The sequence below is a fragment of the Ochotona curzoniae genome, unplaced genomic scaffold (assembly GCF_017591425.1).
Source record: "Ochotona curzoniae isolate NIBS_2020 unplaced genomic scaffold, NIBS_Ocur_1.0 scaffold_4505, whole genome shotgun sequence".
Taxonomy (NCBI): domain Eukaryota; kingdom Metazoa; phylum Chordata; class Mammalia; order Lagomorpha; family Ochotonidae; genus Ochotona; species Ochotona curzoniae.
This window is the reverse complement of record NW_024467118.1, coordinates 44,225,374-44,297,462: the sequence shown is the minus strand read 5'-3', so window position 1 is coordinate 44,297,462 and position 72,089 is coordinate 44,225,374.

The following is a 72,089-nucleotide window of genomic DNA, read 5'->3' as shown; positions in this document are numbered from 1 at the left end:
GATGGGAACTGAGGATTTATGTAGGAAGTTCATATTCCTATATATACAGCCAGCTGTTTTCAGATAATTACAAATTTGTTGGAAATAGGGATAAACAGTTCCTAGAAGAATGAAAAATAAAACATCCCAATACTTTAAAAATAATCTATATTTCATATACAACTAACTTTTAAAATATTTTTAGAAGTATGTATTCAAGAAGACAAGTAACGAAGGGAAAGAGACACAATTATGCAAAGAGCTCCCTACTGATGATTCACTATTCAAATGCTCACAGTGACCAGAGCTGCATTAGTGCTAAAGCCAGAAAGCCATCATGTATGGGTGGCAGACACACAATACTTGGGCCATCATGCTGTCTCTCAGGGTATGCGTTAGCAGAAACCAAATGTGCGAACTGAACCCAAGTACTTCACAGGGGATGCAGTAATCTTTTCCATAGGCTAAATATAATTCCTTGTGTAATTTACTCTTATTCTTAAAGATTTGAATTTTTGAAGAAACACTTGTACTTAGGACTTCCAAAATTGTATATATATATAATTCACATTGGCATGGACCTTTTTTTCTATTTGAGTTTCATAGTCCATTTGGTTTCAGAACTTTTTCAAGTAAAATGTCCAATCACTTAAATTCAATATATCTCAAAGTATACTCCATACTCTGTAAAATTTCATTTCCATAATTTCTTGAAAGAGTTTCATGATACCATTATCTTCATGGTCCTGAAATGGCAAGTGAAGCCACATTTGTTAAATATTGAAACAATGTGATGTTTTGCCAAAATATCTGTTGGTTATGTGCCAGGCATCGTTCTGGGTGCTACAGTTACAAAGGGAAACAAACACATCACAGTTTCATTACACTTTCCTTGTTGAAAGGCTTATTTCATCAGACCTTTGCAGCACAAGATTTCACTTTCTTATCCCACTCCACATGCTAATAGGATCAACTTTCTAAAAGATTGCATCTATTATGCTTGTCTCAATTCCAATAAGTCACAATGTTTCTACAGAAACAACTGCTTTATGTGAAACTGCTATGCCATCCTATATTGTAAAGAATCCCCTTTAACCAGAGAGGTGTCTGACCTTCACCTCACCTGCTGGGAGGTAATTTCTGGGCAGCTAGAATGCCTGTCCTGATACAAGTTTCTTTGTTTGCTGAAGGCTTTGCACGCAGGACAGCCTATCAATAAGTTTTATAATAGAGGATTTGAGTAATAGCACATCAGTTTCAACCTCCAGAGGAACAAGGGAATAGAGGTAATAGCTGAATCCTTTAGGAAGGGCTAAAAACCAAAGCTCAGACATGAAAAACATTTGTCATACCGATACACTAAAAACTGGAAGTGGGGCCAGCAATGTCACTCAGGGAGTCATGTTACCATATGTGATGTCAGCATTCCTAATTGTAATGGACATTCAAGCCTGGCTGTTCTGCTTCCCACCTAGCTCCTAAATTATAGATCTGGGAAAGCAGCAGGAGAAGCCCCAAGTACTTGGCAACCCTGTCACCCAAATGTGAGACCTGGATGAAGCTCCTTGCCCCTGTTTTTGGCACAGATCATCCCTAACCATTGCAGTCACTTGTGGAGTGAAATAATGTGCCAAAGATCAAATTCTAGATGTCAATCAGTCATTCAAATACATAAAATCAATATCGGAAAACCAACTCCCCCCTACCAAAACAAACAAACAATAAAACAACTGTGGGGCCAATGTTGTAGCGTAGTGGATAAAAGCATCCCCTGCAATGCCAACACCACATGTGAGCAGTGGTTCCAGTTCCAGCCAATCCACTTACAATTTGGCTCTCTGCTGCTACATCTTGGATAGCAGCTGGAGACCATCAAAGTGCTTGGGACCTTCACCCATATGACAGTCTTGGAAGCAGCTCCGGGTTCCTGGCTTTGGACTGGTCCATCTAAAGCTAGTACAGTTATCTGAGGAGTGAATCAGTAGGTAGAAAATCTCTCACCCTATCTCTCCTCTCTTTTAAATAAACAGGTTATTTAAAAGCCGTGTGGACTTCACTGTCTTAGGCTGAGCTCCCTTGGTTGGTGACATCTATGTGCATTTTCAGACACTGGCCAGCAGGAGGCAACATCATCTGTGACTCTGACAGGACAACTCCTTGATGGAGTTTCTTCCGTTGCTGGTCTCTTTCCTTGAGTATACATGAGTGTTCATGTGAGAGTCTATAGTGCATTTTGTGAGATTCTAGTAAAATAGGAGGCTGTAGCAGAGACGTCCTTCATTTGTCATCAACTGACATAAAGTGAAAGTGGCCATAAGACCTTGAACTTGAACCTGAAGTTTATATGTTAGAAAAGCAATCAAAAGAGGAGGCAACATGCATTGTTTGGGTATGTAACCTTTCTCCTCATTGCCATGACAATGCCAAAGGGCATTAGTTATAATCACTTGACTCTGCTTTTGTAAGAGAAGATAAGTGAACTCCTTCTGCCCCTGAAGAGAATTGATCACTCAATCATTCACCAATTTCCAATCATGACTGTTGACTATGTATATAAAGAAAAAATTGCTGCTGATTCAACACCAGTAACCCCACAATGTAGTGATAGATTATCTTTCTTCTTTCTTTCTTTTTCTATTGCCGATTACTAAAGAGCAAAGTAAAACTGATACTGCCAATCAGGAAACTAGCCAGGCTTATTGTTGTTTTAAATGCATTGTGTATTTGCTTTGTTCTAAGCACAGTAACCAAGAACAATGTTTGCATTTACTAGTCATGAGTAAATTAGTCCACTCATCTCTCAAATTGTGCCTGGCATGTCCCAGGTACTTTTCAAGAGCCTCAAATCCAAAATTTGTGTATGAACCTGTTCCTTCTCTCCATCTCCATCTCTATCTCTCTCTCTCTCTCTCTCTCTCTTTCTCTCTCTCCCTCTCTCACTCACTCACACACACACACACACACACACACACACACACACACACACACAGAATCTATGCAGGAAATGTTTCATCATCCTCATTGAACAAATTAGGTTGTCCACTCATGAAGTTATTAAACAGTGGATTGCACCTTGGGAGTTCAGACACACAACCCATGCTTTAAATACTTTCATGCCCGAGTCTTGTTGAGAGAACACATGCACTCTGCTGTTATGCAACCATGCCAGTAACACAATAAATCCCATTGCCATACAATGATACATTTTCGCTAATAGAACCATAATTTAAAGCATTTGATTTTCCCAAGGGAATGTTTCACAATACAATCTATCATTAATAGAAATGAAGTTATGGACTCCAAGACAGTAAACTTACAGGGATTTTGTCTTCTGGAGCATGTAAGTGCCTCATTCAGCATCTGAAGAGGCACAGCACGGCAAGGAACCAGTTACATGATTTCATTTCAGTGGGAGAGACAGACACGAAAAGCTGTTCTTGGAATGAGCAGCATAATCTTTCGAAACTGAACTTTAATCTTGTTATATGGTATGTCATGTTAAAGCTCCTGGTAAGACGATTCATAATGTATTATCAAGACGATGGAAGCTTTAAAATAGCATTTATAAACATTACCCTGCTTTTTGTATATATATACAAAAACATTTATGTATATATAAAGACAATTTTCGAGAAGCATTAACAGTATTAACAGCTGTTACCTCTTAGTATTCAGATTCAGTATATTCTTTCATAAAATTCCTTGCATAAACTTCCTATATCAATTTTCAATTAATATAGATCACTTTGACTAAAATGTCATTCTATATTTTATTTGAATCTGTTCTGATGAATCTGAATTTAAGAGAAAATAAAAAAAACCCTCTAATTTGCGAGTACTTTAAAAGTATTGCAGGGGCACGCCAGTGGCGTAACAAGGTAAGATTACATTTGAAGCGCCAGCATCTCGTATAGCCTCTGGTTCATATCCCAGCAGCAACACTTCTGATCCAGCTCCCTTCCAGTCACTTAGAAAGGCAGTGAAGGAGGGCCCAAGTCGTTAGTGCCCCACACCCACAATGGAGACCTGAAAGAGGCTCCTGGCTTCAGAGTGGTAATGAGCCCATCACTACAGCCACGTGAGGAGTGAACCAGCACACTGATCTATCTCATTCTCTCTGTGTGTGTCTTTCTCTTTGTGACATGCCTTTCAAATAAAAATAAAATCAACCTTTAAAAGTAAAATATGCATACACAAAGTGTTATACTTTTGAAAAGGTCTTGCTTTATTAAGTTGTGCTAATCATCGCTTACAGTGAATGATCTCTATATTCAGATTTCCAAGTTGGGGAACATTTTTTAATGCCAATATTCAAAGAGATATTAGAATCTCATCCACATTCTACAGATGTGTATTTTCTAGAACATGTTTCGTAAATAAAAAAGAGATGGAAGGAGTTTGGTAGGTGTTGTGTGGCTTCAATCAAGGTGATTAAAGTGCAAAAGTCTTATCCTTTAGATGAAATTCCTAACTATGTAGTTATATTTCAATTAAGTTTAAGATCTAACACTACTGATCAACCAGTAGTTTAGGGAAATATGTTATGTACCATGTCATGTGAGCAGGACTGTCACATAAAGCAAGGAGTAAACACAGTCCAGGCATAGTCATTTGCCTCGTGCTCAGAGGCTTAATTCTCCACTCTAAAATAAAACATAGATTTAAAGTAATTCTCTTTTTCACCCAAAACTGCTTTTACAAATATAGCCCTTTGCATTAGGAAAATACAATGCCTGAGTGTGTGTGTGTGTGTGTGTGTGTGCAGTTTTAAGATTATATTTCAATAAGTTTTTACAGAGGTCTATTGTCAAGTTCTTTATTGCTTAGCAGTAATTAGAATAATTTCACTCTTCTGTGCAATTGAAAGGATCTAGCACAGATGATCATTCTGGTGCCTCAAAGAGGCAGCTTTCAAACAAAGGAAAAAACGCTTCTGAAGGGGAAATTTTTCATCCCTTTCAAAATTGTGCCTGGATTTTGTTGTACTCAATGGTTCAATGGCACTGCAGATGTCTCAATTTGTAATGATAGAGTTGGTGTCAAAATCCCATTTGGACACGCACAAATTCGTTTTGATGATTTACTCTGAGCCCAAAGTCAGGAATTTGTTTTCTTTGGAGGGTTCTGACGTATGGGAGAAAGATGGATTATAAGGCTCCCAGAAATATGGACACTATTTAACCCAGGGAGGAAAAGACATGAAGATGCCACGTCAAGTGCAATGTCAGGAAATGGAAGCTGATACTCAGACTTTCTTTTATTACAATATACAAAGGCTTAGTGTAATCCAGAAGAGTTGCAAGAACCTTTTTGGAATATCTCTGGCAGTGGTTGGCAGCAACACAATTCTCAATGGAACATTATTCCTATATTGACTTAAAAACTGTTCACAACTTAAATATTTAAACATTCTGAAACACTTGAAAACTCAAATTTAGTCTCTCTGTATCTTTGGATAGCATTTACTATTTTCATTTCAAAGCAGAGAAGTCATTTGGTCAGAAGAAAAACACTTTTTCATGTGAAATGCTTTAATGGTCTATGCAATATTGGCTATAAAACACTGACATCAAAAAGTATGTTGCTGTGTGTGTGTAACCTATTTATTTTGCAAAATGATGAAGTTGAGGTCCAAACTAAACAAAATTATCTATACATAATGAATTGCTTTTATAAGCTGTTAATATGTTTACTTTTAATAAAATAATAGATGAAACTAACTGGAGTTTTATGATAACAAATATTTTAATAGATATTTTTAGTTGTGGACTTAAGAAATTGTGTATAGTTCCTGATTTAATTTTGAAGTATTTGTGAATTCTTATAGAGTTAATCCGAAGAAAAGAAAAGACTTCAACAATAAGAGAATAAGTTCTTTACTAAGGCCTAAAAACTGAGAAACATATTTGGGCATATGGGAAAAATGCCAACAGATTTCATTTATGAATGAAACTCCTGCAACACCACAAAATATTTTAATATTTAAATGACATTTGTCAATTTACATTAAATAACACTTAAGGTCCAAATAAAGTTAAATGATTAAAATCACTTTAATTAATCCTATCGTGACTAATTTAGCTACCAATTAAAATAGTGGTTGCATACTATAATTATTTCTACTCAAAATAATTTATTTAATTGAGTAACAAGTTTGAGTACTAGCAATATTCTGTACTTCAAAACTGGTATTAAAATGAAAGAATCGTGATTTCTGAGAGGACAAAGGAACATTTACAAATAACACATCTTTATCCCAAGGAAGTAATTTTTCCATTGCTTGACATGCTTCTCTAGAAAGCATTTGTTCTGCCATTTTTATTACAATATACAAAGGCTTGGTGTAAACTGTAAAAAGAAGCAATTCTATAAAAACACTGCCCACCTTTTCCCCATAAGATGCTAGTTTTATCTCACCGAAATGAAAACACTCTTGAGTTCACAAATAAGCACATATGAAATTATGTATCTGATCCAATGAACAGTGCCTTATCCTTTTGTCGAAATTTATAATATGTTTCAAAAGGACTCTGATTCTGGACAATAAGACGCTGGACTTTATGCTAGGTATGTGTTTGCAAGGAAGGAATCTCAACCGAACTTGAACTGTGGTTATGCAACAAGGTGGAGGAATCCACCATGGGGGGAGGGGTACGGGAAGGGTGGGGGGAATCCCCAGTGCCTATAAAACTGTATCACATAATACAATGTTAACAACAATAAAAAAAAAAGGACTCTGATTGATGAATAAACACAATTTTATTACAGAGCTTCATTTTGTAGAGAAAATAATTAAGTCATGAAACAAAACTTAGAAGACAGTATTTTTCTGAGAACTTTAGAATGGCTTGTTCAGAAGTCTTAAGCTATCAGACCCTTTGCGGTATTGATCATATGTGGCTTTTAGATAGCAGTTTCTCCTTCAATAATCATTACAACTTTACGCAAGGTTTTTCCTCTAAATGCCACAAATATATAGAATGGCTACAGTTTGCAAAAGATTATATTGTAAGGTGACAAAATTTTTATTTATTTATTTATTTATTGGAAACTCAGATATATAGAGCAGGAGAAACAGAGAGGAAGATGTTCCATCTGATGATTCACTCCCCAAGCAGCCGCAGTGGCTGGAGTTGAGCCAATCAGAAGCCAGGAGCCTCTTTCAGGTCTCCATTGTGGGTGCAGGGTCCCAAAGCTTTGGGCCGTCCTTGACTGCTTTCCCAGGTCACAAGCAGTGAGCTGGATGGAAAGAGGAGCTGCCGGGATTGGAACTGGCAACCATATGGGATCCCAGGCATGCAAGGCAAGGACTTTACCACTAAGCTATTGTGCTGGGCCCGGTGACAAAATTTTATTGAAAAAGCTAAAAATATATATTTATCTGATGAATTCTCATTTTGTATCTATAATTGAAATTTTTGAGAAAATGAACTATTACTTAATATTTTAAGATAGAATGTAAGAAAGGCAAAATCACAGTTTTAGTAACATAGAGTTCCTTTCATTTGCTTCATGGAAGTTTAAAATAAAGCTTGACCAAGCATTCCATTCACAAGATGAACTTGAACAACTTTTGTTTATGTCCTTGCACTGTTTTCCTGCTGGATTATGCCTTTTCACTTTTTATTTATTGAAACTTCTGTTAAGTACAGCCTTTAAATCTTTCATAATGACACATATTAAAATATATTAATCTAAAAATTAAGTTAAGAAAGCAATAACTGAAGGTATTACTATAACACACACTTGGCTTACGCAGGTAGTCTATGTTAAGCAAGGTGGAAATACGTTTCTTTGATTTTATAAGACTTAGCTTCAGATCGAATGAAAGGTTTTTAAGTGGAGAGACAACGATTCTTGCAATTGACATTCAAAACAATGAATGATAAATAATATGATGATAGGGAACTGCCAACAGCAGAGCCTGACTTTTTTTTTCTTTTCTAGTCATGTGCTATAGTCCTGTTTATGGTATTATTTAGAAACCAAGAAGGAAATAAGCTTTCCAAAATAATACCACATACAAAACTATAGCAGATGAGTGAAAATACTCAGGCTGGTGAAAGGCCGATGTGCTCTAATCATGTGTCTACACTTGCCAGCATGAAGTCTGAACAATATGCAGTATATCTTGACCAGAAAACAGACATGAAAAGCTTGGCTGCACACTGTGGCAGATGATGTTTTCGGAGTGGCAGTGCTGATATTTGATATATATTCTTTATTGTTCCTAAATAACTTTGATTCTGTGTCAGCCAAGATATAGTCCAGAAAAACCACTTCAAAGTACTACAAGGCATCAAGCATCACCAGTGTCAAGTAGAAGAGAAAATTGTGCCCACGTGTCATCCAAATAGTTTTTATTTTAAATCTATGAAAAACAAGCTTTGGTCTCATTAAAGCTGTAATATGTGCAGCTGCCTGCTCGTGTATCTTACCTTATATTTTGTACTAATTGGTAGCATTTGATTCATTTCCAGCACATTTTTTTTTTATGATTCAGATGGATTTTAAAGAAATCCGAATGATCAACCATCATGATTTATTTTTTTCCAAAATTTATTCACATTAAAAAGCATTTCATGAAACAAAGATATTTAATAAAGACTGTAGGCTAGAGCATGCATTTAGTGTAGTGTTTTTGATGCCGCACAGGAGCCATACATTCCACACTGGTGTTCAGACCTCAAGGCCTTACTCCAATCCTAATTTTTATTTTCTGCTAATGCTTACCTTGAGAGAGAACAGGTGACAGCTCAGGTAATTGAGTCTCACCCTCCACAAGAGAAACAGATTGAGTTCCTGCCTTGTGCCTGCCCCATCCCTGTCTACTGTGGATAGCTGGGTATGAACCAGCAGGTGAAAGAATACACTATTTCTCTCTGGGATTCTCTGCCTTTAAAAGAAATTTAAAAAGAGACATGCAAGGGAATAATTGCTTTGGTTTTCTCTCAGAGACAGGTAATTTCTTTTCATTCTAGAAGAGAAAAGACATGGTTGGGAGAATACAAATAAAAATTACTTTTGAAAAATATTTCGGGAAAAAGCATCTGGAGATTATTTTTTAAAAATGTAACTTCTGCTTTATATTTCACTTTTGATTTAAGATAAAACCTATAGGGGTGTTAAAATCTGGAGAGTCTGTATCGCAAATATATATCACTATTTGGCTTCAATTCCCTGTCCATTTTAGAATAACTGGCTATTTAATGTTAAATGGTGTTTTGGTTGGAAATATTACAATAGGATTCTGAACTATTGACTATACACATAAAAGTGCCACCATGATTATATAACCTGAACATTATTACTAACAATTTCTAAAAAAAAAAATAGCTAGCCATATTATTGAGCACACCTAAACAATATTTTCTTTATTCCTCCTTGTGCTTTTTCGGCCATAGGGTCGATGTTATAATCACAGTGATTCAGAATAGCCAGCCAAATACAATAATTCAGTGATCCTATTACCTGTAGCAATTTCAACATGCTTTATGACCTAGGATAAGATGAAAGGACAAAAAATACTGGTGCTGGGAGGAAGCTGTTTGCTTGCAATCTGAAAAGGGAGGAAAGGACATGAACTATTTGCTAGCCAGGTACCACCTACTTTGTCCTACAGTGGTTTTGACCTGACTTTCTCTCTGCTCTGTGTGGGCACAAGGGGTAACCAATGTGAAAGATGAAAACTATGTGGGTAAGTAGATGGAAGAAGGAGGGAAGCGATGGCATAAAGCAATTCCCATTTGGCATGTCAATGTTAGCTTACATCACTGCCTGCTCTACCATTTTTATGATTTTCTCCTTGGGAAATGATAAAGATCAATAAAACACAAGTGTAGTTTCAAGACGTTCCAGGCAAAAGCCATGGCATTTGTATTATTGTTACTTGTTACCGAAGGGGCAAATAGCAGTAGACAATGTGGCACACTTCAATGTTTTTACCACCTTGTCGAAGTAACATTAAAACCTTAATCTGGGGCCCAGTGCAGTGGCCTAGCAGCTAAAGTCCTCACCTTGAACATGCCGGGATCCCATATGGGCACCGGTTCTAATCCCGGCAGTCCCGCTTCCCATCCAGCTCCCTGCTTGTGGCCTGGGAAAGCAGTCGGGGATGGCCCAAAGCCTTGGGACCCTGTACCCACCCATGTGGGAGACCTGGAAGAAGCTCCTGGTTCCTGGCTTCTGACTGGCACAGCACTGGCTGTTGTGCTCACTTGGGAAGTGAATCATCAGATGGAAGATCTTCCTTTCTGTATATCTGACTTTCCAATAAAAATAAAAATAAAATAAATCTTCTTTTAAAAAAAAAGAAAGAAACTTTAATCCGAAGAAGAGAATAGAATAAATCCAGATGCTTTTTTGGTAGAGCAGCACCTGAAAACTATTCAAATCTGTATCAGACATCATCTTTGAAGTGCCATTTTATACATTATAAAACGTAGGTTGTACCTGCTCCACTTTCTTTCCCATCCTTATCTCACTCCTGTAAAAACGAGAATGAGTTAGGAAAAAAATAAATCAGAGCGTGCAGAGCACTTTTAACACTGAGGAGCTGAGACAGTGTTCAAAAACATAGGAGAACCCGTTCCCCATTCCCAGTTGATTTTTGATGACAAAGCATTATTCCATGTAGCTAGTAAATTTTTAAGTGTCATTAATTTGTGGTAGGCTCCACAACAAAAATCAACATTCAAAACCACCCACTATAAAACAAATGACAACACCTTTTTTTTTTTTTTTTTTTTTTTTAGCTAATTCTCTGGGTTTCTTTGTAAGGAAAACAACTGAGAATGAACAAAGAATATTTTAGGGTGATTTATTAATCCAGGTGCTTAGTTTTAAAAGAAGCAAACTCAGCCATAAAAAAAAGGAAAAAGAAGACAAATTTTTTTGGTGCCACTTACACAATACAAAGAAAAATGGAAAATAAGAATAAGAGCATGCAAAAATATTACTGAGGTCTATGGACACAGAGACATAAATCATTTCAATTCATGTTGCAAAACCACATTTATAATCCTCTTACTGATTTATTGAAATAATCAATGTTTATAGAATGATAATTCACTGATGATTTAGAAGTTTTAAAGTAACTTATATTACTTCATAAAGAACACCTACTTTATATACCATATATCACCTCTTCATATTACGAGTCATAAAAGCACTTCTAAAATTTTCTCTATGTTTACCACTTTACATTTCTATCTGATCAGGTTAAAATCCACAACGAAATATTATTTACCGTAAAATAAACAATAATTGAAGAGGCTTTGAAATATACTTTTTTATTTGCTCTTCTGTTTTACTGTTTCCACCTGCGATTTTTTTTTTCCAATTTCACTTTCTTCATTCCTGTATTATACCATTACTGACCACATATTCAGAATCAGAAATATTTCACCTAGTACACATCAGGGCATTTTCATCTCAAAACACAATATGCAACAACAAAAGAACCCAGCTCGACCTTTCTCTGAAGGTGAAATCTTCAGAGGCTTTAGAAGCAACCCCACGGAATCAGAGAGTGCAGATGGCTGACAAAATTCACATCAAACCTGGCTGTAATTTTGCAAACAGCCTACATAAGTGAACAGAAGTAGCTCTGTTATTTCAGCTTTTGAATCTTTCTCACCAGTGATTACTTAGCAACATTGATCATTCTTTCTGAATAGAAAATCATTATCGGGATGAAACAGAATTTGACAACTATAAATCATTCCTGTGTTTAGAAGTAATCATAATTATTCTAACTTCCAGAAATCAAATAAGTGAGCCTAAGATAGTTTTCATATGTTCTACAGAAACAATGAATTTCAAATGGAATTTGCTTACATAATTGCATGTACACCCCAAATTCGTTTTAGTAATACATTTACATTAAGAAGTTAAACATATTTTACTAGTATCTGTCTTCAAGTATTTTTCCATATGGTCCAAATAGGTATCAGACAATGATAGTAACAGGATAAGATTCTTTTTCTAGTTAAATGGCTTATACAACAGCATTTTAAATTTCAGCACTAAAGTCATGATTTTTTTTCTGAAACTTGGAGAGCTTTACTCAAATATATGGAAAATTTGTCTATACCACTCAATTAGATATGAGTATACTAATTTATACGGCTGTTTTCAATAATGTGTTCAAATGGCCACCTACATATAAGTTATGATTCCAGAATACCTATTTGTGTCTGAGCACACTTAGCACGTTTATTCTTTAATACAGAAGCTATTTATTTTATTAATATAACACACTGAATTGCTTTATCAGGAGACTGAATTATATCTTGTATCTCACAATTTTTCAGCAGCTACCTGAATCTTAAAGCAATAATTTTAATCTCAGAATATAGACAGTCACATATCAGCATTCCTTTAAAAGGTTTTAGATTATGTAAATTCTACACTAATAATAGAATTCACATTTTTATTGTTTTGTTAAGTGAGTATCAGACACCAGGAAACAAAAAGGTAATTTCAAACACCTGAAGTGTATCTGAGTATGTAACTTTTTAAAGTCACTCTTGGGTCTTGGCACAGCGGCCCTAGTGGCTAAATCCTCACCTAACATATGCCCAGATCCTCTATGGGTGCCAGTTCATGTCCTGGCTACTCTGTTTCCCACCCAGCTCCGTATTTATGGCCTGGGAAAGCAATGGAAAATGGTCTATATCTTTGGGACTTTGAAGCCCTGTGGGACACCGAGAAGAAGCCTCTGGCTCATGGTTCCTGGTTCCTAGCTACAGATCAGCTCAGCTCTGACACTGGAGGCTGTTTGGGGAGTGAACCAGCAGGTGGAGGATCTTTCTGATTCTCCATCACTCTGTAGGTCTGATCTGCCTTTCTATTAAAAAAATGCATAACTCTTTAAAAATAGTAATAGATTTACTCTTATTTCTTACAGTTATAAATGTCTGAGCAATGGCTATATTCAAAATTAAGACAAAGAAACCCAATGGAAAGGATCCAATAAAGAGGTATTATTAAAGTGCTCCCTGAAACCCTATTTTTCTTTCTGATTCCCTTGTATGTCATGCTGTTGTCTCTCCCAGGGAGCCCTGTGCAGAGGGGAGGCAGTGGTCTAGTCCACAGAATCCCACTGGGATTGCAGAAAGGCAGGCAGCAATGCAGGCAAAAGTCTTGGGAAGAGTCAAACTGAATTTGGGGATTTAGGCACCAAATGATTGCTAGTGAGAGTCTGTCTCAAGGAGCTGAATTTGACCTAACCTTGAGCTCCTTGTCTTTGTGTCCTCAGAAAAGAAAGCAGCACCTATGGAGGCTGTCCTTGTTTAATTCACTTCTGAACTTTTGCTAGGAAACACTTCAGAGTCAATTTAGGACTTGCTTGAGAGTTATAATTAATTTGAGGTCTTGATTCGTTTAAGATTGCGCATCATATATAGAAGTGCATGCTCTTGGTTCCTTCCAGTTTTGAAAAAAAATATATCCTTTCTAGCTTTGAATTTCTTTGGCTCTGTTTAGTGTGGTTAGAAATGAATGAAGACAATCACTGGTGGTTAAGTAAGACAACTTTCCCCTTCAATTTATGTAGAATTGCTTCATAACCTATATAATTTTAAATTCATTGATTCAAAAATTAATTTGTGCATAATGCAGGCCATGGTTTAAAAACAATAAGTATTGCTTCTAAGTTTCAGTAACATAGCCTTATTCGGGGAATTTCCCTTTTGCATCCTGATGTAAAAATCAGTAATAATTTTTTGTAACTCCATAGTCTCGCCAAATGGTGGCACATGTACCATGTTGTTTTGACTGTGAGTCACATTCTCAACATGAATGGTATTAGCTACTTGAGTGTTTGCTAAATGTAATCTTGTATTTTTAGCATCTAAAAAGGAAAAGATTGGTTTAATAAATAAATGGACTTTGAATTCAGATAAGTAAAATGATAAATTTTGAATCTGAAACAGAATCTGTTCAGTATTAACAAATGCGTGATGTCAATCTTTAAGAGGTTAACAAATTAGAAAAATCAATACTGTTTATCACAGTATTAAATATATCTCAATTTAATCTGTATTTATTCAGTAAGTAAATAATAAGGTGTTACTAGGTATCAGGTAGGAAGTAATATATTTGATACTAAACTGTAAATAAAGTGCAGACACAGCCACAAGTCCATGGAGCTATATCAAAGACAGGCTGGGTGAGTTAACCTCAAGTTTCATGAGTGTAAGGACGTGAAGGAGAATAAACTAGAATCTTACCCTACTCACGCTTATGTGGTGCCAGGAAAGCTGCCCCTTCAACAGTCAGCTTTTCCCTGTGATCTTAACCATTCCATTTGCTCTGCGTTTAGAGAAACTTCTAGTGTGATCCTGGCAATGTGATCTTTCTTCTTTTCTTTTAAGATGTATTTATTTAAAGGGCAGAGTGATAGAAACTAAGGGAAAGATAGATGGAGAGAAATAACTCCTGTCTTATGGTTCACTCCCCATATGGACACAATAGCCAGGGGTAGCTCCGGCTGAAGTCAGGAACCAGGCACTCCCTCACCAGGACTGGCGGAAACGGAATTATTAGGGTCCTTCTCCTCTGCTTTCCTAGACACATTATTAAGTAGTCAAATATTAAGTGGAGCAGGGACTCAAACCAGCGCTTTGAAATGGAATGCCAGTCCTGCAAGTGTCAGCTCCACCTGCAGAACCACAATACTGGCGTTAGTATGACATTCTGTATATATGATATTATTTACATTTCTCCTGGGTTACTTAATTTTCTTTCAGTTTTGGCTAAGTTTGAAATGAAATAACAGTCTGACAATTTCTAACAGCCACCCCCAATCCTTTCCTTGGTTTTGTGCTTGTTTATGCCATGATTTTTTCTATATGCGTTTTCATATGTAAAATCTCCCCTAAAGCAAGAGCTGTCAAACTTATTTAACAGATAAAGAAACCGAGAATTACAGAGTTTGTTATTTGCCTAAAGTCAAGGACCTCAATAAATACAAACATTATCACTTTGCTTTTCTTCTAACGCCATATATGTTATTAATGATGAAAGAGGTCAACAATTTTGAAAGTTAAACAAGCTACATTTTAGACAAAAATGATCTGTCAAAGCTATGTCTACACAAGTGATTAAAAATAAGATCTAACACTGTATCTTTCTTTAATTCAACAATCCATTAGAAACACCATTTACATACAATACAAGCATTAGTTGCCAAGTGGTGTGTTGTTGGATTGTTTAACTCAGAAAAGAGAAAGAGCATTAACCAAATGTTGCCTGTTAGCTATAATTCTTTACTATTAGTTTTTCTCTCTTAAGGTTCTAGTTTTTGTCTACTTCTACAACATCAAAAGCAGCAATTCATAAAAATCACATTTATATTCACAGGTCTTATTTCTATACATTCCATTTACCCAGGATCAAAAATATTAAACCCCCAAAGCAAAACTCAGATTTTCTAGACTCCAAGGATTATGTTGAAGCTGTTCGAATGAACTTAAGTGTGGGCATGACATTAAACATTACAAGGGAACTCAGGATGATTTAAAGTAACTGGAGGCTCAGCATAGGATATGTGCACATACAGTGTCTGCTCTGTGAAAAAACTGGAACATCTGAGGATTTGGGAATTCCTCGGCAGTGTTGGAATATGGTCTATTTATATACTATAGTACAGCTATATTAGTTGACAATAGCAAATCACCAAACGATTTTCAAATATTTGAATGCTGTAGGATATCAAGTAACCTTAATACTTAGTCACATCTTAGCCACAGGAAAATCACTAAGAAGCATCTGAGATTATCCGTGTATACACACGTACTTCAAAACAGTCTGAAAAACACGATCCAAAGGAATGGTTGTCTCAAATTTGTTTTAAAATGAATGCGTCATATTTTTTTGTAATGTGCATTTTCATGAAAGTTTTAAAGATTGTTTGAGTGTGCATGTATGTGTGTGGCTTTCAACGAGCAATATAATACATGAGTATATTTATGTATTTTAGATTTGCATAATATAAATCTGTATTTTGCTGTAAAACCATTATTTTGTATATTGATAAACCTGAGTTGTAAGTGGCAATATTCATCTACCACTGACAATATATAATAAGTAATATATTAGTGTTGCTATTGTCTATTATGCATGCAATGTCTAAATCACATTTCAAATCTTAATATATCTATACGCATGTCTTCATTATCTACAATAGATAGGAATTATCTGTACAGACATACCTGGCCTTTTCCTTTTTGCATCTATAATCGCTATTTAGCACTAGCAAATTCTTGGATAGCATATAAATATTTAAGGCCTCATAGCTACTCTATTGCTTATTAATCCCCTCAGATCCATCATTTTGCCTTTCCCAAGATAGAAGTTTATTTCTAGTTCATGATGTGAGCCACGGTAAATCTTGGAAGTGTTTTCTCTGTACTTCTTTTTTTTTTTTTGAGATTCTTTTTCTGTTACTAATGGAAAATCACATACACATATAGGAGAGAAAAGGAAGAAGATCTTCTATCCACGGATGCACTCCCCAATGGCTGCAACAACTGGAGCTGAGCCGATCCAAAACCAGGCACCAAGAGTTTCTTCCAGGTCTCCTACGTGGGTACAGGGTTCCAAGGCTTTGGGCCATCCTCGACTGCTTTCCAAGACTATAAGCAGGGAGCTGGATAGGAATTGGGGTTGCTAGGACAGGAACTGGAGCTCATATTGGATTCTGGGTGTGCAAGGTGAGGACTTTAACCACTAGGCTACTGCACCAGGCCCATTCTCTATACTTGACTTAAACTATTTTGAGAAAATTTATATGTCTGGTTTACATGAGCACACATAACCTTGGTTTTAGACAATACCTAAGGTATTAGCATTCCAGAGAAATTAAATCAAGGACTGCAAAAACAAAATCGCTTATAATACACTTGAAAAATGACATAGAGTTATTGCGTTTAAAGGTAGTCTTAGTTTCGTCTCTTGACAAATTTTGGTAAGCTTACTGTTAAGCCACAGAGGGCATTTTTCCTGAGTTGCTCTGCTGTCTACTTCTCTAAATCATTCTCTGTGTCAAGATAAGCTTATCTGTACATCACGGAATCTCTCTGAAATATAGCTTACTCAGGGAAAAAAGTCATCTTAATGTATTATGCCATAATTAATCATACACAGTTCAGAAAGATCAAGATTTTTTGCGAAGCAACAAAAATAAAACAAAGGGGTTAAGATCCAAAAATAAACTGGCACTCTGGAGGAGCTCAGAGTCTTCTTTTCTGATGTTTCTTATTCTAGAAGCCTAGAGGATACTGTGTAATCACTAAAGGAATTTTATTCTTCCTCCTAGACTTGTTTCTTCCAGCAAAACAATTAGGTGATTAAAAAGGTTTACACAGTGCATCACGATGGTCTAATAAGGATTTGTACTTGACATTACCAGTAAATGAATTTCACAGGGGAAAATCTGACTTGAATGGGTTTTTGTGTAAAGGCAAAACAATCAGTCAATCAGTGTGTGTGTGTGTGTGTGTGTGTGTGTGTGTGTGAGACGCTGAGGGTTGGGGAGTGGGGAAGGGATTTGGAGAAGGGAGAGAGGTAGTCGTGCCAGATGTTGAGAAGGAAAACCATCCACTTCATGAAATCTTTTTAAAATTGGTTTTCTAATGGTTGCTTGGCAAATCATTCTCCATCAACCAAAGACATAACAAACCAAAAACCAAAAAAAAACAAACAAAAAAACCAAACCAAAAACCCAGCACTTTAATCTGCTGGCCATCTTCATGATCATCTGAGGAATTGCTGGCCCCAGGAACAGATACAACCAATAGAGAAAAAACATAAATTTGTACACCCATGAATGCTGCTAAGATTTGACTAGTACTTTATAGTATTAAATTTGTGTTGACATGGACTGATTCTATCCTTTCAAAAAACTAACAGTCTCTCCCTCTTTGTAGGTATTGGTGATTTCCATTTCAGGAGTGAATAGATATTGATCGATGTGAATGTGGAATTATGTCTTCATTTAATCTTCACCAATCCACATCTAACCTCCATCTAAACTTTCACAGAAACTGTTTCAAAGCATTTTATCCCAGTCCAATGATGCTGCCTGTATATATGAGGACACAACAGTCATTTTCAACTTTTCTCTTGCACTCTGGTGTTACCTACAGCCATGAGCCCAGGACCTTTTAATAAGTAGGCATTTAAATTGGCTGACTCAAATTGAAGACAAGGCATGATGCATGATGTTAAATCCCAAAAAACAAACATGTACTTTTAAGTTATAAAAAGTAAGTTTTCACTTAGATGCTGTCACTGATAGATGGGGACCTACAGCTTAATTGTTGATATGTTGTTTCATTTCTGAAAGTTTTACTTGTTCACACCTTAATGTTCAACATGTATTTCTCACAGTATGTTCTCCCGGTAATATGCTAAACTGTGTCTCTTCCTAAATGGCCTTAATTTCCTGGCACATAATTTATTGCAATCATATGATCTGCAGTTAATTTCAACTGGTAACTTAATCAACTAATATCACGCATTAACATAATGGTATAAAAGTGCCAGTGCGTTAAACAGCTGTGAGTTAAAGGCGGCAGCAAGCTCCCCAACAAATTAACTAACTTTTGTGTTGTACTTATTCCACTTCAGGAGCAGTAGAGTTAGGCATGAGAAGTCCAGTAACGTAATAAAAGCTGCCCTTACTAGTTACAGGACCATCAGGGATAGTACTCTGACTGGAGAAACTTCTTAGAGTAGAAGCAGGGCTCACAGGGTCCTGTATTGTCAGGCTCCTCCTGCAGTGCCTCAGATCTCTTAGTCTGATCCCGAAATACAGGGGCCCAGCCAGGAGCAGAGAGCCATTCAAATGAGTCGGCTGGTGTGTGCAAGATCAGTGAGTGCATCTTTGAATTTTGTACTGCCCACCTGCCTCCTGCCGAAGGCGGAGATCAGAGGCACCGCAGGATCAGTGAATACCATCCTGCATTATGGGAAAGTCAGTCTTGGAGAGCATGTGCAGTGTACCAGCCAGAAAAAAAAAATGCATGCTCAGTAGGTGAAAAAGTCAATTTGTGGCATGTTGAATCTGTCTCCTTGTTTCAAGAGGAATTTGGTAAACAACAATAGTTTGGAACATTACTAAATTGACCCAGGGTTATTGAGAAGCAGGAGGTAGGAATTACTTGATTGAATATCCACAGCCTGAACTCAAATCAGGGCTTCTTACTTGTAAGGATTTCTGGGGTGGCATAAGTGATGTGATCCACTGAATTCACTGGCTGTTGTTGGGAATACCCAAATGCCATTTTAGAGTGCTGGTGTGAGTCCTGGATGCTCTCTTTGTGACCCAGTTTCCTGATAATACACATGAGAAAGCAGCAAAGGTCCAAGTGCTTTTATTCTTGGTATCTATGTGGAAAACCAGTATGGAATTTCTGGTCCAGTTCTGACCATGTTAGGATGCACAGGTGAGCCACTAAATGGAGGATCTCATTTTTTCTCTATCTCTTTCTTTTTGCATCCCTCTGTCTTTCACATAAACAAACAAAGATGTTTTAATATTTTTAGAAAACAGTATTTCTAAAGTTTCTTAATTTGATGTTTAGAATTCTAGAAACTTTGTGAAAAAAAAAAACTCCTAACACTATACATTCTATGTTTGCTCAACAAAGGAAAATACTCATGTGAGAACACTGAGAATAAACTGAGACATTGGTTTCAAAGCCTCCTGGTATTTGAAATGCTGAAACCAAAGGAAAATACTATGTACTTGCTTTTAAAGAGATTATAAGATCACTATCAAACATTCTAAGAGTATACAAAAGTTTAAAGCACAATAATAAACCCCCTATACATCCACTACCCAGCATGAATAATAATCACTCATGGCCAATTTGTTTTCTCTCTATTTTTATCCCTTTCTTTCCACTAGATTAATCATAATGCATAATCCTAAATGAAAGACTCTTAAACATACAAGCACGTTACCATTAGAACTCCTAAAATTAATTATTATTTATTTATAGTAAATATTCAGATATAAAAACCATGTAGGAGAAATGAGAAACTCGGCTTTCTTACTTTGCATTTTAGGTGTCCACTTATTCAGCTATTACTGCTTTCTAATATATGGGAGCTATTAGCATCTGTCAGCAAAAACTATTTGAACAAGTAAAGTGGTGCTCTCTCTATAGGGAACAGAGAATACCCACCTGCAGGACAGAAGTTAAAAAACAGCACTATCCACTTTGGGGACATAGAAACCAAATGAGTGAGAAGAAAGAACATGGGTAGTGGTGAAAACACAGTGGCATGCAAGGATTAAAAGAGATGAGCAGAGTGGGTGTATCCCTGAAATGAGTCTGTTTGTGTAAGAAACGGTCCCTATGGGATGAGGAAATCATTAGTAACAATTTTCCAAGCTAAAAGACAGATTTATTATTGTGTCAGGGGAAAAAAAATCACCAAAATCCTGTGAGGTATTACCACAAATTTGAAATTATAAGATTTTTTTAATTGGAAAAACTAAAATGGCATTGTATTATCTACATAATGAACAGGCTAAGGTTATTAATATAGGTACCATAAAAATGTACACACATGCACACAAAGCTAAACATGTTTGATTTTGAATCCTGATAAATGATTTTCCCCTAATTGAGCCCTCAAGTAAAAATCCGGCACAGTAACAGATATTCTCTAAGGCCAGATACTAAATAGAAGACCTATTAGTCAATCAAAAACACCAACAGTAAAAGTGAGGCCATGCTGTTAGAACAGTCATGACTGGAGTTTTTCTATCTCTTTTCCAGCTTCTCTCTGCCTAGATGATATTTCGAGGGAAAGAAATGGAGGAAGAGGACAAGAATAGGGAACATGTAAATCATGCCCAGTCACTCAAAGAAGGTCATTATCAACTGGAACACTGGCTTGAAAAGAGTAAAAAGACAGGACAACCATGCACATCACCTCATTCTTTTAGAGAAACAAACAAAGCTAAAATAAGATGATTTATTTTTTTTAAATAAAATTCCACATAAATTAGGTTTGGCCTAAATGCAGAAATGAACTCCACTGGCCTCATCCTTTGCTAAAGGAAAGAAAAGCTTTGAAGACTGATAGAGAAGGAAATGTTATGGTTACATAGGACCAAATCTTGAGCATGCTTTGCATTTAGGCAAGCACTGACTTAACCACGCATTATAAAAAGATTAAACATTCTAATTTTAAAGATATTTATTTTTGTGTGAAAGGCATATTTAACGACAAGATGAGCGAGAGAGAGAGAGAGACAGACAGTGTGAGAGTGCTTGCTCACTCTCCAAATGGCTGCAGCGGTTGGAACTGAGCTTCTCTGAAGCCAGCAGCCAGGAGCTTCCTGTGTCTCCCATGTGGGTACAAGGGCTCCAGGATTTGAGCAGTTCTGCCCTGCTTTCCCAGGCCATCAGCTCCCACACAGGGAGCTGGATCAGAAGTGGAGCAACTAGAACATGAGCTAGGGCTCATATGGGATGATGACAACACAGGCAAAAAGATTAACTTCATATGCCACTGCACCCGCCCAATATTCTATTTTATTAAAAAATTAAAGTTTATCAAGTGTCTGATACTTGCGCAACAATGTTGGCAAGATTTTTGAAACTAGGGAAAGGATGAGGTTTTTCAATGATTTCTTAATTGCTCAACACAGCCACTTTCTTTTAGTTTATGATATGGTTTATATTTATGAAGGTGATTGATGAATCAGAAAAGTGACTTCACTGCAGAATGACACATTTAGCAAACATATCATTATAATCTACAAAAATTTGAGAGATCTGCTGGAAAAGAAATCTCATGCACATGTCTCAATATTTTATTAAGGCACCAAAACTGGATAAAGATGCATTTATATTATAGTCCTTATAGCATCAAGCAGAAAAAAAAAACAATAGCCTTGAACAACTTCATATAAATCGAATCCATGAACTCTGAAGTCTCCTTCATGGCTATTGCAACACTTTCCTTTTTGGATTTCTTTGTAATGTACGGCATGAGTTCAATATAAAACAAAACAGTTGTTCCAGCATGTGCTTGAAAGGAAAAAGGAGCAAGGTGGTATAGTTCAGTGAAAAAAAGCCTATCTTGCACATAGACTAATATTAATTCCTAACTTTATGCAAAATGGCATGCCAAATTAATTACTGATGAGCTATTTTGGTGGAAATATTCCAAGATTCAGATTGTTTTGGGCAGAGCGGCTTGGTAATAAATATTTAACACACTGTGGGATAGTCTGGTTGCCCTGGTCAGTCACTCATTTCCTTTGATCCCTGAAAACTAATTTCTGTTGCAGTCAATTGTAACTGATTATGGCAGGCCTCCTTTCTTCTCTCCAGTCATTTTTTTTTTTAAGTCTAGATCCCTAATGCTCATTTTACCACACTGTTATTTACCTTTAATTGGATTGTACCTCTATCACAGAAAACTAATATAATAACCTGAATTTTTGCTACCTACAGTCTACAAATGATTGAATGTTTTAGATTTTCATCTAATCTACATAATGTTCATTTCTTTTCACATTTGTAAAGTAAAAGTCATTTCAAGTTGGTTTAAAAACAGTTATTGCTCTAACACTTCTGCCCATTAGCAACTATAGTGTTCTATTTAAGCACAGTATTTTTAAAAGTAATAACCTGAGGTCCTGTGCGGTGGCCTAGCAGCTAAAGTCCTCGCCTTGAATGCACCGGATCCCATATGGGCGCCAGTTCTAATTCCGGCATCCCTGCTTTTCTTCCAGCTCCCTGCTTGTGGCCTGGGAAAGCAGTCCAGAATAGCCCAATGCCTTGGGACCCTGCACCTGTGTCGAAGACACAGAAGAAGCTCCCGGCTTCAGATCAGCTCAGCTCTGGCCGTTTCAGTCACTTGGGCAGTGAATCATCAGACAGAAAATCTTTCTCTCTGTCTCTCCTCCTCTCTCTATATATCTGACTTTGCAATAAAAAGAAACAAATCTTTTCAAAAAGTAATAACCTGATTTTCTTGAAGTTGCATTTTTTCCCTTCAGACAGTCAGAGTTTCAAAATTAACAGTGTAGAGCCAAATAACTTAGTGCTAACTAGAATTCATAATTACATTTCTCAAAATCTGAATCTATAGCTGACATTACTAGTTTAACAAGCCATCATGGGTGGATTTTATTGTCCAGATAAGTTCAGTGGCCTCTTGGGGAGACCTTCTATGGTCTGAAAATAGGTCTAACAGAGTAAAGATCCAGTCAGTTAAAAGCCCCAACGAGGCCACAGTATCAATATACAACATTATGGAATTAATTGACATAGTATTGGGTAAACAATATGTTAAAAATAATGCAAGTTCCCTTCTTCGAAACATCTGGGTTGAGACAGTATCAATGACAGGTTCAAAAAAAAAAAAAAATAACAAACAACCAAACAAAAAATTACAGGTTAAATCAAGGCAAACATGTGGTATCTAATCTTTTGGGATTCGCTCATTTCCCTTAGCATTATAGTTTCCAGTTGTACCCATTTAGCCACAAAGAACTGCATTTTGTTTTTTTTAATAGCTGAGTAGTATTCCATGGAGTAGATGAACCAAAGCTTTCTTATCCAATCTTCTGCTGATGGGCATTTCGGTTGCTTCCATGTTTTTGCAATTACTGATTGTGCTGCAATGAACATAGGGATGCATGTTGGTTTGTCGTAAAACAGGTGTTTTGGATATATTCCTAGGAGTGCTATTGCTGGGTCATATGGTATGCAGATTTTGAGTTGTTTGAGTGTTCTCCAGACTGATTTCCATAAAGGCTGTACCAATTTGCAGCTCCACCAGCAGTGGAGTAGGGTTCCCTTTTCCCCGCATCCTCGCCAGCAAGCGTCGTTGGTGTTCTTGTTTATGTGGGCCAATCTTACTGGTGTTAGGTGGTACCTCATCGATGTTTTAATTTGGATTTCCCTTATTGCTAGGGAGCTGGAACATTTTTTCATATGTTTGTTTGCCATTTGGACTTGTTCCTTTGTGAAATGTTTGCCCATTTCCCGTGCCCATTTCTTGAGTGGCTTGTTTGTTTTGGTTTTTTGGTTGTTTTGAAGTTCTTTATATATCCTGGAAATTAGCCCCCTATCGCCTATATCGTGTGCAAAGATCTTCTCCCACTCTGTGGGTTGCTTTTTTACTTTGTTGATTGTTTCCCTTGCTGTACAGAAGCTTCTTAGTTTGATGAGGTCCCATTTGTTTATTCTGTTCTCAACTGCTATTGCTTTTGGTGTCCTTCTTAGAAAGTCGGGACCTACTCCTAGGTCTTGCAGGGTATTTCCTACATTTTCTTGCAAGAGTTTGAAGGTTTCTGGATGTAGGTTTAGGTCTTTTATCCATGTAGATTGGATCTTAGTGTATGGTGATAGATGTGGGTCTATTTTTTTGTTTCTACAGGCTATCAGCCAGTTGTCCCAACAACATTTACCAAAGAGGCCTTCCCACTTGCTTGAGCTGTCATTGGTCTTTTTGTCAAAGATTAATTGGCTGTATTTGTGTGGGTTCCCTTTTGGTGCTTCTATTCTATTCCATTGATCTTCCTTTCTGTCTTTGTGCCAGTACCAGGCTGTTTTGATAACCACTGCTCTATAGTATGTCCAGAGGTCCGGGATTGTGATTCCCCCTGCTGACTTCTTATTTTTCAGGATGGTTCTAGCTATTCGTGGTTTTTTGTGCTTCCAGATGAACTTTTGAATCATTGTATCCAGTTCCGTGAAGAATGTTTTGGGCAATTTGATTGGAATTGCATTGAAAATGTATATTGCTTGTGGTAGTATAGACATTTTAATGATATTGATTTTGCCTATCCAGGAGCACGGGATGTTATTCCATCTTTTGAGGTTTTGTTCAATTTCCTTTTTAAATAGTTTGTAGTTTTCTTCGAATAGGTCTCCTACGCTTTTGGTTAGATTTATTCCCAAATACTTCATACTTCTCTCTGCTATTTTGAATGGTATCCTGTTGGTTAGATCTTCTTCCATCTTGGTGTTATTTGCGTACACTATGGCTGTTGATTTTCGTTCGTTAATTTTGTACCCCGCCACTCTGCCAAACTCTCGTATAAGTTCTAGCAGTTTCTGTATTGAGTCTCCTGGTTTTTCTATGTATAGGATTATGTCATCTGCATATAGTGAAAGCTTGACTTCTTCGTTTCCTATACGTATGCCTTTGATTTCTTTTTCTTGTCTTATGGCCTCTGCAAGTACCTCTAGGACTATGTTGAATAGCAGTGGTGATAGCGGGCACCCTTGTCTTGTTCCAGATCTCAGTGGGAAGGGTTCTAGCTTTTCTCCATTCAGTATGATACTGGCGTTGGGTTTTTCATAAATTGCTTTGATTATGTTGTGGATTTTCCCATCTATGCCTACTTTGGCTAGAGTTTTTAGCATGAAGAGGTGTTGGATTTTGTCGAAAGCTTTTTCTGCATCTATTGAAACTATTATGTGGTTCTTGTTTTGCTGTTTTTGGATATGGTTTATAACATTTATGGATTTCCGAATGTTGAACCATCCCTGCATCCCAGGGATGAATCCTACTTGATCCGGATGAATGATCTGTCTGATGATTTTTTGAATTCTATTGGCTAGGATTTTGTTGAGAATTTTAGCATCAATGTTCATCAGAGAAATAGGTCTGTAGTTTTCCTTCTCTGATGGTTCTCTGTCCGGTTTTGGGATTAAGGTGATGTTGGCTTCATAGAATGAGTTTGGGAGGGTTGCTTCCTCCTCTATTGTTTTGAAGAGCTTGTAGAGGATTGGGGTTAGTTCTGTTCGGAATGTTTTGTAGAATTCTGTAGTGAAGCCGTCTGGGCCTGGGCTTTTTTTCGTTGGGAGATCCTTGATGACTGTTTCAATCTCTACCTCGGTTATGGGTTTATTTAATTCTGCAGTTGCCTCCGGACTGAGTTTTGGTAAGTGGTGGGAGTCCAAGAACTTTTCTATTTCTTGGTGGTCCTCAAATTTGTGGGAGTACAGTTCTTTGTAGTAATTTCTAATTATTTTCTTAATGATTGCAGTGTCTGTTGTTATGTTGCCTTTTTCATCTTTAATGCTATTAATTCTCACTTTCTCTTGTTTTTTTTTGGTCAATCGGGCCAGTGGAGTGTCTATTTTGTTTATTTTCTCAAAAAACCAACTTTTTGATTTGTTGATTTTATGTATAGTTTTTTTGATTTCTATTTGGTTTATCTCCTCCCTTGTTTTGATGATTTCTTGTTTCCTATTGTGCGTGGGACTCTTCTGCTGCTGTTTTTCCAGATCCTGGAGGTGTGAGGTTAGTTCCTGTATTTGGCGTCTTTCTTGGGCCTTGACATGCGCTCCGATTGCGATGAATCTACCTCGTAGCACTGCTTTGGCGGTGTCCCACAAGTTTTGGAATGTTGTATCAGAGTTTTCATTGGTTTCCATAAATTTTTTGATCTCATCTTTGATTTCTTCTCTGACCCAATGTTCGTTTAATAGCATATTGTTCAATTTCCAAGAGTGCGTATACTTCTTGGGGAGTTTTGAGTTGTTGATTTCCAGTTTCATCCCATGGTGGTCTGAGAGGGTACATGGTATGATACTAATGTTTTGGAAGTTGTTTAGATTCGCTTTATGTCCTATCATGTGGTCGATTCTGGAGAAGGTGCCATGCACCGCTGAGAAGAATGTATAGTCTGTGGCCTTAGGATAAAAAGTTCTATATATGTCTACTAAGTCCAGTTGTTCTATTGTTTGTGTGAGCTCTGTTGTTTCTTTGTTGAGTTTTTGTTTCGTAGACCGGTCCATTGTTGTTAGAGGTGTGTTGAGATCGCCTACAAGAATTGTGCGGGTGTCTATGTCTTCCCTTAAGTCTGTAAGTAATTGCTTTACGTAACTAGGTGCATTAAGATTCGGTGCATAAACATTAATGATGGTGATTGCTTCTTGATGGATCATTCCTTTCACCAGTATAAAATGGCCTTCCCTGTCTCTTTTGATGTTAGTTAGAATGAAATCTATCTCGTCTGAAATTAGGATAGCTACCCCAGCTTTTTTTTCTCGTCCATTAGCGTGAAATATCTTTTTCCATCCCTTCACTTTCAGTTTCTTTGCATCCTTTCTGGTTAGATGCGTTTCTTGTAGGCAACAGATGGTTGGGTCTTGTTTGATGATCCATTCTATTAATCTCTGTCTTTTGATTGGTGAATTTAGACCATTTGTGTTGAGAGTTAAAATTGAGAGGTTGCAATTTTGCCCTGCCATGTGTTTGTGTTGTGTATGTGTTGTTGCCTATGTAGTTGTCTTGTTTGTGCGGCCTTTAGTTTGGAGACCTTCTTATTTGCCAACTTTGTTTGTGATTTGCCTCCTTTTTGTCCGGGACTAGCGCATTTCTAAGGAGACTTTGCAGGGCTGGTTTTGTGTAGACATATTCTTCTAGTTTTTCTTTGCTATTGAAGTATCTGATTTCGTTCTCAAATACAAATGAGATCTTTGCTGGGTAGATTATTTTTGGTTGACAGTTGTTTTGTTTCAGGACTTGGAAGATCTTTGTCCATTCTCTCCTTGCTTGTAGGGTCTCTTCGGAGAAGTCAGCAGTAATTCTGATGGGTTTTCCCCTGTATGTGATCTTTTCTCTACTTCGTACTTGTCTCAGGATTCCTTCTTTGTCTTCATTGGAGTAGAACTTGAGCACCGTGTGTCTGGGTGAAGATCTCTTTGGATCATGTCTGTTGGGAGTTCTCTGTCCATCCTGTATGCGGGGTGGATTCGTGTTCCAAGTGTTTTGGAAGTTTTCCTGTATAATTTCATCAAGCACTGCTTGCATCCCAGATTCTCTTTCTACTCCCTCGGGGAGGCCGATGATCCGAATATTCAATTTTCTAAGGTAATCCTTCATCTCTTGCATCATTTTATTAGTTTTGCTGAGGTTTGTCTCTAGCTGTTTAATTCGCTGGGCACTTTCATTTTGTGTGTCTTCTGTTTCAGAGATCCTTTCCTCTGCCGCATTTATTCTGTTGATGAGGCTTTCAATTTTATTCTCTTGGGCATCCAGTTTGGTTTTGATTTGTTGTATTTCGGTGATTATGCGGTTCTGGTAGTCTTCCAGCTTTGTGTCCACGTCTCTGAGAAATTTTAGCATTATTTTCATCAATTCCTTTGCTGGTAACACGTCCATGTCTTCATCTCGCATCGCCGATATTGATAATGGCTTTTGGCCCATGTTTGGTGGGGTGCTGGCTCTTTCATCTGGAGCACAGCTCTTTCTAGTGGTTTTTCCCATTGCGTTGGTGTATTCTGGTAAGGCAAATGGACCCGTGTGTTGAGGGGCTGTCAGGTGCTTTCCTGTAGAGATTGGAGCCTGCAAGCGTGGTGTTGCCGGGCGTGGTAATTTTCAAGGCACCGTTGGTGCGTTCTCAGGGCCCGGGGCTGTAGAGCACCACCTTGGGGGCCCAGTGGATTCCAGGCACACTCTGGGCACCTCTTCTACAGGTGTGCCACCGCAGGGCGTGGAGGGATGGAGGCGCTCTCTGGGCGCGCCCCCTGCACGGGAATCCACAGGACGTAGAAGGTTTTATGTGCTTTCTCCCTGCGTTCTCCTTGTCAGGGACTGCAGGGTTTTTCAGAGCCCGCCTGGTGTGTCTCCCACACACAAGACTGTGGTTGAGGCACTTTCTGGGCGTGGCTCTTGTGCAGTGATTCCACCACTCGTGGTGTGTGTGTGGCTCCTCCTCACAGGACCGTAGAGGAGGTGTGACCCAGGCGCCCTGTTAAAATAACTTCTCAGCGGGATCGCACAGTGCCAGTGTGGCACAGGAGATTTCAGAGCTCTCCCGGTGTGTCGCCTACACTCAGGACTGCGGGGTGGGAGGCGAGGAATGGACAGTTCACACTATGGGAGTGGCATCTGCGTGTCAGGGACACACAGCGCTACACTTCCCAGTTCAGCACCCTCCTGACTCCTGCGCTACGGAGGCGGCTGCTGCAGGCGGGACCGCCTAGCCCAGCCCGGCGCGGCGCTCAGAGTCCTCCTGGTGCTGTCGCCCACCCACAGGGTTTCAGGGTGTCGGGGATTCCAGACTCCCACCAGCAGCCTCCGCGCGCTGAGATGCACTGGCCCACTTAGCGCAGGAAGATCTGAGGCGCTTTCCCGGGACCTTTTCAGCCACCAACACGCACCGCTGTTCCCAAGGCACAGACCTGACAGTTTCAGGTTGCGCCCCTTGTGTTCTCAGAGGCTGGAGCCTCAGCAGGGGGTTTTTTAAATAGCAAATTTCCTAAGTTACTGTAATGTTTAAAAGTAAATAGAGGGTCCAGCGTGGTGGCCTACTAGCTAAAAATATAGATACAATACAGTACTCTGTTATTAATTCTGCCTGGAGACAGTAAAACTGCACATTTTCTAGCTTTTCAGACAAAATTATGCTGAACATTAGATGAATCAAAATAATGCAGCCTATAATATGATCAAATTATGATTCTTTCAGTATAATCTTAATTTTCTCTAGTCATAATAAAAAACATTCTTTTAAAAAAATTTTTGTACTATTGGTATGTTAGCAACTCAAAAACATTTTAGTAGTAATTCCCCGTAATTCAATAAAACATTCAGCTTCACATAATGTTGACTTTACTATCAACATATGGCCTAAACATAACGTAATAATAATTAATGGTACTAACTGATGAATGTGATGTTTATAATTCTGCTATATCCTTTTTAAATTATAAGCAACCTGTACACATGACATTAACAATTTCTTCCTATGGGCTACTTAGTATTCTGCTATCTGGAATGATGTGAACTTAATCATAGAAACAAAATTAAATGCCATTTGATAAAACACAGAATTTACAACATAAATATTGCCTACTCTTTGGTGAGTTGTCTGTCATTTAACGTTGACCAACATTAAGGTGAAATTGTAGATAAGATTCTTGTTTAAATTTTACATTATAAATTTAAATGTCACTCCATCTCAGTGATGTTTTGATGAGATCAAGGGAAAGGGATAACAAAGCTGACAACGTTCCAAAGGTCCTACAATCCTTATTTGAAGGCTGAAATGAAAGGCATTCTCTAACTGATCGAAGCCTAAAAAGATGATCTCTTAGACTTATTCCCCAAAGGAACTTTCTAGTTCCTCAAACATACAAGCATAATTCTTTCCCTCAGGGAGTCATTCCTATTGTGTGTTCTACCCAAATTAGAATAACAATCACAACACCTTTGTTTATATTTCCATTTCTGAAGAAATTTCATAAGCCACTTGTGTCCATCCTAAGAGATTCAAAACTTGTCAACATCCTGTAGAACTCATTGGTGACGTTTTTCCGTCTAAATAAGAACCTTATCTGAAGCAAAGTCAACATTAAATGATAAGCCAGGATGCTCACCACCTGCTCATAACAAATCCACTCTTCCGGTCTTTAAACATCATGTGCTGCTCCGGCAGAAGCTTTGCAAGTGATGTGTTTGAACTAGGGAGGGCAGCGTAATGCCTAAACAAGCATTTTGCACTGAGCTGAGGGATGACAGTAAACAGAGCAGGCACCAGCAATGTTATAAAGCACAAATTCAAATATGACATGGCAGAGCCATGAAGTGTTAGCAATCAACCATGGCAGCCAGCCTACCGCTCTCACAATTGGGATGGAATTTTTTTTTTCAAAAACAGTACCAAATAGGTATTGGTTTTTAGTTTTTAGTTTTGCTGCAGTAGCAGTAAATCGTTTATACGTAAAGAAAGAGCAAAGAGAACACTCAGGCTTGTTAGGTCAGTGTCAGTGTTTTTCAGAAAACAGTGCTTACGACTTGGGAGCTGGAAGAGCAGGGCGTGCACTGTTCTAGAAGAACTGAATGCTCACTCTCATATCTGCAAACTCACAATGTAGCCAGTGACAATCAGGTGTTGCTAGCTGGAAATATGAAGCACTGACAGCAGTCTGCGTTGAAAGCAATGAAACCATACCAGATCACATCCGTACTTTACAGAGACAGCCGATTCAACCCTGGAACCGCCAGCCACCCCCAACCTAATTGTTAAAGAAAAGCAGATGAAAAATACTAAAACAAATAATCCCTCCGTGAAAGAATGTTACATTCCTAGGTGATTTTGCAGTACCACTTTGGAAGTTAAAATGTAAATTAATGAATGGAAATAGAGTAATAGGCCATACATTTTAAATAGTTAAGAGCCCTTGATTCAGATTTTGTAAACTAAAGTAAGAAATGTCAGTTTAGCACCCTTAATTCAGTTCAGCAAATATTTACTGAAGCTTTAAAATTTGCCAGGCACTACACTAGGCTATAGGGGTTTCAAGACAAATCATGCATTGCATTCTGATTCAATCTAAACAATGTCCATTCTATTTGCATATAAATAATGATCTGCTAAAATATGTTGAAGTACTCAACAATCAATAAAAACCTACATTATATCCTTACATATGTGCACATATATAAGCTTAATCATGTGTGGCAATTCACCTATATAGGCTACTGTGGAGACTGACATGGAAGGAAAATTAAGAAAATGGGAGATGCTTTTGAGCACACCTGCTCCATTCAGGTATTGTGATGCCCAGTCCCCAGATCTCCTCTATGTGCCAGAGAACAGATTTTGAGTACTGTTCGATTTAGCCTTGAATGATTTATTCCTTAACCTTCCAATTACAAGTTTCCTTATCTCAACAGTTATATTTTTTTCCCACATAGATATTGTCATTAATATTTACACTGTTTTTACCATCATCTACTTGGCTTGCTTTTGCAATATTTATTCATGTATTTTTTGGCAAACTATAATGGCACATTCCTTTCACCAGATGTATCAATATGATTAATTTTTTAAATGTTCATGAGGCCACAGAAGATAATGTCTTCAAAGGCTAGCATAGTTCTTTTAAGAAATTAACAAGAAAGCTAAAAATGATAGACACATTTCTTGGGTCTCAGAGCTTATTCAACACTAAACCTGGAGAAAAGAAACTTTACTGTCTGGGAATGGACTTGAGACAGAATTCAGAAGTCAAATAGATTGTTACCTTCCAAAATGTCTCAGATGATGTGTCTCCTGAGAACTTGTTCTGTGTGTTTTCTCCTTATAATTTACAGTTAATTTTTATGCATTTTATAACAGGAGTCCTTTGATTTTAGATCCTTATGGCTTCCAGGAACATTAAAGTCAGTCCTTATTTTAGAATAAACCACACACTATTACTTAGTATAAGAAAGATTTTCCTTTCATATCAGTGGATGCATATCATGCTATACTTAAGTTAATTTCTGATCTCTGAGATCAGAAAAATAGAATATGTGGCGCTCTTCCATGTACTATTAACAAATAAATGTTAACATTCTCTTGGCCGCCCATTATTACACAACTAAATAAAGGACTCGAAGTATTCAAATAAAAGGCATGAGTTATATATAAGTATAAAAGATATTGATTTAAAATTTTCTAGAACTTGCTATAAGTATGAATATTAAAAGGGCTTATTGCTTTGAAATATTTTCACATAGTTCTCAGCAAATAGATTATGACCCTCTAGAAGACAATAAAATTGTTCCATTCCTTTTTTTTAATCTCTACCGTCTAGCACAGTTCATAGCATAGTTTTCATAATAGAGATGTAATATAAACAAATGAGTGAAACATTGACAGGTATTTAATGATCAAAACAACAGGATAACAAAGTTCCTGGACAACATAGAGGGCTTATTTTCAGATGACCATCATGAATCATTCCATGACATATTCATTTTCCATTTTCATATAATATTTTAATGGCTCATATTAATCACCTTGGGGATTGTTAAAGACATATATTAAATGATGGTAAATGAGATCCTATTACCATAACACCTAAACAATTATTAACTGTTATAATTTTAATCTTAGTAAGTAAATGAATGGATGCAAGAATGGATAAGTGACTATGAAAGAATGTTCCCAGAAGAACTGTTTCATTAACTAATTAATTACACAGTTTATATGATCCCAGTGATATTGACACTGTGATAAATGCAGTTTTGATACTCTCCAAGAGCCAAGCAATAAAGTTCTAATCTGTGGTGTGATGATTCTTGGATGTAGGGCCTTTAGGAGGTAAATGGTCATAAAAGTAAATATGACTATTGTCCTCACATGAATAGACTTTTGGCTTCCACAAATGAGCAAGAATAAGAAACACTGTCTTTCTGCATTTATTTAACATGATTTCCTCTAATTGGGATGTGTGGAAGCAGGCACGAAGGCAGGTTGTACAATATGTTCAAAACATAGTTATTTAGGGTAAGAATGTGCAATGAGATTAATGTAGTTCAAAATAACCTATGTTTTATGGACAAATAAAAGGTCAATCCTGGAAGTCTCTAAAAATAATGATCAGGAGAAGGAAATGTTAACAGCTGTTATTTGAGGCTGCATACTGGGTACATGACTTATACAATTATTAAGTGTTAGTCAAAATTTTTATGAATTGTACATAGGATATATAGGAGTATTTAGTAACTTGATTGGACTATCACACATTGAGTGCATGTCTTGAATTATCAAACTATACCCCATAAACATAATGGAATTCTAAAAATGCTTGCCATGTAAAGGTCAGAGCAAAGACTTTCACCAGGAAGCAAGTCAGCTGCCAGCTTGGCCTTGGATTTTATAGCCTCCAGAGTATTATGAAATAAAAATAGTTTGTTTAAACCAGACAGTGTAGCATCCGGGCAGACGAAGAGAGATACTTGGCAAAACCAAGAGAAAATGATTTATTTTATTGAAGATACATTCAGGTAATGTCTCATTGTGCATATATGCCAATGAAAAGGGGGTGAAGATCATCATGGTTGGTATTTATTAATCCACAATCCAAAATTCACACATAGGGAAATACAGAGAGGACCCCATCCCCCTAACATGAGTAAAAGCAATGCAATGTACCATATACTTGTTTCCGTAATCCTTTGATTGTAGGAAGTCATTTTTGTTTTCACTCCATAGAAATTTTCAATTTTGCATATTCCTGTGTAAAATATACAGCAGCTACTTCAGAGATATGAAGATGGACTTATCTACATTACAATCCAAAGGTGAGAAAGACATGGAACATTTGGAATGAAATCTTTGCATCCTGTTCTCTTATCTGCTGCAGAGACTGAAAAGCTACTTCTTATATTCATTTGAACTACAAGCCATCATTTGAACTAAGAGTTGTTAGGAATGTTACCACTTGATAACCTGGAAAGAGGTAGGAATACAAGATGTGTACAACTTCATGGAGTAGGAAAGAGCACTTTACAACAGAAAAGTGCTACACCCCCAGGGAGATGCTTGTCTTCTTAACCCCTGTTAAAAGCCAGACTCACCCATCAGGACTACTTTAAGAACATGATGCTCCTTTGGGTCCAAGAAATAACATGTACTTCAAACTAAGGAGATCTTTTATTGTTTTAATCTGCACATTTAACACTAGCAATAAGAGAAAAAATGTCCAAAATGCCTTTTCAAATAAAATTTCTCATAATAATGACAGTCTAGAGGTTATAATACAGAAAAGGATTAAATGTTGAAATAGGCAGCCCATCTTTTTTTTTCTTTTTTACCAAATAAATTAATACTGGTAGCCCTCATTTTACTTCAACCATAATTGGGGTATAAATATAGGTAAGCAAAGAAATAGAAGGATTCAGCATCTTAGGGAATTGTCATTTTCGTGTGGTTTGACTAATGCTCCTAGTCAAGCGAGAAGAGCATTAATTTTAAACTATCACTATTAAAAAGACAGTGTGACAGTGAGAAAACAACACTTGTTCTCACAGTCTCTTTGGAAATGGTTTTATAATACAGAAGGCTAGTGTGAATACAATCCAATGACATTAAATCTCGGCAGACGATAGTAACATCTTATGTTTAGAATTTGATGCAAATAATATATTTTGATCCATGTAAACATATGCCTTTTTCTACAACTTGGGAATTTGCAAACAGCATTTGCAAATAATTATGCAGAGCTTTGCTTCTGAAGTATGCAATAACAAAGCTGTATTTAAAAGGATGGAATAGGGCATGTAGAAGTATTTCAGATAAAATTTGAATTATTTCATGCTCACATACAGGGAAATGTCAATACAATGTGGTATTTATTCTCAAAGTTTAATATAGGCTTGTAATCAAGACAGTTGTGTGATGTTCATCGTTATCGTATAATATTTCAACAGCATACAAAACAACATAGTTATGAGATATTTATCTTGGTTTCTTTAATAAATTAAATTTCTCCAACAGCATTACCATCAGAGATCTGTCTTAACCCAGTAGCAGGTTCCATTTTGATTGCTGTCTACCAAAATCCTTTGAAAAATGAAGCTCTCCCTCTGTTTTCACAAGTGCATCTGGGTTCGTAGTCTGCCCCTGTGACTTATGATTCCTTCTTAACATATACCGTATCTTTGGACTACCACATACATTAATAAATTCAAATAAGCATTACCTTTTTTCTTACTTATTAAGCAAATACTTCTTCATTATTGAAGACAATCTGGAGATGCATTCTGGAGATGCATACGATAATGTCACTGTCTTGAAAGAAGCTATAGTGGAATATAGATAGCTGAGGCAACCACTTTCACAAGTCACAAGGATTAATACTTTCAACTATATTCATTTAAAAACTTTGTGATGAAATAATTTTAACTTTAAATTCCACTTTCCCTAGTATATTCACAGGTTCCTTCACCTTGTTTCTGCAGTGATCTGTTTCCACATGTACAGCTTAAACTTGGGAGACAGGATATAATAATTTTATTTTCCATTTCTCTTTATATACCACTCCCTTTGTCTCTTTATCCTTATCACATCATGATTTCCTATGATTATTTTTAAAGTTGAGTTTTGTGTCTTCTGGTATCAAAATGTCCTGCTTGACCTTTAGAATTACCCATAGAGTGCCCTATATGTATACATATATAGAATATATATTATATGTTATGTATATTATATATAATATATATTTCATAATATATATATCACATTTTTTAAGCCAATCATCAGTTAAAAGACATCTGGTTTGATTTCATATCTTAGCTGCTGTGATTTGAATTGCTACAAATATGGAAGTATAGAAAACTCTTTCATATGCTGTCCTTATTTTCTTTGGGTAAATTCCCAGGAGTGGAATGGCTGGGTCACATGATAGATCTATTTTCACATTTCTGAGGAATCTCCTCACTGTCTTCCATAATGTTTATAATAGCAAACATTGTCATCATGATGTATTATGGTATATTCTGACTTTTACATGATAGCCATTCTAATTGGAACAGTTTATATTTGCATTTCCCTGATGGCTAGTGATCCTGAAAAAAATTTCACGTATCTGTAGGCCATTTATATTTCATCCTTGAAAAATGCTGATTATCTTTTGTCCATTTCTTAACTGGGTTATTTATTTTGTTATTGAGTTTCTGTGTTTCTTTATCCTAGATATTTATTTTTAAATCAGATTTATTATTTGCAAATATTTGCTCCCATTCTGTGGGTATTTGCCTTAGCTTCATTGAGTGCCTCTTTGGCTATAAATAAGCATCTTAGCTTGATACAATCTCTCTGTTTATATTTGCCTGTGTTGTCTCTATTCCTCTGGATGGTTCTTCAAGCAGTTTTGGCCTCTGCCCACGTCTTGCAGTATTTTACCTGTGTTTTCCATTAGAAATTTCATGGTTTCAGATATTAGATTCAGATCCTCGATCCAGTGTGAGTTGATTTTTGCATAGGTTATAAGGAAGGATTCTTGTTTCATATGTCTGCATGCAGAGATCAATTTTTCCAAAGCCATTTGTTGAAGAGACTGTCCTTACTCTGAGGACTGATTTCAGTTCATTTGTCAGATTAGTTGGTAGTAGACGTGAAGGTTAAATTCTGGGGTTCCTAATCTATTCCATTGACCAACAGGTCTCTTCTTGTGCCAGTAACAAGCTGCTTTGATTATAACTGTTTTGATTATAGCTGCCTTGTAATATGTCTTGAAATTTGGTATTGTGGTGTGTACAGTTTCATTTTTACTGCTTAGGATTGCTGTATTTCTCCAAGGTCTCTTGTGGTTCCATGTAAATTTATGTCATCTTCTTGATTGTTTTCACCCTGAATTTTTAAATTCCTTTGGATTTTGTAATTTTCATTGCAAAAATATTCCACATCTTTGGTTAAATTTTCCCCAAGATATTTAGATTCTTTCGTAGCTACTGTGAATAGCAATGCCTTTACAAGTTCTTTCTCAGCCATGGCATTCTTTATGTATTCTTTGTGCAGACTATTGATTTTTGTGTGTGTGTGTTGATTTTATATCATATAACTTTATAAAGCTTTCTTATGAGTTAAAATATAATTTAGTGCAGTTTTTGGTCACTCTATGCACAGGAGATTTGGGATCCTTGCAGTGTGACATGTACTTTCTTGTGGCCCCATTAAAATATTGAAATAATGATGTGGCAATTTTTGCTAGTAATTTGGGGCAAATTTATGAAATTTCACAGAATTATTACTTTTTATATTTCTTATTTGCTTTTTTTAAAATCAAAATTTGTATTTGAGTCAGAGAGACAAGGAAAAACATCTAGTCATATATATATAGAGAGAGAAGTGAAGGGAAGATTTCCAACTCTTTGTTGTGTCTTAAATGTTGTGACAATCTCTCTTTTGACCCTGAAGCTGAGATCCTAGAACACACCGGAAGCGGGGTCTGAATTATTTGAGCCATTACTGTTAGCACTCAGGATGTACATTAGCAAGAAACAGGAGATTGGACAGAAAAGACTCAAACCCAAGCACTTAGCTATGGAATGCCAGCATCCCATGCAGCATCAGTAACTGCTAGGCCAAACACCTACCTATATTTTTCATTGGCTTTTCTTTTCCATTCTTAATATTATCAAACAGTATGCATATAAATGAAGCAGTACCAAAAAAAAAATCTAAGAGAGAGATTTATAACTGAGTAACTTTCAAAACCACAATATCAAGTAAAATCCCACTTAATGCTCAACTAAGTGACAAGATCAAAAAGAGTCATGAGACCTGTAGTAAGAAGCAATGCACTTCATTTTCTAAACAGGCATTTGGAGGCTCTTTGTGTATTTTGAAAGCAGACCTGTTAAAATGATTTTTTTCTGTGTTCATTTTACAGGGTGAAAATTACTACATATTGTAGAGTTTGAACTTTCAGAAATACTTTTGTGAACTACTGGTGCTTCTCAAACTATTCGTAAGGGAACACTTCACTAAACCTATCTAAAGATAAGGCTAAGGACAACCAGTTGCAGAGATGAGGTGAGTCAGGCCACTGTCACTGTTATTTGGACAAGTAACACATAGAAAAGGTCATCGCTGACTGAACCTACATCCAAATGCAATGTCTGAGTTGTTTGCTGGGAATAGTTCAGCCAAGTGAGCAAGTCAAAGACCCACCAGTCTCAACCTGTTGTGACAACAGACCAAGGCTTCACTGATGGTGCTTACGGTGACTGAGGCAGAAGATTAGATTCATTCACGCAAGGGGCTTTAACAGTTGGAATCTAACATTTAAAACATTAACATGGGCGAATTTATAATTGAAAAACAATTTAAGACCTCATCTGTGTGTTATTATCGATGGCCGTGGTTTCTACAAATGAAACTCCATGTACCGACCATTTTTAACTTTTCTCCCTAGTTCACTAAGGCAATGATGGTAGGGTGGCTAGGTAGACAATAGCCTCTGTGTTTAAGAAGAGGAGGAGAAAATGAAAAGGTTTTAAAGAAAGAGATTTATGTGCAAAGCAAGAAAGAATCAGGTCCTGAGAGGGGAGCCCAGCTGCTGCTCTGTCTGCATTAGCCTGAAGTGTCCTTGCTTATCCTTTATCATAAGGAAATCACTGACTTGAGGGAGCAGTCCAGCTGGCCCTATAAGGTTCTGAACAATGAAATGAAGTAGTTTTTACTTCTCTGGTAGATAAAAACCTGCATGATCATAACTGTCTAGATGGATTAAGAATTGCTTTTCTAAAGTAATTGATCTTGTTTTATGACCCTGTTTGCTGCGTTTCAATCCTTTCCCTGGCAGCAGCTCAAGGAAGTCCGATTATTTCCACACCTAGAAAGCCCTTCACTCATCAGCACCTCAGAGAAGTAATAGGGGACCCACACTCATGGCCGTGATAAGCCCAGTCTCTTCTGAGATGCCTACCTAGTCTATCAGATGTATGAGGTTCTGCCTCTTTGCTTTGGTCAATAAACTATGTTAAATTTGCCTTCTCATCGATTGCTTCATTGATCTCACATTTCATGATCCATAGAAAAAGTCCCTTGGTGTTCAAACAAGTAATAATAGCTTGTCTGTCACAGAAATACTTGAAAGCATATTGCAAAATTAAAACCACCTTTAGATGCCTAAATGTCAGTGATGATGTTTTTCATTCTAGTAACAGTCCTCCAAATTTTCCCTACTAGCATGAGGTTTCCAATAATTTTAAGTGTGCAGAAATGGTTTCCTGAATGCCTGAATTGGGTAGAAAATGATAGTAATGAATGAAATGGGGAATGAGATAATGTAAATTAAAAAAGAAAAAAAACCTCATCTTTAGAATCAGAAATTATTTGTAATTTCCTTATAAGCTTTTTTTTCCCAATAGCCCTGTTATTACAAAGGACAGCCTTCCCTGTCCCCACCACATCTGTTTGAAAAATTTTGCATTTTAGACTACCACGTGGGGTCAGTATATAAGATTTGCATAAACCAGCTCCACTATAAAGGCAGGCAACTTGTGAAATGTAATCTTCCTTGAGACTTGGAGCTGGTCTGAAATTCTTTTTTAGAAGTGAGATTCAGGCATCTGGCAAGATTATTGGAGCAGTTGGTCCTTGTTTTTATCCTGGAGAATGGAGGCTTGAAAAAAAATACATTTATATGGGAAACTTTCAATCAGCAGCATTGGAGAAGCACAAATAGGTTAGAAACATCTTTTATGCTTTAAATCTCAGGGCTTTTTCTCAGTTATTTTGTATTTTCATTTTGAAGTATGTGCCATTTTAATGCCAACTCATTGTGTCCTAAAAAAACTCTACTTCATTATTTTCTACTTTCCCTCTTTTATGATAATGTGCCTGAAAACAGAACAAATTCTTTTAACAATGCTCACATTTAATGACATTAGTTCTCAACTTTTAGTTACCCTCAGAAAATAGGGTAACAACACATTTTTCAAAACTGACATAAAAAGACATAACTGCAACAGTAAAAAAGATGTTTGCTGGGTAACAAAATAGTGAAAATGAAGACCAAATTTTAAAAACTCATGAGCTAAAAGAAGAAATAATTTGTCATGGCATAACAAGACATCTAACAAATGCTGCAGAATGGAACATCTTGACTGAGTGTTTTCCCTGCGTCTACACAAAGCCAACTTTCAAGAGGAAGTCAAGGATGCATGGACTGTGCAACCCCTGCCTATAGATATTAGAGTTAGTTGTTCCAGTCCTCATACTTTCAAAGCAGTCATCTAGCCAGCATATTTTTGTGTATTCCCAGTGATGGATGAGCTGCTATACTCTGGAATATTCTGATGTAGAATGCACTACAGAATTCCTGGTTTAGGGGTTCCATGTGAGCATGTAGCCTAGAAACCAGAACATCCTCAAGATCAGCTACAATAAATGCTAACAATAACTGAACTTTAGTATGTGCCAGGTAATGCTTTAAACACATGTAATTCACTCACTAAACTCTACAGTAATTCCATCCTGAGAGTGCTACTGTTTTTCTGTTTTACAGATAAGAAAATATAGGCAGGAAAACTGAGGAGGCTGTGTTCACGTATCAATGACAGGAAAAAATGCAAACTCCCTCATCTGATGCTTTTTCCTTTGTTACAATTCAGTTTTGTTCAATGGATCACAGTTTGATCTATCTGCAACAAATATATTCTTTGCATCTGCAGTTCATGGGGTATGTGAGTTATAAGCAAATTGGACTGGGTGGTTTGACACAAGGTTGACTTTACAATTGTATTATATGGTTTGAAGAGGAAAAGGGAAACACAGAGAGGTAAGGAGCAAGATCTTTCTAAGCAAAAACAGATGCTGCTCTGGCTGCAAATAACGTTTTCTCCCTCTAAATTTGAGATGTAGTACTTACTGACATTGATTTGCAAGCAAAGAACAGTATTTCCTTATCCTTTGCCTTCTTAATTGGCAAAATGCAATTTAAAAATTATACACACATGTACACCTTATTAAGCTTTCTGTTTTCCCTTTAGAAATAACACTTGAGGAAGAGACAAATTGGCATGTTTTGTGCTTGCCAATATTTCCAGTTTCTTAATGTGCAAATGTTTCTTCTAACAAATGATTTGGATTTACCTGTTGAACCTTGTTTTTCTAGGGAACTTGTGTAGCTATTTCATGTTTGTTTGCCTTTGAACAGAAGAAGCAGTCAAGTGGAAAAGGAATGGAGCACATAATTTCATTGTTGAATATTAGCCTATTCTGTTTGCTTTCCATGTCATTTCCATATATACCATGCTACACTAATATTTATATAGTGGAAAATATTTAAACACAAATAAAACTTTTAATTCAGGTAAAGTTACATGATCAACACACTACTCAAGTAGCAATTAGGAATACATTACTCTGAAAATTATGTTTTATCTGCATGCATGATTTCATTGATTATTGCAACAGTCACTGGAATTAGTTTTTAAAAAACAGGAGACAAATTTGATCTTTTCTTTATTCATCTGACCTCACTGCTATAATCCTTACTTAGCCAGGCAGATAGCTATAGTGATTTATAGGACATACTTTTACATTATTCCCATACTAATAATTTTGTTACTGCTACATATTTTTTGATTCAATGTTAGAAAACTAAAAATTAGATATTCTTAGGAGTTGATTCTTTCAGCAAATCTGTGATGATATTGATTATGATGATGATAATGACAATAACAGCCATTTACTGTTTTGCTATAATTAAGAGCTATATATAATTCCATCTTCAATAGCCCCGTGAATTGGAATATTATCATCCCTTTTACTAAACAGTTAAGTCAATTATCAAGTTATCTCACAAAGAATGGTTGCTTCAGGATTTAGGCTGAGATATTTATGACCCAAATCGCTGCTCTTTAATACCACAAAATAATTGCCTGTAAATTACAATCTGTAATAACTTACCCCCTCAAAAAAAAAACACTGCAGAGATTAAAGAAAAGCTCTCAGACTCTAATGGAAAATACTGAATCATATATTTGAATATTGCAATGTAAAGATCCTATCATTTACTTTCACTGGATAAGGCAATATTATGTGTTAGGAAAAGCTTGTGCATAATATCTCCCTGGCATAAACATATTGTACCAAATTTCATTTTATCTATCTGTATATAATACAGGACATGTAAAATCTTAAAATTGAAGTGGAAATTTTGTGCTCACTTCGGCAGCACATATACTTAAATTGGAACAAAATTCACATTTTTGTAACATCAGGATGTCTTCCAATATGCAATGCATTGTGGCTGCAAAACGGTACCTAGAGGCACATGTTCTTAATATTGAATCCCTTTTTTCCTTTCACATTTATGAATCAATCATTAAGGTTTTACATTTTTCACTAAAAAATGCATTTGCATTGCTCCTGGAGAACAAATTCTCTAAAACATAATTTTTCTTTTCAAAAACTAGAGTGATATGTGGGGGGGAATTTTTGAGTTATTTGCAGAGTCAAGAGGACATCCACCTGCTTCTGTGCAACACAGATGCTGATTGGTTACAGTTTTCTCAAAGTTTAGAATACAGAATTCCTAACTTCATTCAAGTTTGCTGTAAATTTTAGCTGCTGGTGATAAACCATATGCATTTTTGCAACTCATTTAGTTCTCTGCTCCCCAAGGCAGATACAAACAAAATATTCTAATAAATTCAAGGACTATGCAAAGAAAGGGCAATGTCAGGTTAATCAGAGTCATGTCAATTTTAGCATGCAAAATATGCATAATTAATGTAAAAGGGGGAAATGAATTGGCAAAAAATGCACATTGGTTTTATCTTTCAGGGGGCAGATGTGACTATTAATAAATATTACTGTTTTTACAAGAAAATGTAAAACTCAACAATAAATTTCAATAATCATGTAAAGTTGTCAATTTGGTGATTTTTGTTTGTAATGTTACTTGCTTGAATGTATCTCTGAGCATTAAGAAGTTTCAAAGCTGAAAAGAATAAGTATTAATTGCATGATCTCTTTCAACAGAATACACATAATTAAAAATGGAAACAATATTAGAATTCTGATTTCCATTTCAAATACACATTATATTCTAGAGAACAAATAGATATCTCTTGACTAATGTGATTTATTTCTAAATCAAACTACTGTAGTTAATTAATGATTAAGGTTTTTTTTTAAAATTCTGGTTTTCTTGAAGTAAAATTTGATTTTACTGTTTAAGGAAGCTATGATGATTTACACAAATTACAATAGAAAAGAATAAAACAAATAAGCAAATGGGAGGAGGTGGTAAAATAAGATGAAGTATAAATATTGAAAAAATGAGGGGTGAGGAATGTGATTAATGTATAAAATACAGTCAAGAGAAATGAATAAAACCTAAGCAATAGGGAAGGCTTCTATCTTCATTACAGTATTATCTTCAGGCTCCATTCTGGCAGGGCTGCCCACATATGTCTTGAGTACGTCGAGGAAAAGGATTCATGTCCGAAGGTGATCAGATTCCCTTGGTTCATTCCTGTCTAGTCGTTTATGTTACTAACCACTCAGTGCCTGGGTCATGCTGCCTGGTATAGCCTTTGTAAAGCACAGGTCCTCTCAGGCCATTCCCTTACTTATAACAAAACTCCTTCATTTGGTCTTCACGACAAAATAAAAACCTAAGCATGGCATGGCAGAATTGTCATGCTTTTGCTCACATTGCAATTAGATGACAATTCATAGCTCACCAATTACTTATCAAACCAATTTTTTTTGATTTTTAAAAATGATTTATCTTATGATACAGTCCTAATGGCTCTGGGATTTCCCCTCCCTTTCACCCTACCTCCCCTCACCCCTGCAGCCCACTGATTTCCTCTATTTTATTATGTAGTCTTGTTGTTGTTTGGTTTTTCTGGTCTTGTTCCTGCTCCTTTGGCGGGGCGGGGGGGGGGGTGGCATTTAACATGTTATTACTGTAATCCACTATTCAGCATTTTCTCATTTCTCTATCTTTATGACCATTGTCACTTACTCCTTAAGAGCAGATTCTACCAGTCCTGAAATGCCTTCTTTGACACTGCAGCTTTGAGTCTCTCCTACTGCATGTAATACTGCGCTATAATTATTTATTGCAAGAGCATAACCCCTAGACTAGATACGATGGCAGTCATGTTTATTCTTGTCAGAATCTGAAACTCTGAAATTAGTGGTCAGTTACATATAAATGGATAGTAGAAAGAAGTGGCTGCTAGCCAAAGAGAGGGCTCTCCTGCTTACACAGAAGTGTCACCTTTCCTGGAACATTAAATAGCCAAAAAAAAAAAAAAACACTAATGTGGAATTTCAGCTATAGATGTGTATCTCTTCCCCAATAATATATGGATAAGTGTCCAATTATCATCCCCGAAAAATGAGACTTCACATCTCAGATTTGTTTATAATTGGTGAAATTTCTTTTTATAAGGTGAACATATTCAATGTATTTCACAAAGTTTAGAAGCAAAGTGATACCTCTCACCCAACCCTCTAACAACCCCCCCCCCTTAGTATTCCCTCATTTTTCTTTTTACAATGAGGGTTTTTCAGCTCCCTTAACAAAGGCTTAAACTTGAATTAGGTAAATAATTCAACAAGTAAAAATTTAAAAAAAAAATCACTGCTACTCACAAGTACAGATTGACTTTTAAAACAATAACAAAATCTAAAAATGTCTATTTCACTCATATTGCATACAAATTCTTTGTACCATGTATTTTAGGAAAACCAGCTCAGGAAAACATGACATTTGTCTTTTTGAGACTGGCTTATTTCACAAAAATATGAAATCATCTTTTTATTAGTAAAACCTAATTAATACAGCATGAACTATAGTGTGACACTGGGCTTGTTTCTTGGTAAGTAGCTTATTTTGGTGGTAACTGTCCAGACCATCTGATGCAAACAGGACTATACAGGAAGGAAGAGCTTTCCTTATGAAATTAGGAGGGATAATTAGGAGAGGGTCACAACTTTTAATACAATTTTTGAATAATTCAACTAATAGAATATTATTTTCCCTGCGTGATACTGTGATATAATAAGAAATACATTCTCTGTCTTGGTCCCTGATTCCTGGCAGGCACATTCTTCCTAAAACCCTAGGAATCTCCAGAGTGAAATGATTGTGTCTCATGTACTAATGAGATGATGGGGTACTGGGAACTCTTAAATAACATCAAGAGGAGGGCTAGCCATCACAAGGACCAAACCCCATTCTCAGAGCCACAGATGAAGTGGGGCGAGAGCAACTAAAGCATTGGTAACCAATGGCAAGAGATTTGATTCAAAATGACTATGGAGTGAAGATTACATTAAAACCCCCCCAAAAAAGACTGTTTAGGGAAAAAAAAAAACTTAGAGATTACTGAATGGGTAGAGATGTCTCAAAGGTGGCACTCAGAGGACAAAATCCCAGCCCTATTACACACACCTTATGTATCTCTTCCACACATACTATGTATCTCTTTCATCATGATGTTCATCTGTATTCTCTTACAATGTTTATAATAAATGTGTAAGTGTTTTCCTTAGCTTTTTGAGTAGCTGCAACAAACTAATGAAACCCAAGGAGGGTAGTGTGAGAATATCAGTGCATGGCAGGTGTATCCAAAGCCAAGATCACAGCCTGAGCCTTGATTCTGGCAACTGACATAGGCGACAGTCTTGGCATATGGAGCTTTTTACCTGTGGGATCTGATGCTACCTCCAGGGCAACAGCTTTAGTACTGAATTGAATTCAATGACTCTCAGCTGGTATTCCCTGGAGATTTGTCTGCATGGAACGCAGGGGGAAAAAAAATCACACACATCTGGATATAATAAGTGTTGTGCTCAATGCTGTGTGACATTAAGAAAAACAGGCTGTTTTTCTTCCCTCCTAACATCAAGACTATTTTCTGAACTGTGATGCTCCCAAATTCAGATATTGTAGATGGACATATCAATATCTGCAGTAAAAGCCACATTTAATGCTTTAGCTTGAAAAACATTAAAGTATGACAGGATCCTGGACCATGCTGGTGAGGTCTAATTCTTTGTCACCAGGTTAGAAAGACACCTTTTGCACTCCTAATTTAGGTGTAATGAAGGATGAGCTTCATCATCTGTGTTTTGCCCCATTGGTCTCTTTTGCATGGGCATTGATGGTAAATGAAAAATTCATTTGGGTTTGTCACTCATCATTACACACTCTAGTTTACCTTTGGCACATAACTATGAGTGGTTAAATAAGTCAGAGAATTTGAACTTCGAATAGCATGAGTAAGTGTGCTTTCTATCAAGCTGAAAGATTTTAGAAAATAAACACTGCTAAATTAAGCACAAAACTAATTCTAACTTACTTTCTTCTATTGATTGCTAATGACCTTCTGTTAGGACTTAACACCCATGCAATCATGGTTTATGTCTCAGGTCTTTGCCCACCCGTTAATTGCAGGTGGCCCAGGCATTGGGGGTGAAAACAGAAACAACTTTCTTTCCATCTTCACAATCATACTTAGTACACACAAGGCTTGTCTCAGAATGCAATAAGGAATTTACTTTCATCCTGTGAGTACCACTGATATGCCGGCTTGTCTCTGATGGCACATTTCTGCCAAAATCATATACTGACTACAATTCTTTGGATAATAAAAATAAAAAGAGCTGGTTGATTTAACACCCTGATCTCTCAAGTGGAGTTAACAGCAGTAGGTTGAGGCCATAATTCACACTATAAGTTGCATGGCAGTTGTGCCTGCAATGCAGTTATGAAGGGGATGACTTCTCATGCAGAAATACACTACCATTTAAAATTTTAAAACTATTTTGGTACAACAGTCTGAACACTCTGGGAGGAAAAGAAAGATCTGATTACTTAATATTTTCTCAGGCGAAACTCCCAGCAAATTCAACAAGAAGTTTTCTTTAGTAAACAGTGCAGACTTAGCTCATTTATTTTTTGTTCAGCTATTTTATGTTTCTGTAATAAAGCAGAATATACATGTCCAATAAAACTCACTAAGAATCAGCTAAGGGATCTGTACTTATTCTTTTATTGTACTCAAATAAAACTTGAAATGTAGATCTTTATTCCCTTAATAAGTATTATTATATAACCTGACACAGGAAATATTCTAAAAGGGCTTCGATAAATATAGTAAAACTAAGAACCCATTCAGTCTACTTCTGTAAATTTGCATCTGTGTTCCGAGTGATGACGCTGCATTTGTACTCCTTCAGAGTGAGTCTGTCATATCCATCAATAGTTGGGAATTGCACTTTGCAGCACAGCCCTAACAGAGACAAATTCCATACTGATGTTAAAAAAAAATAAAATGAATCGAAAAGAAATGAAGCAATCCCTAATGAACAGAGGAAGATGACTTGTTTAGCACTGGAAAAAATCAATGAGGTGAAACAGTTTCTCCTGCCAAATGAATAAGTTGAAAATCAGCCCATCATTGAACCCTTTAATCTTTCTTCTTTATATTAACCACCCACATGGTGCCATCATTAGAATCTGCCGATTTTTACCATTGAAAGTAAGATTGACCATGTCTCTTTATCAGCTACCACTTACTCATTACTCTTTACATATTCATTTTTGAAGACTTCTTGTAATTAGTAATGACCTTGCAGTTATAACACTCAAATACTCAATAAAGTCCACACTATATGTAACTACATATATGGGAGAGCCTTTTATGATGATTGATTAAGATTTTTCTATAGGATTTGATATTGATCCCTCACCTTTATGTCACCCCACAGCCAAGAGAAATGTTCAGTTTTTGCCTTGCATCTTTTTCTTTCAAAGATTTATTTATTTTTATTGCAAAGTCAGATATATGCATAGAGGAAGAGAGACAGAAAAGAAGATCTTCCATCCGATGATTTACTCCCTAAGTCACTGGAATGGCCGGAGCTGTGCTGATCTGAAGCCGAGAGCCAAGAACCATTGCAGATTTCCCATGCGGATGCAGGGTCCCAAGGCCTTGGGCCATCCTCGACTGCTTTCCCAGGTAACAGGCAGGGAGCTAGATGGGAAGCAGGGCCGCCGGGATTAGAATCAGTGCCCATATGGGATCCCAGCATGTTAAAGGCAAGGGCTATAACCACCAGGCCACTGAACCAGGCCACGCCTTGCATCTTTTTAATCTTTTTCATCCCTGCTTGTTTGTTAATGTACACTTACAACTTGTAGAAATTTAAATATAATCGCTTTGCTGTTGACTTCCAAATATACACCTACACACCTATTTCCCTTCCAAATACTAGTCCCAAATTTCCAAAATTAGTTGTATATCTACATGGGCATCCTATGAGCCATGTAACTTCTTGTCTGCAGGCTGGCTTTGTCATCCTTTTTGAATGCATCCAGTATGTTCCATGCACTATTACCATGGTGAATGCAAGGATAAGAACACAGATACAGAGCTTACGAAACACAAATTGGAAACAAGCACATGAAAAATAACAAGACGTGACACATAAGTGAAATATAGCAAAACACTGTAGGGAAGTAGAATATTTCTTTCCTGTGTTTGTAGTTTATTTGCTTCTGCTACTTGTGTCACTATCATCCCATGTCTCCATACTGGAAAGCTCAGATCATGTTTTATTTCTCCAGTTGGCAGCTTCTTCAAGTTATCCTTCTGAACCATGGTTTTATTAATCTTGTTTTACGCTCCTTTGCCTTTCACCAGTAATTTTACTCCTTAGTGTGTATTAACTGCTCTCCATGATGGGCACCTACCTCTTCTGCCTTCTTCCTTAAAACAAATTCACATTCCAAAATTAAACTAAGTGACTCTTCCCAAGCTAATATTTCAGAGAGAATTTTTTTCTACTTTTTCATTACTCTCGTCCCCCTAGTTCAGCAAGTCAAATTTCTTCAGTGTTATCAAGGCTTCGATCAAGTTCCCATTGCTAGGCATTATTTACTAATATTGCTGCGTAACACATTTTCTTCCATGAATTTCTAAATATGCTTGTTTCCATAAATTTCAAATAGAATATTTTGCTGTACATTTCCATTTCTCTCTCACACACAAAAAATACACATACATCTTCTCCTTATTACATCGGCAGAAGAAAGCAAGGTGTAAGAAGTAAGGTTGTGAAATAAGATGGATCTGCCATTTACAAACTGTAATAGCGTGTTCAAGTTACTTAACCTCTCTAGGTCTTCATTTTCTCATCCATAAAATTAATCATAATAAATAATGTAAAGTGCTTTGCAGAGTGCATGGCATATTGCAGGTACTCAATCAAGGCTCACTATGATAATAATGAATGCTGTAAGTAGAAGCTTATTGTAGAAAGGAACCAGGCTCTTTTATTCTATTATTCTTGACAGAATCTAAAGGAGGACTTGGTTTGCACTTGACCTTCAATAAACACATTTTCTATGAAAGAATATATGGATACATTACACTTTCTAACATTATAATATTATGCTCTAGAACTCCTTAGTACTATCTCAAGCCTCAGATGAACATCTGTGTTTGATATTTTTACTTACTTGTGAGGGTCAGAGACACACAGAAATAGAATATCTCAACTGCTGGTGCACTCCCTAATGTGCCCACAATGACTCAGGTTAAACCAGGATGAAGTTAGGAACTGGGGCCTCAATCTACAAATTCCATATGAATATCACAAACCTGACAACTTGAACCATCATTTGCTGACTTCTGATGTCTAAACTAGTAGGAAGCTGGAGCCAGAAGCCTTAGGTGGAGATCAAACACAGTTAATCTGACATGGGATATGTGCATCCTACTGCTGAGTTAACTACTAAAATAAATATCTTAATGTTTCTTTTTATGGATTACTTTCTCATACATCTTTGCTTTCCTAAAGCTATTGTGCTTCCGTGACAACATTTGCATCAGACATTCCTTTCTATTTCCTTCCTTCCTTACTTACTTATACAGTCCCATAGGCTTTGGGATTCCCCATCCTGTTCCACAAATCCCCTCTCCTCACTGATTTCCCCTTTATTATTATAATAGTATATTCCTTCCAAACAGTCATAAGTCCATTACTCTGCTATTTAAGTGTATCCTGACATGGCAGAGAGTCCAGCATCCTATTCTCAAGATATATTCAAGAGTTTCATTGGGAGTCTATATTTCATTTGGAAGCAGAGATGCATATTGCATTGCACCTTTACATCTCAATATGATAGTCTATTATAGCATTCTTCTAGATGATTATGTTAAGTATATTTATTTGGCCCTTGCAATTTCTCTCATTTTCTCCATTTCCTAGGATTCTGAATTGTTACGCTGATGATATAAAATAACAGATTCTCCCTATATGTGACCTACTCTTTTGCTTTCAACCTACTGATGTTTCCAAAGCATACACTGTGTCCACCTTCTTTTGCTCGTTTCTCTGGTGCTTCTAACTAATGTCATTTCTAAGTAGAGTCAGGATCAGAATTTAAATAGTTTTTATATGCTGAATTATTTGCAATACTGCCAATTTTAATTCTTCTCACTCCACTTTTTTTACAAAAAAAATAACCTTTTTTAGAATTAAAATTATTTTCATTCATATTTTAGAGCTTAAGTACTTCTCTTTCAGTGCTATGGTATTCTGCCAAGACTGTATGAACAGTTCAAAAGTTAACAAAGGATATGGCAGATAAAGATTTTTATGGGAGTATATAATGGTATAATGTATGGGAATAAATTTTATATTTATCATTAAAATGTGGTAAAGACATATTATTTTAAAAATATATATTAAAAATATATATATATATTCATTCACAAAAGATTTCCTGCACACTTTAACTACAAAACATTTCAGCGATATATATCAATTATCACATATACTTTCATTCACATTTTAAAAAAATAAGATTGAAAATTCAATATTTGCTTGTTTTATGTGTTATTTGAGAGGCAGAGAGAGAGAGAGAGAGAGGATGTATGTATTCCACATGTTTGCTCACTCCCCCAAATGCATTCAACAGCCAGGACAAAACCACTCAAAAGTAAGGAGTTACGAACTCAATCCAATTCTCCCCTATTGGTGGTGGGAATTCAGTTACCTGAACCATCATTGCTGTCTCCCAGAGTGTATCAGGAGGAAGCTGGAGTTAGGAACCAGAAGTGGGCACTGAACACAGCTACTCCAATATGGGATGTGAATATCTTAATCTCCAAACCTAAGCACCCTCCTTGTGCACAATTCTAAATATGTGCTGAATGTATCACTGAACTGAAGCATAAGTATTTAAACATGTTTGCTGTTTTAAGTACAGTGTTGATACTATTATCTTGAACTTGTCTGGTTTATTTCTATCATCAAGTATTATGTTATCATACTAAATTTTGTATCTATTAATGGATAATTTAAAGCAACTACTCCAAACATGGAGATGTAGATCTTCTCTGCTCTACAAATTTAAAAAGAAATACGGCACTGCATTTTTCAGTCTTTTCTCAGGAGGAATATCTTTTCTAATGTCAAAGAGTTGAAACAATTTCTTTTTCCAAAACACTCAAAATCACAATTCTCAGATGACTATGAGAGAAAACATAAATTTTTTACTCAGTCACTGATGGGAATAGTAAGTTTCTAAAATTGGTTCAAAGAGTATGAGAAACTAAGTATTTAGAGGAAAAGTAAAAAAACACAAAGTAGATATTAAGCATATTAATGCCCAACAGGGGCATAAAATACATTTGAGGGTTACCTGTTTCATTTGATAGAATTATATGCATCTGTACTGTACAATATCTACAAGTCTTCTCTTTGTAGAGTGTAAAACAACCCAGGCAACAGCAAGTGAAGACTTGCTCTGCTCAGAAACAGCAATCAGAAACAACTGTTCTTTCTCTGTTTCAAATAAATATATCTGACATAACTCTTTGATAGTAAAAGAATGCACTTAAAATGTTTTGTATATCTTTAAATACACATGCAGCACTAAGGACATTTATTCCTTATAGTAGAATTGTCTGTATCTCTCATTGTGTTTGCCAGTATAAACTGAGAGCCTAGTTCCCACATCAACATCCTCTAAAAAACAGGTTGTTCAAGGCACTCTAGGAAATTCAATAAGAATGAAAACTGGAGATCTAAGGCAGGAACACAATCCAATACACTCATAAAAATGAATTAGCTCATTAAACCCTAACAATTCCTGTTTCTGCAATTTTATGTAAATTTCAAATTCACTAAGCATAAATTAAAACAAAATGATAGCAAATATTTTGAAGAGACAAGTAATCAAAGATCAGAAAACTTCATTCCAATGCTGTGCCACACTCACGCTCCCTTTGCGATTTATTTATTGAAACAGAACAGCTATAGATGTAGCTATAAGGACAAGCTCTGGCAAAGAGCACGCCTGTTTCTCATGTTCCCCTTGGGTGGGATAGATTTGAATACCTGGCTATAATGACAACATTTCTTCATCATCATCTATAATAGGACATCACACTTACCAGCTTTTATACTGAGAACCAAGAACCAAGTCACAACGCACACTCTTCAAGATACTACTTGCAGTATGAACACAGAATTAACAGTGAAAGACTCAGACTCGCCACATGCTTAGTAATGACATTATGGCTTAGCCAGTTACCCAAATGTGACAACAGTGATCTGTCTGACTCAGCTCTGTAGTTGGTCCTTTTTAACACTCCTTTGGAAATGTGTATAGGAAACAGTTCATTCATCAGTAGTTTGAGAAGCCTGAATAGTTCACAAAGATATTTTACAGCTTCACATTCTTAAACGGGTATTGCTTTCCATTCTTTGAAAAGTACTACACAAAGTAATAGTATCAATGTACCTGCTGTCAAAATGCAAGAGTTTCAGACACATTTAGATATATTTCGAATATATTTGGAAAACAACATGCCATGTTGGTTGCCACAGAACTCAGCTTTTGATTCTGTCACTTTATCATGAAGCATGATTTTATTTATACTGTATGTTTCTGTTTCAATATCTTTTTCATGACTTATTTCAATATACCTTAATTTACATTAGTAAATGTCTTGGAGGCACAGGGCTGTTAAACATCAACAGTTATAGGCATACTCAAACTCACAGTATTATGGAGATAATCAAATGAGACTATATTATGAAATGCCTTCAAAACTGTGACTGTTCTTTAAGTCTTAATTTTGGATACACTGTTGTTGTCACTTAAGTATCTAGTATAATCAGGCAGTAATACTACATAGGCTTCAATTTAGTCTCATTTCATTTTCATTGCTAAATACAGATTAGATGATTGATTTCACATTACGTACATGATGTATGCATCAGATTGAAGAATCCTCATTTGATAAATTATGAGCCAACAAAGTAATAATTCTAACATAACTCACAATGTCCTATCTAGCAGACTCCCAAAATCTTTCGGAAAAGAAAGTGTTCAAGATGGTATAATCAGTTTTAAAGATGTAAAGTCCTATTATTTAGTAACTGCTGCATCTGGCAAGGGATATGATAGATGATGACATGGCAATAGTTAACCTCTCCCTAATTTTCCTAAGTTTGACACTGATGTTTTGGCCATTTTCTATTTGATATATTGCCTGATGTACTTTTTGAAAATTTAATAACTTAATCATCAAGAAGACACTGTGTTGCTCTCTGGGAGCTACCAGTGATGACAAATCCTGAGCCAAATAGCTAATGAATGCCTTGGATGTGCCAGGTCACTATCCTAGTATCTGTGTAGTATTCTAGAAACACCTTGTTGTGGTTCAGCCTGAGATAAAAGAACACAATTTTAAAATACAACAGCTAGTAAATTGTATACATTGCAGAAAGCAGCCAGTATTATGAAATAACAGAACAATGTAAGGGAGAGTAGTTCTAAAGGGAAAAATGAAAGTGCAAATAAGGATGTGATTTTTAAATATATTCACCAAGGTAGAATTTGCTGAATCAAAGATTTGATACCAGAAAGAAATAAGGGGTTAATTTTTTGAATCAAAAACATTAAACTTCCGCAAGCAAGGAATACAGCAAAGACTCAGTAACTTTAAAACAAGATAGGAAAGGAGAACTGAGATGGGAGGAGGACCTGCTAAATTAGGAGGGGTCTCACAAGCCAGCATAAGTTGACATTTATTTAAATGGAATCTGGAGCCACTAAGAATGCCTGAGTGCAGAAATGACATGGTGAGATGGCATCCTGGCCTGATGATTTTGTAGAAATCTGTCAGCTATACTGAAAATATAATTTGCAGAAGAAATGAACAGGAAAACATGGAGATTAATAAAAAAGTCTTGAGTTCATTCTGGTAAGAGATGGTGGTTGTCAGGGTAGCATAGGCTGATAAGAAATACATAGATTCCAAATACATCTGTCATTAGTATGAGCCAAACAAATACACAAATACACAAATACAAATGATTAGAATGCTGTAGGGACAAAAGTTAGGTTTAATGAATCAAAGAAAAGAGTTCAACTTTGACTTCATTGAGCTTCAGCTCCTACTGAGTGTCATATCTCACAACACTTTTATATTTGTTGATGTCACTGACATCAACTGTGGTATTTTATTTGACCTGAACTGCAGTCACAAGTTATTCTCAGTAAAATACTCCTGATTACCACTGCCAATTTATACAAGCTTACAAAAAGAGGACATTTGTGAACCCTAGGATTTACTAGGCGCTAACTGAAGTGTTTACCGCGTGCATAATGCAGACGTTCTATCTTCTGACAAATGCTGGTGTTCCAACTAAACATGTACACTGGAGGTACAGAATCAGTGAGAGCCCATTCTTAAGATTATTCTAATAGTGTGATACTGGTCCTTAGAGTTAGATTTTCTCTGAAGGCATGTTTCCTTTGATTGGGATCATTACAACTTTCAGATAATTTACACATCATATAAACTGTAAATGGAGAATCAATAGAACCTTGTGCAACTCTGTATGTTTCTCCATATCTTTTTTGGCGGGAAGGGGATTGAAAAGTCAACAAAAATAAGCAAATGAAACAGAACTTAACATTTGGTCTTTTTAATTCCTTACATAGTACATGATATGTACTGATAACCTATATTTCTAGATCATAATCTCATCCTAATAGCATTTGAAGGTCAATACTAACATGTTTTCTAACAGATATTTTTAGATAGCATTATAGCTTGATATAACTATGTCAATAAGGAGATGAGCATAAGTGAATCATTAAGCAGGTGGTATAGTAAAGAAGGATAGTGTTCAGAGAGTTGAGGAAATAAAAAGAATCCATCTCGTTTGTAATTGCTAGTATCTAGAAAGTAACAATAATTATGCCTAAAAGAAAAATAAAAGATAAATATAACAGATAAATGTCTCTATGTACCAAGACAATTAATGTACTAGATGAGAATATTAGAATGCAAACAGATCTTGGCAGATGGAATAATGGATAGAAACTGACAAATGGGTTTCACAAGAATAAATTAAATTCATAACCTGAGAACTCTTATTTAATGGATAATTTTATAAGAGCTTTCCATTATCTTAAGGACTGGAAAAGTACTATAGAGCAAAGTACATACAGCCTGTGCTCCTAGATTTCTGTTTTGGGTCCTCAGAATATTATATATGTAGCTTAGGAAAGCATGTGTTCCAAAGGAGAGCTTACAAACATTCTACGAGCAATGAAAATCAAAGATAAGGTTGATTTTGGTATAAAAATGAAATTTTGTAAAAAAAAGCATTTGAAAGATTTTACATATAGACATAGATACATAAAACTGTATCTAAATATGACTTGAAAAAGTTTTTGGACCAGAATAAACATCTTTGTACATTCCAGTTTCAATGAAATTTTTGAAATACCATTGTAGCTTTAAACATTTCTAAGTCATACCTTAAAATCTCTGAGTTCATTTACTGACATAATGTCAGTAAAGAGCTAAATCACTTCTCTAGGTTCTCATCATCCTGAAGAAGGAGGCAAAGGGTCAGTGTTACGGTCTATCAGACTAAGGCTCTGTAATGCCGGCATTACAAATGGACACTGGTTAATGACCTGACTGGCACACTTCAGATACAGTTCTCCATTAATGTGCCTTGGAAAGCCATTGACAATGGCCCAAGTCCTTGGGTCCCTGCATTCATATGAAGGAGCTAGAAAAAGCTCTTGGTTCCTGGCTTCAGCCTCACCCAGTCCTGGCAATTGTGGCCATTTTTGGAGTGAACAGATTAAGATTCTTTGTCTCGCCTGTCCTCTCTGTATTTCTTTCAAATAAATAAAATCTTTAATAAGAGAGCAGGAGAATAACATACATGTTTCAACTAAGTAACAAATTCAGTAACAAAAAATAGGTGCTACTGCATGTTTCCAAAAAACTTTGTAAAATTTTCTTATATATTGTCAGAATGCAATTCTATGAAAAAAATAGACATGATACTATACTCTTAGAAAATATTGTACATTACCTTTATAATAGGCATTTTGAAAATAGTATTTTATATAATAATACACTTTAATTAAAGAAAAAAATTTTTCAAATAAGAATTATTTCATTTCTTCTTTTACCTTGAAGCTTGAAAGTCTTTGATTACTATGATGTTTTATTGAAAAAAATTTAGATTGTTATAAATACCTTTCTTTGAGTTCTACATTATACTTTACACTGATTTTGGTCAAAATTTCACTATGTCTGAAGTAGCCATGAAATAATTTGCAAACATGAAGCTCAACACACCTTCCAATTGCTGTTATATGCAACTAAAGAAATCAAGGATTCTGAGTAACAACTGCATTTGAATAGGCCAATTCCTGGATATTATATAAAATTCCTCTGGGTGTATGAGAGAACTATTCTTTAGAACTCTAGAAGATTTTAACTGCTTTCTGTTGACAGTGCAAACCCAGGATTAGCTACTACAGTGAGCAGAAGAATCAATTAGTAGTTTTTGACCTTCTGACCTTTTTAAAAACCCTTCCTATACACTACACAATGATTGCTGAATTAAACTATAATCTGATGGAGTTTTCCTTGAAGAGGTAAATAGAGTACTTTTATTACAACCTTTTTTCAAATTAATCATCAATTTATTAAACAATGTCTACCATTTTGACAATTGTAATGTGCAAACTAAAAGGCCCATGAAACCATGTCTTCAAAGAATTCCAACATTTTCTTTATTACATTAGAGAACAAATGCTGTACTATGTCTTGATAGAATTTTCAATGAGTAGTGTTGTTAATACAAGTGGTCTTCAAAGTCTACACCTGCATCTAAACTGATATAATGATAAAATGGCCTTATCAAAATGTCTAGCTGAAAAACTTCCCCAAGATTAACAAAAAGACTTGGAAAAACATAAATGTCATAACAAATCTCAACTTACCCTCATTTTGTATTATTTCTGAGGGGTAATGTCAGCCGGGTAGCGTTTTTTTGTACTCAGAACATAAAAATAATAATTCGTGTATCAAGGTATGCATGGCAGCTGACAATATCTTTCACCAAGTTCTCAAAAACTCTGAAAGTTCCAGAGTGTTAGATGTCCAATCAACAATAATTTTTCAAATATTTTCTATACACAGCCTATCTGCACACAGCAGTTGTCTGTGAATTCTACTGAACCAGGGCAGAAGAGAATGGTGTTTGGTTAACTGCATGTTAAGCACATACTTCAGCTGAACACAATTGTTTCTCTATCCTTTGAGAAACTGCTATGTCTAAGGGGCACCATTCACAGAATACACCCAGCTGCTATCCTGCTACCTTGCAGATCTAATCTTTTGCACCCAACATTGAAGAAAACAAGCACAAGTTTTCTAGAGCTGATATTGCAGTGAATCAGTTGATAATGTATTCGGAACTGAAACTTCAAATGTCCATCTGTTGAATTATGATTAGTAATTTTGCTTTTAGTTTAATTCATTTTAAAGTAATAAGATATTTACAATTGTCTATGTATTAGAATATGTTAATATTCTAATATCACATATTTATGGACATCCCATTTTTAACGAATATCTAAATGTTAATGTTATCATTGGCACATTCTGTTTCCATTGCATATATTAATGAAGCACATACACTTTACATTTAGGTATACATGATTTCAAGTTTTCCTTAGCATCAACCATAGCATGCCACCATAATTTTGGGATATTATTCCTTCATTTGTAATAGATACAGTGATTTCTTGACCTTTGCTTAAGGCATTCATCCTCTATGATTGAAACAACACTGCCACTCATTGTGTAAGGTGGAGTTTCAAATGTCTAACAACAACAAAAAGCTGTAATAATCGGCCTTATAATATCTAAATTACCTTTCAGGGTAAATAATATTTTCTTTTCTATAACACCTTTCTATTTTAAAGTACACATTTTTATTTCCTTATCTGCCTACATTTCATCACTGTAGTGTTATCCATCTTGTTTCCACAAGATATTTTTGAATCATTTTTCAAATTTATGTCATCAGTCTTCTGAAATGCATTTATCATAAGACCAAGAGCCTCTCTTCCCTGTGGGTTGCAAAACAATTCCTAGAAATTGAGGGCAAAAGAAGCTGTTGAGTGAGATTCATGTTTAAAGAGAACCTATAAACTTGACATTTTAAGAACTGAGGTGCAATCACCCTTTCACTCTGTTCAACCCCTATGTGTCTTCCCGACTACAGGAATCAAATAAACAGAGCAATTACATCCCAGAATTTGCTGAGTTTGTAATATGCTTATGTCACACCTGCAAGTCTTATTGCAAAGTCACTTTCCTTGGGACGACTCTTTTTCATTAGGCAGAGGGAGTAATTACCCCTCCTGCTTTGTAGCATTTTACACTGATTTGTTATAACTCCTCCTACTTATTACATTCCATTGAACATTTATGTACCTCTTTTCCTCTCCAAACTGTGAGTTTCTTGTGGGCAGGAAATGAGTGCTCCTTTATCTTGCATAGTGATTGTTGGAAAATATGTATTGGCTACATCATTAAGCCACATAATCTCTTCACTCTTTTTATCTGTGACAACATATAGTCGGCTACAGGAGGTAAAGTGGTACTTAATCACAATTCTGTTCCAAATTAATATTACCACTGAATTGAACCAATGGTTGAGCTCTTTCCTAATGCAGCAGAAACAATACAAGGTCATTAGAGCATCCTTTCATATTTTAATCTGTTTTGTGTATTGAAAGCTATATAAAAAGAATACACGATACACAATATTGTTTAACTTCTACAATCCAAAACCAAATGGAGGCCCATGCTCGCAGGATATGAGCACATTTTTAAAGAATTGAATTTACAGTAACTTCTTCTGCTTTATACCCAAGAACTAAAGCTAAGGAGAAAACAGTACACTCTCTTTACCTGAAGAGTCTGCATGTCCCCCCTTCATACTACTTCCTTAAGATGTCTGCTGAAATCTTCTATAAGACTCTCTCAAGAGACAAGTGTTTAGCACAGGAATTAAGACATCACACGGAATATCTGGTGCTTCCCATATATAAGTGCCAGGATTCAAGTTCCAATTTCACTTCCAATAACAACCATTGCTAATGTACGCCCTGGGAGGCACAGGTAATAGATCAGCTGGTTGAGTCTTGGCCACCAATACTTAGACACCAATACTGGACTCCTGACTTAGTTTTGGCACAGCCCAGCTTCTTGTTGGGATTTAGGGACTGATTCAGTATATGGAGGATATCCCTCTTTCAAATGACTAAAATTAAAGTGAAATGAAAGTACCTCAGATATTACCTGTATTTTTATTTTGTTATGAAATCGGTTTTTGATCCAATAGAAGTATAAGTTTCCATTTTGGGCTTTCTGTTCCCTATAATGTTTTGATTTCAGGAGCACTTTAGATTTCAAATTTTGACAGTAGAGATGTTAAATCTATGTGATTATAAAAAATTTTTAAATCAGTATTTGAAAATGAAATATATTTCTATTGTAAATATTAGGATCCAATGAATTTTAATATGTCATGTTCTAGAAATGATTTAGTTAGGTAGTCAGAATTCCTGGGAACAATTTGAACACCTTAAACTCATATGCTGAAACAATATTCCACAGAAGAGGAAAGCAATGTGACAGAGGTTTCAGAGAGACAGAGGCCCCTACGGGAAGTGACACTGCACAGCTCATCCAGAGTGTTAGGCTTGAGTCCTGACACAGCATTTACTTCTGAGCTTGGTCACTTGTCCTCTTTAAACCTCTGTAAAATAAGAAATTAGAACAGGACAATGTAAGGGAATCTTGCATTACACACAAAACTGATAAATTATATCTATTTCAACATTTAATAAGTTTGATCATGGCAAAGAAATCCAAATTTTGTGCAATGACCTCTGATATCTGAGAGTAGAAAATCTATTTTAGATAGGTAATTTTTAAAAACATTTATTTTTAATTGTAAAAGTTACAGAGAAAGGAGGAAAGACAGAGAGGTGTCTTCTATCCACTGGCTTTCTCCCAAAATGGCCTCAACGGCCAGAGCTGAGCTGATCAGACACTGGAAGCCAGGAGTTTCTTCTGGGTCTCTCATGTGAGTGCAGGGGTCCAGGTACTTGGACTGTCCTCCATTATCTTTCCAGGTTAGTTGCAGGGAGATGGATGGAAACTGGGACATCTGGTACTAAAACTGGCCCACATGTGGGCTGCCAGCACCATAGGCAGAGGATTGGACTATATGCCACCATGTGGGCTCTATAGCCTTAACGTTCTAATCTCCTTAGTTTTCTGAGGTGATAGGCATATTTCCCAGATTCAGCATGATGGAACAGGGTAGGATATCTCTAATTCAAGCTTCTTTAAAAATATTTAAAATGCTTTTCATAAAACAAGCCAATCTTCATTTTAATATGCTTTCCAAATTTAGCAATGAAAAAGATCCAAACTATCTCTTTCCAAGCAAAATTTGAGAAATTATGACAGTTTCCTAGAGTTTAATGACAAACTTGCCTTTTCCAGTGTGTGCACAATCTCAGCAGACTCTGTGGACATGTCAAATGTGTGATTTGAAATTAAGCTATTTAAAAAGATGATTGACAGGATCAAGTTGAATATTATTGTAAGGGCCTCCTTAGCCAAAATACTTAAAGAAACGAGGGGTTAGAAATTGTCCCTTTTAGTTTATTTCTCAAAGTTAAATTCCCCATCCACATGGAATAGTCAAAAGAAAATAAGGAATTTTCTCTAGGTGTTGATAATTTGAGCCCAGTCCTGCTCTTTCAGGAAGCAAATGGAATGGTTAGGTATGTCCACATTCCAAAGCCAAGAGATGGTCTTAACTGCAGATGGGCAGGTCAGTTCCCAGCTTATTAAATGTCAGCCTGAAATGTCACCTGAAATCTGTCAGCTACAATGTTCTCATCTATCTCACAGAAAAATAGGTGTGTGTAAGTATTGGGTTCTTTTGTGGATGACAGAGCTCATCCTTAAAAAAAAATAGCAAATGGCAGGTAGTAAGTACTTACGTAGCACAGTTTTTTTTTAATTGATTTTCACTTGAAGAGATTGGAGGAAAGATGAGAGAAGTGAAAAGAGAGAGACAGAGACTGAGTAAAGCAGAGGGATCTTCTAGCACCCTAGTTCACTCTTCAAATGTCTACATTAACTGTGATTGGACCAAGAGGAAGACAACAACCCAGATTCCCACCAAAGTCTCTCACTTGGAAAGCAGGGACCCATGTACTCGAGAAGTGCAACAACTGTAAGCTGCCACTTGCAGCAGCCACCCAATGGAAATGCAGGATCCCTTAGCCATAGCCCTAGGTAGCTGATCCAGATGCCTCTCAACCCACAAGTACTTGAATAGTTTTAACTCTTTAAAATATGACTTCTCATAGCAAAAATTCAGCAAAAATGTTGGTACTGATCATAACAGCTAGTAGTTACCAAAGTCTCAGTGCCTTTTTTTTTCTGCCCTTCAGTTATTCACAATAGATTAACCCTTTCCTTATTGGGCAATCAGGCAGCTTCTAAAACCAGAAGAATAAGTCAAGGCCAGGACACCAGCCTTCTTGCTCATCCACCAGCCTGAGCATAACAGAACATCAGGAAAGGCCAGGGCTGTGTTCTGAGCATCCCTCCACATTGCGCTCCAGGCACAGCTATGGTTTGTCACTGAGTGACACCAGTCTCAAACTTAGACATCCCTCCTATATAAATTACCTTGCTTTGTTTCGATGCAAGGACATGAGCTGGGTGTAAATTCACTCACTTTGTGATAAAGAAACAGCTCTGAAAACTCCCTGGCCTTGCAAACCTTGCTTCTTATAGCTCTGAATTACTCTCCATTTCCCTCACTTTCCCCTCTCTACACTCATTATTATCCAAGCAGCACATTTTCTTCCTAATATCCTCTTTTTAAATCCAACTCCTTAAATTCAATTTAGAAGGCATTTATATTGCATGCACAAAGAATGTTAAGACCTTGCTCCTGTCTTGAAAAGAGGTAAGAATACAAATAAGAAGAGATGTACAAACATGAAACCAATACTGACATTCTGGCTTCTTTCATGTTTCTGCTGTCCAGGGTGCCTGCATGAGAAGCTACTTTATGATCTTCAGGTCAAAGATTAAGACATTTGCAATATTATAGCTCCTAGCCACATGTGCTATGTAAGTAATAATTAAATAAAAATCAAATTAAACTGAATAGTCAGTGCTCTAATTACAACAGTTACATTTTCCACATAGGCAAAGTGGGTATCATATTGAGCAGTGTTAACAGACAATTCACATTATGGAAGAATGTTTATTAAACAGGACTGATGTTTACTGCTTTAACTTGCATCATGTTTTACCCAGTTAAAACATTCAATTGCTCGAAATGATTTCCTATCAGTAAAATTCCTTTCAACTTTCTTGAAATCATCTACAATGCAAAGAAGTCAAGTAATAATTTCAGCAAGACTAAGGCAAAAGCAATACATGGTATATTTCACCCATGATTTAACTAGATAAATGACAAGCAATTTATAAAAGGTGTTTTGGAAGGGGTGTGATCCCAAATGATTCTATTAAAACAGTAGTTTTAGATAAACAGCACCAGGTTTAGAAATTATTCACATGTAAATAAGATGGTACAGAGCAGTATTACACGATGTACATATGTGTCAAAGTGTGTTGATTTAAGAGATAGAGGGTGTAGTGAGTGATAATGTTTTCTGATTTGGTACCTAAAAACTGTTCATCCAAAAGCATCTGACACATGTCTACTTACAAGCAAAACAACAATGACATCTCACAGAATCATTTACTTTGAACCACAATTTCGCATCTGAATTCAGATCAAGAATTAGCAAAGGATAAGTAAGAATGAAGTTATGAAAGACTTATTGAGACATGAGATGCCTTTTTTTTTTCTAATTTGAGATGCCATTTTTGAGATGCAAGTACAATTTTCTATTTCAAAACCTAAAACTAAAAGCAAAATATCTACATGGAAGATGTGCAGATTTTTGTTCCCAATGCTTTAAGCCACACTAGAACTTGACAGAATAAAAATATGACGTAGACTCTGTTATCAGGATATTAGACTGTCATTTCTATCCTTATATCAACACGAGCCACTCCAGAGTGCAGTGAAACTGGTGATTAAGGCAGATGAGCCACCAGTGAATTAAATACATTCAAGGCGTGCTTTGTGGTTAGTACTTTCTAAAACTGCCAACACTGAAGAAAACACAATTCAAAAATGACATTTCCCCAGTGCTCATCCTCTCATCTGTCTTCCCCGGTCATTTGCAGTGTTCAGCCTCACAAAGGCATCCTCAAGGAATTTAGCTGTGGGCCAACATTGTGGTGTATCAGGTGAAGCAATCATCTGCAATGGTGGCCATCCCACAGTTCCACTTCTGATGTAGCTCCCTTCTAAGGTGCCCGGCAAAGCAGGGGAAGGTGGCGCAAGGCCTTGTGCTTCTACATGCAAATGGTAGAATTAAATGGAATTCAGTCTCTTGACTTTGGCATGGCCTACCCTCAGCCATTTGGGGAGTAAATCATCTATGGAAAATCAGTCTGTCTCTCTCTCTCCTCTCTCACACCCCCACATACAACTTGCATACACATACACACACATTCCTTTTCTTTTCCAAATAAATATGTACTTTTTATAAAAGCACTGGCAAGATAGATTATACATCTAGTGACCTTTTACATCTTAAAATTGTTTTTGTAGAGAAAAATTAAGATTTTTACTTGATTTTCTGAACATATTATATCACAAATCTTTCTGAAGTTTGCTATAACCAGGAATTTCTTCCCCTGGACTGTCTTAAACAAAACAAAACAAAAAAATTGGATGTACCTGGATTATTATAGCTCTTTCAACTTTTAAGATTGATTGATTCAAATTTACAGAGAGGAGAGAGATCTTCAGTCTGCTGATTCACTCCCCACACGGCTGCCACAGCCGATGCTAAGCCAATCTGAAGTTAGGAGCCAGGAGCTTCTCTCAGATCTCCCAAGCAGGTGCAGGGTCCCAAGGCTTTGGGCCATCCTTTATTGCTTTCCCAGGCCTCAAGCAGGGAGCTGGATGGGAAGTGGAGCAGCCAGGACACAAAGCTGTACCCATATGGGGTCCCATGCAAGGCGAGGACTTTGGTCACTTCACTACCACACCAGGTCCCAGCCATTTCAACTTTTAGCCTTTGCTTCTAATCATTGCCAGATGTTGTCTACATTCACAGGTGTCTCCCCACAGGTTACAGTATGTCATAGAATCCTTGCTCTGGCTAAAATATGGAACAACAGAATGCAAAACATACGATGATTTCTCTGTGGAGAGGTTGATAGGTAGCTTTAAAATTTTTTTGATGGCTGTAATAAAAATAGTGAGAACAAGTTGAACAACATGCAAGCAGTGATGTTCAAATTATTCTGCAATTCTATTGTTCACAGACATATTTACAGTGAAGTTTCTTAATCCAACTGAAAATGCTAAGTATAAATAAAGCTTAAAAGTACCATGTGAGCTTTTTTAGAATAGATGCTATTTTCTTGAAGATATGCAATAATAATAGTGTGTTATGATTAAATAAATTAGAATAATCTTTTAAACATAATCTATGGCTTTGAAAACACTAAGATGATATTATGATGCAACCGTTTAAAGCAAATGTTGGAAGAAAAAGCTACTCTATATTAGTTTCAGTGTTTGCAGCGTCGCATTGAAAAACAACACTTATGACTAAATAATTTGCAAATGTTAGATAACTTATATTCTTACAGGGCTGCCTAACTATGCACAGGCTTACATTTATGGACATCTAAGTCAAATAAAAATTTTGAATTGCTTCTATTTCAGAAACCAGTTTTGAAATGTTTAGTACAGTGATTCCAACATATCTCCAATATATAATCTGTGCATGAGATTTAGTGGGCTTAATAATATGTAAGTATTTATAACTTTCCACATGGGCATTTTGCCTTTCAGGTAAGATACTGGTTAAGATGCTTATCTCCCCCAAGAGTGCCAAGGACAGTCTCCCAGCTATGACTCCTGATTCCAGCCTGCAGCTGAGGAAGACTCTGAGGGGCAGCTATCACGATTCAAATAACTGGGTTCCTGGGCACACATCTGAGAGACCTGAATGAAGCTCCCAGCTTCAGAGCAGACCAGCAGTTACACTCACGTAGCAAACCAGCACAAGGGATCCTATCCTTTTGCTGCCTTCCTTTCTGCTCACCTCCCCTCAAATAAACTAGATGATTTAAAAGAAAATTAATGACTTTCATGTGATTTCCTTTGAAATTCTGTATGAGAGGACAGAAGAGAGATGACTGCTTTGAAAAGATTAGAATTGTGAATTCCTCTCATCAATCAAAAATGCAGATAGAGTTTGATTTTTCTAGAAGGAATAATTAAATTTCAGATACCAGTGACTATGGCTATGTTATCCTAATTTTATAAATTATGGAGTTTGTTATATATAAAGCATTGGCAAATATTTAACACTGCATATTAAACCTTCTGTAGGCTTAACACATTTATACAATCACAACTCCAAAAGTGTTGTTGCCTACTAGGGCATGAATATATTAATTTTCAGCCTAAAATCATCACGGATATCAACACTATCTCTCATTTGAATCAATCACTGTAATGAGACATTATTTAATACAATGCTTGTCAGATCAATATATTTACACTTGAATTTTAACTAACTTAAGGTGCATTTGATTTCTTACAAAATTGCTCTCAATTTTACTTAGAGTTTATTTTTATGCAAATATTTTGACATTTTATGATGTATTTATGTATTTTAACAATCCTGAAAGTCTAAGATTTTTTGAAAATAACATTTTCTACATTTAAGAATTCAATTTCAATATTGTAAAACAACTTGGCTATTATAAAGCAATTTTAGTCTAATTAAACAAAAATGTAATAATGTACAAAATTGGGAAGAATCAGAAATTTTACATACTTGTAATTAAAATATTAAGGATGATTTTCACATCCTTTATGAATTATTTTCTGGATAATGCATTGTTATATTCATAATGCTAACAAAATTCTGAATCTTTTATTTATCAGCAAAAACCAGAAAATTCAATTTCTTGCTGAAATGATACTGATCTTCTAATTGTATACTGACTTATAACTTCATTTTTACTCAAATATATTAATACAATACTTCATTTTATCAGTTCATTTCTTAATATCTTTCTTAGGCTTATTTGCAACTACATATATAACATTTATGTAAATCAAAAAGTATCATAATTTGCAATTCACAACCCAAGCTGTCAGAATACTGCTGCATTTCTTTTTACCTTAATGTTTATAGATACATCTTATTTAAAAGTTTTAGTGTGCATAACTACCACTTTATTGGCACAATCTTTAAACTTAATCATGAAATATTATATGTGTGTAAGTGTATATATATATATATGTATTACAGTGTAACAAACTCTAAATTTTCCCCATAACACACAATGCTACATCTGAAGTAAAAAAAAAAATCAGTATATTTACAAAAGAAACAATTTAATGGTGAGTATGTGTATTTTTTTTCCCTTTCCTTGAAATTCTTAATTATCATGGTTTTGCTTCTGACATTTCTTCCCTGGATTTGCTAACATATACTTCAAGGCTACAATAACTAGATTAAAGTAATAACACATCAAGTGTAGCTCCAGGCTATAGTTTTAGCTGACACAAATCATCCTTCACTGGGCACACTTGATAGTCCTAACACAAGATGATTTTGCTGGAAGTTAGTGTTTGCCAAGCTGGGGTACCATTCATATACTGCCATAAATCTGCAGCTAGGCACACACATTTTTGAGAGTTTGTAGTGAAACAGGGCTGCTGTGGTTCAAGTATCTTAATTATATTTCTAAATAACATTAAATTCAACGAATGCACCATACCACTGCCTGTTGAGAATCTTGTTTCATTTTTAGTTACTGACAATTTTTCACTAAAGGCTAACAGAGGTTCATTTTTTTCCCCTTAAAATAGCATTCAACTTGGAGAAGTTATAAATACAAAAATAAGGAAAATTGTTAACATATAAGACTGGGTTATAACATGTTGTAACAAAGTATGCTCACATTATAAAACTTTTCATCCTTACTTGACAGAAAACTACTCTTGCATAAAAATTTTGACTTCCTACTGATCTATTTTGGAAATGTCTATTTGTGGATGTATTAACAATTATGCTAATTATTAGCATAAAAATTATTTATATTAGTTATTGATTGCCTTTCTACACATTGTTAGAAAGACTGGAAAAAAACCAAGTCATGTTAGGAGTTTATAGCTGGTACTACTGAGTCTAGGATTAATGAAAACATATGCTTTGATGAGTATTAAATCTTAACATAAATTTTGCTATAATGTTTCTACTTTATGAAATTATAGCATTTGTTTTCTTCATTTATTAAAAAGAATGAAATAGAGATGATTAAAAGATAAGAATCAGTGGAAGTACCGCAGATGTTATTTCATGTGATTTTTGTATAAAATAAATTTAGCTGTGTAAAGAACTTTATAAGAAAAATTTTGTGAGATCCTCTCAATCATGCGTTTTTCATCTACATACCTGAAATCATATACTTTTTTCTCAGAGAAAAGCACAACTATGTTGAATCTACAGGGATGTGTACAGCAAAGCAGTAATATCAAATCAACATTACATTTCTCTTAATTCCCTCACTTCAAGCCACAAAATCCAAAGAGTAAGTATTTTACAGTGCTATAATGTCCTTAAAAGTAGACTTAGTGTACTATACTTAAAGGACAGTGTAGTTGCCTGCAAAGATATTGTGGGACCGGGATAGTCATGCAGTTTCTGAGAGTGCAATAGCATAAGGATGAGTTGGGTTTTGTCCTAGGGAACTATATGTAAGTTTTCATAAGAAAACATAACTCAGCAGGCCAACAGTTCACATGTTTGCGGGGTTCCCTTTGCAGCCTTTATTTACATCCTTGTAGTCTCCAAAGGAATGCTTAATAATTAGATGTAAATTATTTTTAAACAAACTGCCACATGCAATAATAATTGCTTTTACAGGATGAGACCTACTAAAAAATATTAGAAGCCACTTCACCAAAATACAACAGCTCTCCATTACCTGTGCTTTTACAACAGAAAGCAACATAGGTGGTTAACAAGTAGAATGTTGGCATAATCACATTCTGATTGCATGAAAAATGTTTAAGCTCGCAAAGAAAATGTGAAGTCTTCAGATTCAGGAGAGTTTTCTCTTCCCCTGAGTTCCAATCTACATTTTGCCCAAATTATGTGCATCTTGGGAAATCTGAATTGTTACATAGATAACAATGCTGCCCTGCATAATTATGCTACCTCCCCAGAAAAACTCGAATTAATGATTTTTGCTTTGGGGAGTGGAGAACATGAACATATATTTATTTTATGAAGAAATAAAGTGGGAAGGTTCTTAAAGCTGTCTACAAGGAAAATAAGAAATTTTACACCTAAGATTAGCTCCAATATTTAAATAAGTTATATTAAATCAATAGGATTGCATCTTTAGTTGTCATTTAGAAGCAGGACATGAGTGAAAAAAGTGGAACCCATCTGCCTATCTTCAGGATATTTGACAATGTGTGAGGTATTAACACATGTAATGCATGTTTGGGTCTGCACGCATCATATATGTTTGTTGGAAGCATGTGTGTGTTTGTGATGTATGTGTGATTTGCAACATGTGTGTGCTTAAATGTCTACAGTCGATAAGATTTCAGGCTTATTTTTCTTTGTCTCAGAAAGCACTTTTCCTTGAGTTTTCCTTCCCTGTGCAATTCTGCAAGATAAATTAAAGACCCTGGATAATATGTAATGTGCAAAACAATGTAAGAAGTAGTTGCAGTTTTTAGAGCCAGGAGATGCCAGCTTTGAGACAAATGTTTCCCTTAAAATTGTCTGTTTTCTTGATATTAGCTCCTATTTTTCTCCCAGTAGGTTTAAGGTTCCTTAATTCTTTTTCCGACTCCAGTTAAAAATAAAATGAATTCTTGTCTTTGTCTTCTCTTACTGCAGTCTTGTCTCATCTACTCATTTTGCTTTTTCTTGTATTACATTTCACTTCCTTACCTCTTTTCCTAAGGCTTTTCCAATTATCTTATTAATCAATTCTTCTTTCCTAAAAAATTTCTATTTTTAGTGCTATGTTAGTCTGACACATTACATTTGCTAACAGTTGAAAATGAATGAGGGTAACAAAATGGTAAATAACAAAACCATTCTGAACTATTTTCTCCTCCAATAATTCAGTGTTGATATCACTAACTAATGTGCAAGAAATATGATTAAACATTTCCACGTGTATTATTCTCAAGAAAGCATGCTAAGATTGCAGAAATAACTGGCGAAAAGGTTTTTACAGTTTTTGAAATGTTGTTTTAGCATCATTCTAACTACACATTATGGAACTACATATTCAGTTAGCAAGTACCAGATTCTACAAGTTTATCACAAATGGTTTAGTGTCAAATTCTCAATATATTACTCCTAAAAGTAGTTTCTAAAATTTTCCTCTTCAAACTTGTTATAAAATCAGCATGAGAAAGAATTCCTAAATGCACAACAGTCACAGATTTTAAACAATATTAAAGAAAATTTCAGAGCTATTAAAATGGTGGGTGTTATTTTAAATTATGTTTCACTTTGTAACCCCAAAACCAAAAAACCTTCCAACAAAAAAGAAAAGTGAGCACACCAAAAACCAACCAGAACAGGTGTGTGCTACTGCATCTCTAAATTGCTTTCCAAGTTTTACTGGACTAAATTACTTAAGTTTTAATTTTTCAAAATCAGCGTGTAAATTAATGACACTTCCACTAGTTTCAAAAATAACCACATTAAAAATCACCTACCTTTCTGCAGTCTTAGGGTTGTTTCTTTGCACTTCCCTCTGTTAAAGTAAATCTGATCTTGCCTAAGGTGCAAGTATGCTTATATGTGCAGACACTTCAATAATTCATACTTTTGACATCCAGACATTATATGACCCACTGAATATTCTTAATTAGTTGGGGAAGGAAGCATCTGTATGGATTCTCAAATTATTTTAAACATGCTTTTAAATATTTTAAATTAGAGCTTCCAATTAAAATTGTACATGTCACATTGTCTCATTTAATTCCACTGTTCTTTTTAGGAAGCACAGCCTCAGCTGAACAAGCCTCATTGATGTGAGCTGAGCTCAATTAGTTTCTGATGTTCTGCCAAATTGTCTCATTACCTGTCATACAAACACCACTGACACTCTTAAAGTTGAATTTCTTTGCATCCATATTATTCTCTTCAGACCAAAAATAATTATTATCATTAGAATAGTAAAAATAAGCAATTTGCTAATAAACAACAAGCCAATATGTTTGTAATATAAATGCCAGAAAAAAAGCAATGCTGGGGCCTGAATCAGGCATGTACAGCTGTAGCTGAAATGGGCACATATGAACATACATACACACAAAGGAATTTAAGTACACAAGCTGTACCTCCTTCCTGACATTCTAACAGATTTGCAAATATGATATTTCTGTCCACTGAGTTTTAGATATTACAGCAAATTAATGATAAGAGAATCTAGGAGTTTTCCACTTTATATATTTGAATTGAAATGCACTTCACCTGAGGATCATGAAACATGCTGCTGAAGCTCTCATTGCACAGAGAACTTAAAGGGCTTAAACTACACTTACACTGCATTCTACAGGAAGCAGTATCAACAATCACTTCAAACAGTCTTTATTTGTAAATCCTTCATTAATGCTGTTTACCACTTATCAAAATATTGACCCACACGTAAAGATTTATGTGGATTTAACCCTTCAATCCTTAGTCATTCAAATGACTTTTCTTATTCTCTTCCCTTTTATTCATCGACTTTTGCATAGGAAAACAGAAGGACAGAAGGTTGGAATCTAATTAAGAGATAATGTTTGTCAAAGAGGGTCTATACAAATGACACACATTAGAGCAGAGACCAATTTTTTTTTTCCTGAATGGCTGGCAGGAGATCATTAATACAAGGGAGGAAAAAACTTGCATTCCCATTAATAGTTCTCCTATACTATAAAATAATCTAGCCATAAAAAGTTTCTGCTCATCAGTGACTTTCACCCTCAGGTGAACATTATAATCACCTGGAGGCCTTCTAAGACAAACCCCCTTGCAGGGGCTCTACCGCATACCAATTATATCAGAATCTTGGAGCTAGAGCTAGAGGCAACCAGTTTTGCAAAACTCCCCCGCCGATCCTCCTGAACAGCTAAGTGAGAACCAGTGCTGGAAGGGCTCCATGCGTAGATAAGCAGTAGTCATGGCCGCCAAGTACAAGCAAACGATTTTCTGCAAACCAGAAATCCACTCTTTGTTTTTAATAATCTTCAAAGGACTCTTTAA